The sequence below is a fragment of the Varanus komodoensis genome, unplaced genomic scaffold (assembly GCF_004798865.1).
Source record: "Varanus komodoensis strain SLA01 unplaced genomic scaffold, ASM479886v1 scaffold5, whole genome shotgun sequence".
Lineage (NCBI taxonomy): Eukaryota > Metazoa > Chordata > Lepidosauria > Squamata > Varanidae > Varanus > Varanus komodoensis.
The window spans coordinates 15,764,080-15,835,792 of record NW_025336087.1 but is presented as its reverse complement, the minus strand read 5'-3'; the positions used below and the strand labels follow the sequence as shown (position 1 = coordinate 15,835,792).

The following is a 71,713-nucleotide window of genomic DNA, read 5'->3' as shown; positions in this document are numbered from 1 at the left end:
AAAAAACACTGCATCCTGGTCTACAGCACTGGAAATGACCTTCTGTTTTGCTTTCAAAGGTGGAGAGAGAGTAAGGTCTAGCCAGAGACTAAGGTAGTTAGGCTGGCTGCACCATCAGGCAGAGTGAGATGACCCATTTACTCAGTTATTGCCATGTTCCTACTCCCAAGAAATGGTCTTTGGGGGATTTTCTGCTCTGGGGCCAGAATAACTAGGCTGCTTTGGAAGTCAGTTTGGGGAGGGGGCATTGTTCTGCTTCAGACACTGGAAAATCTTGGGTAGACAGGCAAATCCCTTGCAGGAGGAAATGTGTGCAGTGTATCCGTCGATGGTATGTGCACAATCACTGTGGTTTATTTGAGCCACGATGTGCCACTGTGCCCGTGGCTGCCAGGTTGCCTTTGCAGGGCTTTGCCATGGCTTGTTGCATCATGCAAACCTTGTGAGGTTAACTAATTTCTCACAACTCTAAAACAGCCTATGGTTTCTGGCTGTTTAGTTAACCATGCCAACAACCCATCCTCGCTGGCATGACAAGCCACAGTCACAGCTTAAATATTTAAAACAGACACATGTTCTGTTAAGCCCTAGCAGTTAATTAACTGGCCCATTAACTCACTCATTGGAACACCCATCCTCAGGTGCATTTTGCATTTGTTTTCCCAGTTGGGAAGCATCTCAGATAACTGCGCTGCCTTGAGCCGTACTCAAAGGACAGTGGTTATTTTCTTTAAGATCAGAGCACGATGTCTGACTGTCACATGGTATTACTTCACACAGCTTTCAGTTGTGTTTTCATCCAGCCTTAGCCAACCTGGTGCCTTCCTGGTATGTTGGACATACCGTATATACCATTGCATAAGGCAATGCACATATAAGACAATATTGATATTTTGGGCCGTTCTTGCAAGTGTTTGTCTTATCTTGGGTATAAAAGATGACCCCCTATTTTTACTCCACTACTTTAATTTTCAAGGGGCTCCTATATGCCAGTATATATAGGTATTTGTCAGCCAGAAGCTTCTAGACTTTCATGACATCACGTTACCATATTCTGACTAATAGGCACATTCCCTCACCAATTTGGAGTCCAACAACGGCATGCAAGGGGGATGACTGGCTGGGGTCAGTTGGGGAGGATGGCCAGCAGCAGCACCACAGACAAACACACATGGAGGGGGCGGCAAGTGCAGGGGGGCGAAGCTGGGCAAGAGGGAGGAGGCTCATGGGAGCAGCAACACAGTGCAAGATGAGCTCCCCCAGTACCAGTAAGAAGGTTTATATGGTTCTTGCTAAAAACAAGCTTGTAAATACAACTTTCTTTATTATCTATCCTTATTTAAAATGATGAATAAAAGGTAAAGGTAAAGGTTTCCCATTGACATTAAGTCCAGTCATGCCTGACTCTAGGGGGCGGTGCTCATCTCCGTTTCCTAGCCGAGGGAGCCAGCATTTGTCTGCAGACAGTCTCCGTGGTCATGTGGCTGGCATGACCAAACACCGAAGTGCACGGAACGCTGTTACCTGCCCACCTTTTTATCTACTTGCATTTGTATGCTTTTGAACTGCAAGGTTGGCAGGAGCAGGGACGGCGCAACGGGAACTCACCCCGTTGTGCAAATTCGAACCAGCGACCTTTCGATCAACCAGCCCAGCAGCACAGCGGTTTAAACCACTGCGCCACCTGCAGTCCCAAAATGATGAATACAATATGACAAATATCGTTCACCTGGCATATAAGACAATCCCCAATTTTTCCTCACTATTTCAGTATTCAAGGGTCATCTTATATGCCAGTGTATATAGCAAGTTCTAGCTGATAGCTGATCTGGTTTTTTGGTTTTGGTTTTCTTTTTGGGGAGTTTTGGCCATTCTGGCTGTGAATTATGGGAGTTGCAATGTAACACATCTGGACCACACCTGGAGTTGAAAACTGTTTTATACAATTGAAGAAAACCAGTAACTGAAAGTGTTAATAGCCTAGTGACTGATATATGTTTGCTTTCTCCAAAATTCTTCAGCTGAGTCATTTAGGTTAATATTCCTTCCCTGTAATGGATGCTTCAGAAATGAAACAAGTTCAGACAAAAGATGGTGCCTCAGGAAAACAGGTCTGGCATAAGTTTCCTGAAAAGCACACCTGAACTTTCACAGGGTTAGGTCTTCCTTTTATATTTTCAATCGCAAATAATTTCAATAACTTGCCTTGAAGGCATTTCTGATAATGTCTTTAAAATGATGGACCTATCTGCATGAAGTTCCTTCTCTTTCAGGGGTTTCCTAGATCAAGCTTTCTCATCTGTACAGTGGCTTCTCTGCCCAGAAAAGTCAGGCTCCTTTTCACAAAATTAAATGTGTTACATAAAATCACTGACCATTTGCTGTCATGCAGACAATATTCCCACTAAATTCAACAGGTTTTTTTTTTTTCCCTATGGGGGATTTTAAGACTTGCCTGTTGGTTTGTAGGCTACCTTGGAATTAAAATGTATCAACATTCCCTACTTGAAAAATGAAGGTTTATCCCATCTGTACATCTAGGCAGAACCAAATGAGACAAATGAGCTCAGACACATTCACACACAATCACTCCAACCCCCTGCACTACAATACCCAGACGCAATGGGTTGCATATAGTTATACCCTTCTGTCGAAGGTGGAGACCCTCCTGATTTTGGGGGAACCCCCATCCCACACACACACGGCTCAACTAATTCAACAGGGTATCCTGACTCCACATGTAGAACTTTAAAGAGGACTAGAGGAGCTTTCATGGGAAGAAAAAGGCCAATTCAGATCTTGTATCCAGATCCAGTGCACTGTAAAAGGTAATTTTAAGAGCTCCTTCTTAATGGACTCCTTGTCTGCACCAAGTAACTAGAAAAAATGACCACAATCAACCTACACACAATGGCAGAGCTCCAGGATAGGGTCTCCCTATGCCTCTGCTAAAAGCATAAAACTAGCCACTGAGGGTGCAGAAGAGAAATGATATTGAGGTGACAGTGCTGGGGAAGAGAATGCTGCACCTTTCCCCCTGCATCACTTTTCTGATCAAAGCCCATATTGCACTTCTTCCTCTACTCCCATCAAACATAGTTAATAGCAGTCTTGCTGGGGGAAGTGATTTCTTTCTGAAAAAGGTGCAAGGACTGGGGTTAAAACCACCTACCCCAGGGCTGCTGATACAGGCCAATTAATCCCATGGCCCACCCCAGCTGCTCCTTTGGAACTTGGACTGGTGGGTGGGAGATATGGTCATAGATCTCCAACATTGTCCAGGAGAAAAGTGTGGAGAAATGCAGACCAGAGTTACAGGACCTTGGAGAGCTCCAAGTGAACAATTTGCTCAGAAAAGTTCTGGTGTCTGAACAAATTACGCTCATCCATATAGATTACAGATTTTGTTAAATTTGTTCTGTGTTTCATGGAATATCATGTGTCTTTTATTCCACCATTCATCGGCAGAATTGTTCTGGATGTTTTTTACCAGAATTTTGTTTTATTTGTGCTGATTTGCATCAGCACTAATGTGTACTTGTGCAAATGCACGTTAGCACTAATCCACACCTCCACAAGTGCTCTGCAAGTCTGTTGAATTCACACAACTTGGAAAAAGCAGTCCTCTGCAGAATGCACAAGTGGCATTCCGAGCAATGCACACTCATTTGATTTTTTTAAAATCTCCTACATTGCTAGTCCGGACTACCACCTCTTTCTTATAAAAGTGGTGAGCTGAAAAGGACATGTTCCTCTCTCCAAGTTATGCATTTCATTCACATCTGCCTCTGGTGGTGGTCGGGTGGCCAGATGCAGGGGGCTCCAGGTAAAGAAGAGGTCTCTGTGGAGACTGTGGGGCATCGTTCCCCAACCTGGTGGCCCCCAGATGTTTTGGACTGCAACTTCTAACATTCCTGGCCATTGATCATGCAAGCCTCACACATCTGGACATCAGGTTAAGAAAGGCTGGGTTAGGCTGTACTGAAGGCCAACTCATATGGTAAAGTCTACCAGCTCCAGGCCAGTCTGGTAATCCTGAAGAGAAAGTTACCCCTCTCTGCTTAGAACCCTGGGGCAACAAGTTCTGAAAAGTGATGCCTTCACCCTCACCAATTTTTCTTTCATTTACTTCCTGCAATATATGGAATAAGCGAAAGGAATTCTGACCAAGGAACTCGCTAAGGAGGGAATGTAACTTACCACCACCAAGAGTAGTGGGGAGGGTGCTTTTTTGCCTTAGATAGCAAATTATTTCAGTCAGCTCTTGATGCATCATGGAGCTCACATAAGAAACCATTCACCCTTTTTATAAATACAAGTCCTGAGATTTTCAATATTCAATTGCTATCTTCCTACTGAACTGCACCTTTTCCTTTCCTTTCCTTTCCTTTCCTTTCCTTTCCTTCAGTATTTTTCAGCTCTTTAGAGGACTCAGAATAGGGGATTACAAAATACATCCATATAAATATTGCAGACATTGTAATAATGTACTTTCCCTTTCCCTTCATCTCCTATTCCTGCACATTTTTCACTGTGTTTCAGGTGTTTATGCAAGGATGCTATTAACCTGCTTCCTTGCTCTCAAGGACATACAGAATATAACCTCTATTAGGTCCTGTGGGGAAAAGACTATACAGAGAGAGAGAGAGATTGTCTATTCTCAAAATCTTCAGAGGCCACCCTTAAGGTTGGAATTCTTCCAAGGTAACATATAAGATAAAATTATGAAAGGAATCATTAAGAAAAGGTCAATAAGAAAAAGGAGGTCTTCAGAATTTTCCTGAAAATTTGTAAAGAAGGTACCCAGTGAGCCCCCCATGGAATCTCATTATCAGCGCTGCAGCCACTCCTGAAAATGTGGCTCACTGAACTAAAACTGTTTGTTAATGACCTCAAAGTGCACACAAGCTGGTCTGGGTAAGAGGAGTTCTGTTTCACTAACCCACATTGGACAAGTTTTGTGTTTAATTTTTCTACTGATCCACGTTGTCTCTGCTGATGTGACACTATACATTGTTCTATTGATTTGTTATTTTATTGATTTCATTCTTGCTTCTTTTGTTTTGTTTGTTTGTTTGTGTCTCTCACTATTTGAATGCCTAGATTTCAATTATACAAAACGGACCAATAATTATCCAAGCAATAATAAATAATAAGCAAATCAAATGGTACTCCTGTGAACCAGACCTATGTAGCATCTCTTTCAAATTATTTTTTCAGGACTGCGTTCCTCTTGGCAAATGAAGATGGCTTTCACAATTCTGAGACACTTTTCTTGTCATATGTATCTATTTTTACCCATCTTTGCCATTAGTACCCCAAGATAAAACCTCCCTACGGTATATAAGCATGGCTGTTAATGATGCATTCATAGTGTGAAAGAGAATTTGGTCTGTTATGATTGAATTTCTGAATCACTTCCACCTCCTGATGTTCATCAAAAATACAGGAAGAGCCTGATTGGAGTTGAATTCCTTATAGCCTGTGTGGGTTTTGTTAATTCTTCTTGCCTTAAATGATTGTGGAATACTTCACTTGCAGAAAACAGATGCATTGTGTTAGCAAAAATGTAGCGTGGCCTTCGGCCAAGGGAACTATTATTCTTACCTGAAGTGGTGCTCTGTCTTCCTTGCTTTGTGTTTGCAGATTTCAGCAAGGAGTCACATCCTCCTGACCTCAAAAATGTGTGTGGCAGAACGTTCAAGCACCTGCAGGAATACAGAATGGCTGCCTATTGTTTGCCGGCTTTGTCTTGACACTGGCCTGTTGTTAATTGGAAGTCTGGATCTACAGTGGAGAGGAATGCACCAGTCTTGAGGGAGAAAGGAGCTGGGACAGAGGAAGAGACAAGTATTGTTTTAAGATCACTTTTTATTTTCTTCCAAAATCGCTGCAGGTTTTCATCATCCTCGCAGGTGGCAACATACCAGCTGCTATTTAAGCTGTGCATGTTGACATATACATCATATTACACTGTGAACTACAGAGACCCCCATCAAAACTGTATTGAAGGAAATGAAGCCAATGATGACAGGTAACACACAAATACACAGAGATCCTGAACAGTATCGCCTGCACTTAGCAGCATTAAATTGGCACCTTTACTTATTTGTACATTTTAAAAAATATATTTTGTAGGAAGAAAATTTCACAAGTTCCCCAAGGCAGCTTACAAATGTAAACAAGGTAAACCCAACATTAGCAATGCGAACAACTAAGAGCACAATCTGATCACTGTCGTAGCAGATGCTCCTAAGCACTTATGAGCATCCAAAGACAGGAGTGAGACACTGTGGCAGTGACCTCTGCAACCATCACGCCTTGTGCCTACATTTATTTCTGGGCAGCTGTTTCTGGCCATCAAGACTGAGCCCCAGGGAGGAGAGGGCAATGAGACTAGATCCCTGGTTAGAGCTGGCATAGCTCTGCAGCCCCAGCCGCTTCTACTCCCAGCCCCCTTTCCCCCATTACAAGGCCAAGCTGCAACAGGAAGGGTGGCAAGAGGCATGGTTCTTCCCATGCCAGCTGCAAGGCAGCTGCTCCGCCTTGGGAATCCCAGCTCCAAAATGGTACAAGCTGAGGGCCAGAACTTGGAGAAACTTATGGTCTCCCATACAATGATATGACGCCACAGGAATTTGCCTCAAAACAATTTATATACACAATGAAGAAAAAAAAGAATATGTTACAGCATAGTCACAGAGAAACCATTTGCCAGATATCTTTAAAAGTAATGCGGGGAAAGCAAATTTGTCTGGGGATGGTATTCTGATGTCAAGGAAGAATCTAGTCCTGTTAGGTACCTAACTAACCACTAAACTTGGGATGAACTTACTATCTGGGAATGTTCGTACAGGACAAGGTGGCCCTTCAGATTATGTGTCCTACAAAGTGTTGCCATGTTATGGAGAAGGCTATTAATGGCTACTAGTTACAATGGCTATATATTTAGTATTGAAGCAGGGTGTATCTGCACACTACTTGCCTGGCAACATAAGCAGAAGGGCACAATCTTACTCAGCTCCACTTGGTGAATATGCCATAGGCATTGGGTTGACCATTGGATACTGAACTAGATCCAGGTCTGATCCAGGAGGACTCCTTTTTATGTTATTCTGTATGTGAACTGAAGTCATTATTGTTTTAATGTTGCAGTATCCTCTTTATCACACATATCGGACAGATATATCCTTCTCTGCTTTCAGCCTGTATGTTTGTCTTTTCTCCAGGGCTAACTTTTAGGGTAACCAATTCCTTATAAAGCTCTGCCTTGTATAACAGTAGGAAAATCATGTGCAATATTTATTTATTTATATTAGCACTTCATCCTGCTGTTATAATGAACACACAGTGGCTTAAATCATTCCCCTCCTGCTGCTTCCAGGCTTATCTCTACAATAACCCTCTGAGGTGGGATGGGCTGGGAGTCTGTGACTGGCTCAAAGTCACCCCATGGGTTTCATGGCTGTGCAGGGACTAGAACCCAGATCTCTTGAGTCCCAGTCCTGTGCGGTTAATCAACAGCACAGTACATGTTTACCCAGATGCCTGTTCTTCAGTGGTGCTTATTGTCATGATGGTGTTCATAGGATTGCTCTTATAGCTGTAGTCATATGCATATTTATTGTAAGTCTCATCACACTCAATGGAGCTTACTTCTGAGTAGACTCAAGTAGGAGTGTACCATAATTTTGCCAGCAAAACCCTGACTTCAGGAATCCATCTGCTGGGTCAGATTCACCTGCACTACCTTAAAGGAAGTAATGTGAATATTCCACTGCCTCCGCTTTTGTGTATGATTAGTGCGGTGGCTCTCAGTGGGCAGTATCCAGCACTACCTCTGTGCCTTATGCCAATGCGGCCTCAACGGTGTGAGAAGAGAGGCAGCATTGGATACTGTCTCCATATGCCTTTGTGTTAAATTAAGTCAAAGAACACATGCATGTACATGCGTACACATGAAAGAGTCCTGTGACACCTTAAAAACAAACAATTTATTCTGACATAAGCTTCATGAACTTAGTCTACTCTAGCAAATACATGGGGTATTAAGGAGCAATTGAGGTTCATATAAAATACAATAGAGATCAAATTGCCAACATACGCTGGATCATGGAGAAAGCTAGGGAGTTCTAGAAAAACATCTACTTCTGCTTCATTGACTATACTAAAGCCTTTGATTGTGTGGATCACAACAAATTGTGGCAAGTTCTTAAAGAGATGGGAGTACCTGACTATCTTAGTTGTCTCTTGAGAAACCTATATGCGGGTCAAGAAACAATAGTGAGAACTGGGCACGGAACCACTGATTGGTTCAAAATTGAGAAAGGAGTTCGGCAAGGCTGTATACTGTCGCCCTGCCTATCTAACTTATATGCAGAGCACATCATGAGAAAGGCAGGTCTAGATGAATCACCAGTTGGAATTAAGATTGCTGGGAGAAATATCAACAGCCTTAGATATGCAGATGATACCACTCTCATGGCAGAAAGTGAAGAGGAACTAAAGAGCCTCTTGATGCAGGTGAAGAAGGAAAGTGCAAAAGTTGGCTTGAAACTCAACATTAAGAAAACTAAGATCATGGCATCCGGTCCTCTCCTGGCAAATAGATGAGGAAGAAATGGAGGTAGTGACAGATTTTATTTTCCTGGGCTCCAAGATCACCGCAGATGGGAACTGCAGCCAAGAAATTAAAAGATGCTTGCTCCTGGGGAGGAAACTATGGCAAATCTAGATGGCATACTAAAAAGCAGAGACATCACCCTGCCAACAAAAGTGCGTATAGTCAAGGCTATGGTTTTCCCAGTTGCAATGTATGGCTGTGAAAGCTGGACCATAAGGAAGGCTGAGCACCGAAGGATTGAGGCCTTTGAATTGTGGTGCTGGAGGAGACTCCTGCGAGTCCCTTGAACCGCAAGGCGATCAAACTGGTCAGTCCTAGAGGAGATCAACCCTGACTGCTCTTTAGAAGGCCAGATACTGAAGATGAAACTCAAATACTTTGGCCACCTAATGAGAAGGAAGGACTCCCTGGAGAAGAGTCTAATGCTGGGAACAATAGATGGCAAAAGAAGAAGGTTGAATTTTTTTTTTTTTTTTAGGTTGAAATTTTTTATTTAAATAAAAACATATTACAAAAGAAGAAGGGGATGGCAGAGAATGAGGTGGCTAGATGGAGTCACTGAGGCAGTTGGTATGAGCTTAAGTGGACTCCAGGGGATGGTGGAGGACAGGAAGGCCTGGAGGAATGTTGTCCAACTTCGCAACTAACAACAACAACCTAAAATACAAGACAGGGAGACTGTGAACAATTTTTACATTTTTTTCCCTATACCACCATATGCACTTTATATAAACCTGAATCTCTCTGTAATATTCCATACTATAGTCCACAGAAGTATGCCCAGATTAAGGCTGTTTGACTTTAGGTCACCAGCTTATGCTATTCACACAGAAAAATCAGGGAGTCTGAGGCTGGCACTACCTCAATTGCCTAAGCACATCAGTTGCAGTGAATACCACCTACTGAAACCCACAACACTCATTATACACAAAAGTGTAGGCACTGGAATATTCATGTTACTTCCTTTAAGGTAATGCAGGTCAAGCCACATGGTCCTGAGTGCCTTTGACTTCTGCAGCTAATACTGTTCTATTCTAGAGAACATGCATTCAAGAAAGATCATGCTGAATAAACTTGCCATGTCCCTTTCTGCTGCAATCAATTAACAGAGCTGCCCTCTGGGGGGGAAATGCCATATAGAGAAAGGTAATTAAACCCATTTGGTTGACCTGAAGGTTACCATGGGTTCTTTTCTGTGCAAACCTGCAGCTATTCTTTTCTCATTCGTAGCTCAAGTTTTCTAATTATATAGACTTTTCCACTGGAAGCACTGAACCATTTCTATTCCTTTTCTGAAGGAAGATCTCCTTTTGTATAACTGCAATCTTCCACTAATCCCTTCTCAAGTAACACCCAGCCAGTAATCTGCTGGGATCTTTACAGGTTATAAAGAAGAAAGGCTGCATCATATGCAATTCCTGGCTGACCTAACTGGAAGGGTTGTTTGCTTTTTTAAGCATCTGCGTCCCTTTAGTATATGCTGCCTCTGGACGATTAAGGCGCTTCAAGGCATCCCTGACCTGACCTGCTTCTGAAGCTGTGCCAGACGCTTGCAGGAGCTCTGCTGCCTCTGATACGACTTCTTGCGAAAGTAGAATGGGAATTAGAACAATGGAGGCAGAAAAGGACAAAAGTTGACCCACTGAAAAGAGACTGCATGGGAAAAGAACCAGAGGGGTTTGTGCTTGTTAATGTAAGATCTTTCCTCTTCAGGAGGAAAATGGGAGGGAAAACAAAGCATAAACAAGAATAAGTTAGTTAATAAAAATACGTGGGTCTGCTGCACCATCAAAATCTAAAGCAGCCTCTCTGAATACTCCAATAAGGCAAGGTGCATAAAATGTCACCTTAGAATTGCATGGTAGAAATCGATACATGGAAATTCATCACTTTTCATTGCTGGAGTATGCTAGAGAGAAGGAGAGAGAGATTAAAAACAAACGATTTGCAAGAGCATCTATTAGGGGCTAATTAAGAATGTTGTTCCAGACAAAAAGCAAGCCACCTGTCTTCCTCCAGATCGAGACCCAATAAGTCAACAAGTTCAAGTGGTAAATAAAAGACACATCTAGAAAACTGAACTTCTGAAGCATTTGCATTCCACTGTGAATGCCCATCTGGATCTGTCCCAGCTGTGATAGTGCTATATTTTATTTTATTCAGTTTTCTATCATCTAGATTCTGCTGGGTAAGTTCTATCAGATGATTGAACACATGACCAGATTAGAGACACTGGTGGTGGATTAAGGTATTGGAAGCTAGAATGTACAAAGACATTGCCTAAACTATTGAATGTGGCATTCCTGGACATAACTGAGAATGGTGCATCATGTAATCAGATGAAGAGAGTCCAAAGACTCACCCATACTTTAGGGCAGCTTCCCCAAACTGTCACCTTCCATATGTATTGGTCTCTCCAGCATCTCCCCAGCCACAAGCTATGCTGGTTGGGATTTATTTATTTATTAAAGGGTTTTTCTATCCCATCCCCTACAGAACATTTTGGGACAGCTTACAATAAATAATAAGAATAAAACAAACCCCATAGCATCTGATCATTAATATACTAAAACCCCAGTTAAAATCAATTAAAATTAAAATAACTGGAAAATAAAAAGGGTTTTGCCTGACGCCAAAAGGTTATAATGTCAGCACCAGGCAAACCTCTCTGTGGTGTGTATTCCATAGTTGGGGTGCCACCACAGAGAAGGCCTTCCTCCGGGTACTCTCCTTCCTAATCTCCTTCAAGGAGGACTCCCAGAGCAGGGCCTCTGCCTCAGATTTCAAGGGGTGGGAGGACACATAGGGAAGAAGGTGTCATTTCAGGTATGTAGTCCAATATAGACAGAAGGAACCTGGCTGGGGCAAACACAGGGGACTGTGACCAGCCCACAACACAGTCCTATGCATGTTGAGAAAGAAAAATGCTCTACAGTTCCCAGCTGGAAGTTGTAGGGCATTTCTTTGTCCAAAAATGTCCTTCAACATACAAAACCCTAAACAACATGAGCCAGAATATCTGAGGCTACACCTTTCTCCATATGTCCCTACCCATTTGCCAAGATCATCAACAAAGTTCCTTCGCCATGTACCTCCCCACAAATAAGTGGTGGGGGGAGGACAAGGAGAGGGCCCTTTTCCCTGTTGGCATCCTGCATATCGAATACGTTCCCCAGGGAACTGCGCCTAGCAGCACCAATGAAGTATTTTGGGTGCTAAGTAAAGGCATTTTTGATTAAACAAGCATTGAACTTAGTTTTTAAACACTGTTTTAATATGATGGCTGCTAGTCTTTTTAACTGAATTTTCTCTTTGCACTGCCAGTTTTTGTATTTTATTCTCTGTTTTCTACTGTATTGCTTGCTTTATTGGTTGTATATGATTTAATTAATTGTGTTTTAAATTGTTTGAGATGTTTTCTTGTAAGCCACTGAGAGAGCTTCTGGTCTATAGCATAGCATATAAATACAACAATTAATTAATTAATATGTGGAGGATCTTACCCTATTTCAGTATATTTATATCTCACTTTTCTCAGTCCCTGCATTTATATCTCACTTTTTCTCAGTCCCTGAAGGAATCATGAATGCTTTCATTAATATGGACAGCCAAGCAAACTACCTGAAACCTTGACACTTGGTAACTTGGCCAGTTGTGCTTAGCCATTGTTTCAGGACCAGCATTATGGGAGGGATGGCAGGGAACCTGCTGGTCTCACATTTCTTCGGTGGGCCCATAGCCAAGACAGCCCGGGCCTTTGCTGCTTTCTTCCTCACTGTTGCCAGCAGCTGGCTTGTCTTCCCTTTCCCTGCAGCCCAGCAAGGAAGTGGAGGAGTGCCCCTGCCTGCCAGCCAGCCAGCCAGCCAGCCAACGCTTCTCCTTGCAAGCAAGCAATTCAGCACGCAGTGGTGGTGGTGAGGAGGAGCAGCAGCAGCAACTGATAGCAAAGAGGTGATGGGTCCACACTGACAGAAATGGCCCAAGAAACATGGAAAGCCTGGAGCCAGAACTGTCTGCACTTGATCCATATGAATACCGTGCCAACACAAGTGTGTATGTCAAGGCCATGGTTTTCCCAGATGCAATGTATGGCTGTGAAAGTTGGACCATAAGGAAGGCTGAGCGCCGAAGAATTGAGGCCTTTGAATTGTGGTGCTCGAGGAGACTCCTGCTAGTCCCTTGGACCACAAGGTGATCAAACCAGTCAATTCTAGAGGAGATCAACCTCTGACTGCTCTTTAGAAGGCCAGATACTGAAGATGAACTCAAATACTTTGGCCACCTAATGAGAAGGAAGGACTCCCTGGAGAACAGCCTGATGCTGGGAACAACGGATGGCAAAAGAAGAAGGGGACGGCTGAGAATGAGGTGGCTAGATGGAGTCACTGAGGCAGTTGGTGTGAGCTTAGGTGGACTCCGGGGAATGGTGGAGGACAGGAAGGCCTGGAAGAATGTTGTCCATGGGATCGCGATGGGTTGTACATGACTTCACAACTAACAACAACAACGCCAAAGGAACAACTGAACAATGCCTCCCATGATTAAGCACGTAACCTACAGATCCAATTGCCACAAAAACAGTAGGTGGAGAGTATGCCAATGGTCCTCAACCAATCATTGGATGCTGCAACAGTCCAGTGGCCTGCATTGCAGCCCACAGGATGAGATGGGAAGCAGGTCCAGGTGAACTTTCCTTTTCCAACCTCCAACTGATAAGTAGTACCAATAAAATATGCACATGTGGTTGCGGGAAAGGATTGTGATATTGATTTTCCCTGCTTAATACTATCCTATCTTAAAATGTCATGGCAAGGATTATAAAGTAATAATACTAATAGTGGAGCACTTTGAACATCTTTTAAATATACAGGCAAAGTAGTATTTAATAAATGCTAAGTACCATTGCAACCTTTTGCCCGCCCTGCTGTTGTCAAATATGACAAAATGCATGCAATCAGTAGCCTGTGGTCCTTGGCACAGGTGGTGTGAGACAGAGATCCATCTGGCACGGGCCCTGGATCTTTTGAGCCAGGCCCCTGACCCCTCGGGCTGTCCAATTGCCATCACCTACCTTAATACAAGCCAGCTTCTTCCTTTTGAACAGAGTGGCCTTATATTTGCTAGGAGCATTTAGAACTCACTACGTTAGCAGTCTTACAGGGAGCGTGACGCAAAGGTACCTTTTAAACATGAAGGGGCCAGCTTTCCTTCTGCAGTGTGCTCATCATTTCATTAGAGCCCTAATTGTCCCACAGCATCATTGTCACCCAGCCTGCTTGGATCGCGTCCAACTCTGCAGGCATCTGCCCAGCCTATTTCTACTGGGCAATTGCACTGGTGCCCTCCATTGTCGGCAGCCGGACTTTGACAAGGGAAAGAACAAGTGTGTTGACTGCTGATATATCAAATGGGGCACCAGAACCTTTCCTCCTCTGTTGCTTTCTCCAAGTGTATGTTATTTATGTGCTTATTTATTTAAATACCACCCCATTCCCATAGGCTCTGGACAGTTTATAAGAGATTAAAACCAACAGTGAGTAAAACTGACTAATTCAACAACTTACTGAGTCACTAAGTGAGTCCCCTTCCTGGAGAAGAATGACAAAACAGCAGTGCACATGTTGATGACTTCTAGGCTTGATTTCTGCACTGCATGCTGCAGAGGGCTGCCCTTGTGCCTCCTCTGTAAGCCTCAGCTAGTCCAAAATGTGGCAGCCAAGCCAGTCTCTGGGACATCATGCAGAGACCATATATTGCCTATTGTAGAGCCTTTGCGCTGGTTGCCAGTGTTTCCAGATACAGTACAAGGTATTGGTAATTACCTTTAAAGACCTTCATGGCTTGGGTCCAAAATACTTGCAGGAGGGCTTTTGCCCATACATTCTGCCTCATCAGCTAAGTTCCTCTGGGAATAATCATCTGAGGTCTGCTTGTGTAAGATTAATGTCCAATACCCAGAAGACTTTTTCAGTGGTTGCCTTTAGCTGTGGAATGGTTTGCTGGGAGAGAAGTGTCTGATTTCCCAAATTTGGTTCAAAATAGAGCTGCCAGGTTGCTGACGGGGACGGGGCGTTATGTTCACATGACTCTAGTCCTCTGTCAGCTTCACTGGCTTCCCATTGAAGTCCAGGCCCAATTCAAGGTGTTGGTTATGACCTATAAAGCCCTAAACGGCTTGGGTCCTGGTTACCTGAAGGAGCGCTTACATCCATATATGCCCGACTGCCCCTTGAGATCTGCGGGAGAGGCCCTTCTCCGGGAACACTCCATGAAAGAAATTAGGAGGGTAGGTACTCGGAGGAGGGCCTTCTCTGCGGTGGCGCCCAATCTATGGAATGTGCTCCCCAGAGAGGTCCGCCTGGTGCCGTCGTTATTTGTTTTTCGGCTCCAGGTGAAGACCTTTTTATTTAAACGTCATTTTAATTGTTAGCAATATTTGCTTATTTATCTGGCCAGGGCGACTTCTTTTATATTTTTTATTTATTTTATATTGTTAATTTTAATTTTATATTGTTATTTTTGTATTTTATTGTATTTTATTGTGTTGTAAGCCGCCCCGAGGCTTCGGCAAGGGGTGGCATATAAATGTTTTAATAAATAAAAATAAATAAAATAAATTGCCACCTTTAAGAGGGAGTTAAGAGTATATCTCTTCCAACAGGACTTCTCAGATTAGATCTCAAGTTAGATTGATTTAGCACTTCAATTTTGTCTAGAATCAACTTCAATTTGTTTTTTCTCATCCAGTCCATTACTTCAGGCAGTAATTCAGAGAAGAGGTGCTGTCTCTAGAAGAAGCAGATGATGATGGTAGGAAGAAGTAGATCTGGGTGTCATCAGCATACTGTTAACACCCAGCACAACTCCTCCAGATGATCTCCTCCAGAAGCTTCATGTAGCTGTTAAACAGCATTGGAGATAGAATGGAGCCCTGCAAGACTCCAAAAGTCTGTTCCTTCTTAGAGGAGCAACAGTCTCCAAGCATCATCATTTAGAACCAATCTGAGAGGTATGAATGGAACCACTACAAAGCAGTGCCTCCAATTCTCGGTTCCCACAGATGATCCAGAAGGATGCTATGGCTGATAGCATCAAGGGGTGCCAAGACATTCAACAGAACCAGAAGGGACACACTCTCTGTGTCAATGCTGAGTTGTAGATCTTTCATTAGAACATCTAAAGCTGTCTCAGATCCACACCCCATTCTGAAGCTTCTTTGAAATGGGTCCAGAAAATCAGTATCACTCAGGACCACCTCGAGCACTGACAGGAGCACTGACAGAAAAGGCCAAAGAACCAGCTAGGACTGTCTGGAAACCAATTGGATTAAGTCTTCAGTAACAGACCATTCTAATAGGTCCATCATTTCTACAGGGGCACAAGAAAGTGGCTGTGATCTTAGCCTTGACCAGTTAATGATCTGATGAAGCCAAGACTGAGGGTCCAGAAACCAGCTGTTCAGAGAACCTGAAAAAATACCAAAATTAAGTATTTTTAATAAAAAAATGAGGAGTCTTTGCTTTCTCAGCTAGTCCAGAGACCAGGAGCAGCAAGGTGATGTCCTCCAATCCTGAGGTTTGTAGCCAGTGCTGTTGTGATTATTGATGATGGTAGAGAGTGAGCATATGAAGGTTTATTCACAAGTAAATCCCACTATGTTTAATAGGAGTTACTCCATAATAATTGTGTAAATTTGCAGCCTAAGATCATTGTTTATTACAATCTCCCAAACATTCTCAGACTCTCCCCTTCCAGCGTGCCAAGTTCAGCTGGCAATTAATTGATAAATGTTTTGCTGTTCTCAGGCACTCCATCTTCCCCAGCTGGAGTGCACCAGGTTGGAAAGACTGGTTCAGAGCCTCTGACATGAGGGTTTCCCACTACCACAGGTATGATTGTCGCCTACAAGTCTATAACTGATGTCTAATGCACTCCATTCCTACAAGGGAATGAAGAATCAGACTCAGCTATCTTGCCATGACTGAGTCATGGGACTACCGTTACTCCGCAAATTGGTTTTGAATAAGCCTGTTAACTTTTAAGAGTAAGCAATCCCCTAACACAAACTCATTTTCTACCCCACCCTGTCTCCTTTTCTTCTAGCATGAAGAGTTGTTCTATGAAACTCAAAGCTAGTTAGAGCACAATATTATGCAAGGTTGACAAAAAAAACTGGCTGTGTAGGTCTTTTTTTCTTGAATAGGATTGAACCTTTCCTTGTATTCAAATTTTAGTAGGTTCCTATGGTTGGACAAGTACATGCTGGGTATTACATGAGCGGAGCCAGCTGGAGCCGGAGGTCAGACTAGATGGCCTAGGAGACCCCTTCTGACTAGCTTTGTTTCTATATCTTTAAGTTTTTTGTTCCAGTTAAAATGAAGTCCTTCCTGATGACAAATATTCATAAATGGCCACTAGGCGGCACTCGTGCACTGTGTGACCAAAACTGCAGAAGATGTGCCAGCCGTCTATTGCATCGTTATGCCATCTACCTGCATTTGGGTTTCTGCTTTTTGGTAGAATGGTCGGAATATTGCCTGAAATCATGTCTGCAGTAGTTCACCAAAACGTGAAACTATGCACATCTGTCATACTATATAAATAACTCAAACTCTGCATTCCAATTATTTCCACATAAATTCTCATATAGGCATGTTATGTAACGTGCTAAGCTGATTTAATGCAGAACATGTTTGCCCTTCAGCCAGCCACGTTGATTGCAGGGGAAAGTGGATGCAAGGGGTTCCTTACCACTTCTCAAGTGAGATGCCCCGTTATCTCATAGAAATCAAACCAACCGTACTAGGAGACTTTAAAAAAACTCCTGCTACTAGTTGATTCCTGCAGAATACTTACAGAACTTTACTACACACAGAAAAGGTGATGTGTCAAGGTGGTTTGCAAATGCATCCATGTCAAATATGTGTTATTGGCATGTCTGGGGTCCTTTCACATATCCTTGGCTGCAGGCAAGAGATGCTATCATTCATTCATTTAGAGTATTTCAGATGTGTACCTACCTTTTTTCCTTCTCAGATCTGTCCAGAGACTTTTGCAAATCATTTTGTGGTACATCCCTTCTTTGGTTATACTGACATATATTGCATTCCACCAAGAAAAATATAGATCCAACATCAGGGACTGGCATCATGAGGCACATGCCAGGGTTCCCCTCCCAAATGTGGGCCAGAGTCAACGTCTAATCTCCAGAATACCCAACACTGCTGCTCGTCATTGTGGTTGCTGCTGTTCACCTGCCCCTCACTGAGGGAACATTGACAACAGCAAGGGAAAGGAACAGAAGCCTCTGCTTTCCTTGTCCTTCCCTTCCTGGAGATGGTGTGGATTGGGCCCAGAGGAGCAAACCAACCAACTGGCAACCAACACATTGAGGAGAAGAAGGTGGGGCCACACAGACAAGTGAGCCACGCTGAGGGTGTTGTGCCCAAGAATCCCCACCCACTCCCCCCACAACCCAACAAGACACATTCTAATGTCCCTCAGATCAGCTTCTGTACCAGAGGACTTGAGAATGGCCAATGTAACAAAAGTTTAAAAATAGGTCCAAGGAGCATCTTGAGAATTACACACTGGTTAGCTCAACATTTGTTCTGGGTAAACTGGCTGCAAACGTTACTAAAGGTAAGAGAATGAGTAGGCCCATAGAGGGGCACGCCCTGCTAAAACAGAACCAATGTGGCTTCCACAAAACCAAGTCCTGCCTCACTAACCTATTATAGTACTTTGAGAGTGTCAGTAAGAATGTGGACAGGTGAGATCCCATAGACGTTGTTTGCCTGAGCTTACACAAAGCTTTTCACAAAGCCTCTCCCCAGAGATTCCTGAGCAAACTCAGCAGTTGTGGAATAAGGTGGGGGAGGGTCTTCTTATGGATAATTAAAAAATACAAAGCAGGCAGTGGGAATAAATGGTAGTTTCTCCAAATGGAGGGATGTAAACAGTGGAGTCCCACAGGGTTCTGTATGAGGACCAATGCTTTTCAACCTATTCATAAGTGATCTGTAATTAGGAGTAAGAAATGAAGTGACCAAGTTGGCTGATGAAAGCAAACTATTTAAGGATCTCTCCAACCTGGTAGAATGGGCATCAAAATGGCCAATGTGGTTCAATGTAAGCTACTATAAAGTAATGCATATAGGAGCAGAAAATCCCAACTTCAAATATAGGCTGATGGGATCTGGGCTAGCTGTGACTGATCAAGAAAGAGATCTTGGGTTGTGGCAGACAGTTCAATGAATAGCTGTCATGAAAAAAGGCATAATTAAGAAAGGAACTGACAATAAAACTGCCAAGATTGTGCTCCCCTTAATACAAATCTTTGGTGCCACCATACTTCAAATATTGTATACAGTTTGGATCTTCACACCTGAAAAAGTACTTCATTGAGTTGGAAAAAAAATGCAGAGAAGGCAACCAAAATGATGTTGGAGTTGGAGCAACTCCCCTGTGAGGAATGGTTACAACAGCTGGGATTGTTTAACTTGGAAAAAAGGCAAGTAAGGGGAAACATGATAGAGGTGTTTAAAATTACTCAATCAAATTTTTCCTCTTCCATTAATACTAGAAACTGCAGTCATCCCATGAAGCTGATTGGTGGGAGATTCAGGACGGACAAAGGGGAGTACTTCTTTGCACAGTGCCTTGTTAAACTGTGGAATTCACTGTCACAGGAAGTAATGATGGTCACCAATTTGGATGGCTTTAGAGGCGGACTGGAGAAATACATAGAGGCAGCTATCAGTGGCTACTAGCTTTGCTGCCTATGTGCTACTTCCTTTATCAGAGCCTGCATGGCCAGATGCACCAGTTGCTGAGGAGCTTGGGCAGGTGGAGGTCTTGCCCCTGTCCTGCTTGAGGGATCCTGAAAGCAGCTGGTTTGCCACCATGTGAACAGACTGCTAGACGGGTCTGATTCAGTATGGCTTTTCTTATGTTCTTTATTTCCAACGTGATGATTTGGATACAATCCTGACCTTTGCCGCAACTCACACAGAAGGTCTCAGAAAGTAGCATAATTGTTATTCTCTTAAATGACATAATACTTCCTGTTACTTCCTAAGAGGACCCCAGAATCTTCCTGCAGAATGCTCTGCTGGTGTTAGTACTCCATTTGGTACATGGGAATCAGGCTGGGCTAGGCATGGCAGTACATAAACCCCTTTGATTCTCTGACAGCCCAAACGGAACTAGTGATACCCTCATGCCAGCCCTTGGGATGGTACAGGAAAATCTCTCCCACAGACTAACTGCAAGTAGGATTGCTCTTTTGCCACTTCTCCTGCTACAATCCCACAATGCCCACACTGTGATCAACCACATGGGTGGGATCAAAAGGGTGAGTCGTTCCAGTTCAGTCACATCAGGCTAGAAAATCAATGCAGGAAACACGCATTAGATTGACCCCACCCCTGCTGAAAACCAGCCACTGAACGCTAGAATACTGTTTACTATTATGCAGGTGAAAAATACTTCAGAAGACTGTATTACAGCTCTGTGAAAATATTCCAATGAAAAATGCACCAGGGTAAAATTCTACCCGTCACTGAAAGAATTAAGAAAGGCTTTCCAGCAGCGTTCTCTATACTGTCGCACAAGATAAGAGGCCTCCTTCCTTGAAGGATTATGTATTCAGCTTTTTCAAGGACTTAATTATCAAATGTGATTTGCAAAGGTTTGTAAATTAGTGGTGAAGACAAGGGCTTTACTTTGGCAGTATCAGAAACAATCTTCGCTACACTAATTTCTTTCTTCCCACTGAGATCTTTTGCTTTCTTTTACCTTGTTCTCAATGAGACATTTTGAAATTAATGCCAACACTCAGATATTCTTTGATCATTTATCAGAGAAGTCATGTTGTAAAAAACATTTAGCTAAATATTAGAATGGAACATCAAAAAAGAAAGTGCTTATAAATTCACCGAGATACAACAGAAGTGAGAAATTTACTCAATGCAGCAGGCACCCCAGAAAAGCATTAGAAGAGAATCAGAGCAAATCTGCACAATCAATGCACCTGGTTCACACAACCAAAATAAACCAGTGGTGGCTTGTTTAAATCCCTGGGGTGTGCCAACTAATGCCAGGCACCTTTAGCCTAATTACCCACCCAACGCAGCTTGTTGTGTTGTCCAAACCCAGGAAGCATAACTTGTTTGATGGGGAAACAACTCTCAGAAAATCCCTAAGCTGTTATAGGGTCCTTTGAGGGTTCTTTTCTCCTAAAACAAGCCATTGCATCAGACTTGGACAAGACAGCAAGTTGCACCCTGGTGGAAAATGGAGCCTGGCATACGCTAGAGATTAAACATGCCACTAGTTAGGCTTGTTTAAGTCATGATGGCTCTTTTTATCATGCAGACTGGCCAAACAAGAGGCATCAGACACAATTTCCATCACATCTTCAGAAGGAAGTACACCAGCTGCTGACTGGCACATATATTGCGTACTGCAATGCAAACGGATGCAAGGATTGGGATAGTCTTAGGCCATTTTTCAAGTGATCAACAATCAGCCTTATTCTGTGTCACACAAGATTGCAGAAAAGAGACGCTCCCTGGAGTGCTAGCATCAAGTGCCACTGGTTCATTTTGCCCAGTGGCAGAAAATCTGTTTATCTGTCTCTGTAAGCAGCTCAGACAAGTTAATCTCAATGTCAACCATGATTTAGTTATTCCAGGGTCATGGCAAACAAACAGAAAAAAATCCCAGCCTTCAATGGCCAACATTAGAAGAACCCTGACCCAAATTTCACTTTTGTTATGCATCTTTGGTTGTGACATTATATTTTCGTTTTGAGGGAAGGCTTGCTAACAAGTTATGGAAGTGGGAAGAGAGTCTGGGGCAACTAGGTTGCCTCCAAGCTCAGTTTTATTGGCCCACAACATTCCTGACCATGAAACATTCACCCCTAAAATCATGTTCTTTACTTAGATACTGCAAATCCAACATATACCTGGCATTCTTTTGATTTGCTTTCCAGTTTCTGAAAAACTGTTACATGCTGCTGAAACATTTCCACATATCTCTCCGCAGTTATGAGGACTAGAACCCTTTATTATTTAAATCAAAGCTGATATGCTCAAAAACTCTAACATGAAGCCCATAGGATGCAAATGTTCCTTAGGAACAGTTCGTTGCCTAACCATGGAAAACAGAGACAATGGCTAAATATAGATTTTGGAGTATTGTTGGCTTCTAAGTTCATAGGTTTCAATCCCATTATTTCTCAGGGGTTCCTTTTCATCTGCTGCATCAATATCTTTCAGCTGAGGGAAATAAATAGGAGACGCTTTGCATTCATAATGCCTGTCGAGGGATTTCAAGTGTATCAGCATGTGGAGAGCGTAGGCCAGAACAAGAAGCAAAATCAGGGACATGACCAGGCCCATCAGAATTGCTGGTGGGAAGAGCGAAGCACAATCTTTTGCGTAAGCAAACTGTCCGTCCTCAATGTTAAATCCTTGTATCTGTTAAGAGAAGAAAACTGTGAATTAAAATAGCCTCCCACTCCTAGCTAAAGGTATGTATACATGTATGCATTTACTATATGTTTTAAACAACCAATAACCCAAGTTCTCTGCGCAATGTACAATACATTAAAAAATAAAGTACAACAATGAAACCATTATAAAAACAGTGCATATTTAAAATCAGATTAAAAGATGTAAAAAGTTTTACACTGCCTGAGCACCTGAAGACCATAAAGCAGAAAATGTCAGGTGAGCCTCTGTGGGGAGGGCATTGCACAAATGGGGTGCCACCACTGACGAGGTGGTGCAATCCAGGAAGCCAGTGTGGTACAGTGGTGGGACTGGGACCCAGGCGATCCCGGTCCTAGTCCCCAGTCAGCCATGGAGCCAACTGGGTGACTTTGGGCCAGTCACCATCTTTCAGCCCAACCAACTTCACAGGGTTGTTGTTGTGAGGATAAGAAGAAGAGAATTGTGTGAGCTGCTCTGAGTTCCTTGGAAGAAAACAGGCGGGATATAAATGTAATATATTAATTAATAAAATTTGAATTGTTAAATCCTTGACCATTTGCCTATCCATTCCAAACTGCAATCCAACCCCATCCTCCTGTATTTCACCTGTGCCAGGAAGGTCATAGACCATTTTGGGAAAGGACTGAGCCAAAGTAGGAATTGCCTTCTGTCTTTTCTTTGTCATCAGTTATTGTTTTGCCATCCCTGGTCAGTAGCTGAACCATATCTGCCAGAAATCAGATATGGACATAAAGACAGCTAGATTTCCTGAGAGAAAAAACTGACTTGATTTTTTTAAACTACAAATGGAGATCGCATTCTGAGGACAAGGAAGCATGGAGGAGAACATAAAACAGGTGGGGATGATTCTGTTCTTATCTGAGGAGCACAGTGGCAGCAATCCTGTGTCACTATGGCAATGGGCTGTAAGATCGGCTCTGCCATCAAATGCAGAGAGAAAGCTGAGAAGGGATGGTGCTGAAATACAGAAACAAACACCCTTGTCCACCCCTTCCTAATCTGGTGTTCTGCAGTTGTAACAGGCTGTATCTCCCATCACCCACAGCCAGCACAGCCAATGGGTAGGGTGATAGGAGCTATAGTCCAACAATCTCTCTCTCTCCCTCTCTCCGCCCCCATGGGAACACCCAATAATGAACCAGCTGGGGTGAATGCTCCCCAGATGGAGAAGCTGACACCTGGCCCCTTCCAGAAAGGAGACTCCCCTGGTATTCTGAGATCAGAAGCAGAGGATAACTCTCTAGGCTCAATCAGCCCCAGTACAGCTGAATAAAAGCTTTGGGACAGAATTTTGGAGCACTACATGGTACAGAAACAGCTTCTAAGAGCACCTTCAAGCAAATGAGAATTGTTTTCTCTACATCATCCAGAAGGGTGGATCCTACTTGGCTCAGCTATATGCGTTGGAACGAACAATTAACCTTGCCTTTTCCTTCTCCCCTTATCCCCATAAGAAGATAAGAGTCAGTAGCAGGCATTATGTGCTCACCTCAGCAACTGACCCGAGAGTGATCTCATCACTGAATGGGAGAGGACAGAGCACACGGGGAACACCTCTCCAAAGGCTGAAAGGGTCAGATGAGAGGCTTTGCTAAGTAAACATTTGTCACCACCAGAAACAGCATTGTGTACCAGGCTCCCCTCCTCTTTTATAGTTAAAGAAATGTGATTTAAGATGCCACCATGGCACACACCTCCCTGCCCAAGACCACACCCATTGAACTAATTTGTAAGATCACAAAAAGCCACCCTGGCTTGCTGAAGCAATCTACAACAAGCCACCATGGTTTGTTTAAGCCACAGTGACTTGCCATGAGATGCAGTGCATGCCAGGTGCAATCTGCATCATCCCTGCCCAGCAGCAACTTGTTGGATCATATGAACCCAGGTGGCATGGCTTGAGGAAGGTTAAACAACCCTCTTATAACCCTGCGATAGCCCATAGGATTTTCGAGCATTGTATAACCATGCTACTCAGGTTTAGACAACATGGTAACCAATGGCTGGATGGTGATTATAGAAATCACAGCCAAAGGCTCATAACAAGCCGCTCTGGTTTCTTTAAGCCATGGTGGCTTCCTTTGACTGTGCTGGCCAGGTCACTGTAGTAGCCATTAATGGTGATGTACCAGCCTAGACCCCACACCAAGGGGGAGAGAAACTAGATAGAATGCTGTCATTTTCAGTTGGAAATGCATAGGTACCATAATGCCTGGTTGTGTGAGACTAAGGCTCCAATTGTAGGTACATTGATTAAGAGAAACTGGACAGCCATCTGAGTGGGATGGTGTAATGTGGTGTCCTGCAACAGCAGGAGGTTGGACTCGATGGCCTTCACCCAACTCTTCTATGATTCTATGAAGTCTCATTAAAGTCAGTAGCAATTGCTTCTGAGTAAAAATGCTTAGAATTATGCTGAAAGTCAGTTTAACTCTGACTCTGACTTAAGCGTTCTCTGGATCATTTCTTCTTTTTCTTTTAAAGTTAACTAGCTAGTATTTAAATATGCAGAATATATTATATGAAGATGTTTGAAAAGGGAACTCTACTGAGCACAATGAGAATCGCTTCTAAATCAACATCCTTCAAAGAGGGTGTTAAAAAGAACTGGTGCCAATGGAAAAGGCAAATGCTTGAGTTATTGTGTCAGGGAGTTCCTTAGGCCCTGAAATATAAATGTTGCAGCAGCAGCAACCCATGAGTGGGATCAGATACTCTGTATGTGGCAATAGCAATGGAACCAGATTCCCCTTCCCTGCATTTGTTTGTAGCAGTGGGATTGGCTAAGGAGGGAATGAAGTACTTCTGCATAAGCATTCCTAGAATTGAATTACCTATCCTACAACAAGAAGAGTGAGACTGTCTAGCTTCTTTTCTGTTCCATTCGTACACCTTAATTTACTGTAATTCCCAGCAATTTGTTTTAACTGGGTCATTAAGGCTGCAATTCCCTCAAGGCTTCCACGGGAGGTCGTTGAGGCCCCATCAGTGAGGGTGTTCAAGGATAGGCTGGACATGCACATGGTGGGCATGCCGTGAGCGGAGCCAGCTGGAGCCGGGGGTCAGACTAGATGGCCCAGGAGACCCCTTCTGACTCACTCTGTTTCTCTGTTTCTAAGCTTAGACAGGAGAAAGTCTTACAACTCCCAGCATGCCCCAGTTAGCCATGCACAGGTTTGTGTCCTAACCTTTCTGCCAATGCAATTAGAGGGTCTGCCTAGGTATTCTGCTACATTTACTTGATCTGTCTTTTCTAGATATTACCTGAAAATCAATAAAAGTGACTTCCCAGAGCTTGGCTGCATCATTTGCGGAGCTGGGCGTCAGGAGTGCATCGTACCTCTGCAAGTTGCTAACATGTTCACAGTGATAGGAGTAGATCGCTGGTGCGTGAATTCGAGTTGCGTTGAATGTTGCTTGCACGGAATGGTTGTAGATGAGCTGAATTCTATGTAAGGTAAACCAGTTTTGAATGGACAGTTTGTAATAACTGTTTGTCAGTATAAATCTAGGGTGGAAAACCAGAAAGAGAAAAAAGAATAACATCTGCAATAGCTTTCACCATACTGTTCCATTCCTTTTTACTAAGGACACTTAGCAAACCCAATCATCACTGCACGAGACAGCCTCTGCCATCTGATGCTCTCTAGTTCTGTTGGACTGCAACATCCATCACGCTTAGCCAGCACAGCAAATGGCCTGATGCTTTTGCACACACTTCAGGAGCTGGTGTACATGACACCAGCATATTTGGCAGGCAACGTCAGATGTAAAGCAGGAGTACCTAACATTGGGTCCCCAGTTCAGCCCTGGAGCTCAGTGAGTGACCCTGATTCAGTCACTACCTCTCAGTCTAACCCACGGAGTTGTGACAATACACAATGCAGTGTCAAGCAGTATGTTTAAGGATTCAGACCATGAGATGTGACAGCTATGAGGTTGCTCATCACCTAGAAATCCAATCCAAACAGCAGGCCTGCAGCACCTCAGGCCCACAGGTGAAATCTGCCCACCTCCCACCCTAGCATGCTGGCATTCTCCTGCTGGCTTGGCCTCTCTGCTATTCCCAGAGTGCCAATCGTCTGGTGTTTCTCAGTTTTTGTGCATTCTCTGCCCCGTTCTGCAAGGCTGACATGCTTCTCCAGAGGCTTAGTTCCTGGTGGTGCTGGTATTCTCTGGTCTGTGGGCCCTGCCCCCTTTGCCTCACCCTGCTTTGCCTTCATCCCCACACGCCACTGGAACGCAATCCCCAAGAGCATCTCCAAAACTGAATTTGGCGTTTATGCTGCAAGATGTTCAGCACTCCTGCCATACGGTAATGTGGTAGATAAACGGACACTAACATCTTCTTAAATTTTCATAAAGTTCAAGTGAGAGCCAGAGTTGCCTAGTGGTTGGAGAGTTGGACTGGGACTTTGGAGATCAGGGTTCAAGTCCTCATTCAGCCATGAAGTTCAGTGAGTGACTTTGAGCCAGTCACAGACTTTCAGACTAACTTACCTCACAAAGCTGTTGTGAGGAAAAAATGGAGACGAAGACAAGGAGCATATAAGGTCCCTAAGGTCCTTGCAGGAGGAAAAAGGGCAGGATATAAATGTAAGAAATAAATAACATATAAGCATGAAGCCATCAATATCAGGCAATCAAAGGCAATTATTTAAAGGCCCATTCATTTCAGTGGGAGAGGAGAAGGGATGGGAACATGGTTAATTATACTACTGAAATGATTAATGTTCCAGACATTTAAAGAGTGGTGTTTTTTATGGCAGCTATGCCAGCTTCTTGATTTATAAGGCTATCTAACAGGTCTCTATGGAACGTAGTTACCTTGGGTATAGACGACTACTCTAGGCAGGGTTTAATATAAATACATTAGCTGATCCAGCAAACAAAGACTAGGAATTACTGTTTGAAAACATACCTGATAACAAATCCCTTCAAATTGTCAATGTCACCAAAATTAAGTGAAAGCCTAGACCAAAAAAAAAGGACAATACCATATTAAAACAAGAAATATAAAGTCAGCTGCAGCAGCAACAGGAAATATGACTAAAATTATATTCATGGAACTATGAATACTGTTGCATAATGTAGTATTTGAACCCTTCTACTTTTTGGAAAAATTCAAAAATTTCTTCATGGGCTTTGCACAAGTTTAAGTTTCCCCCTGTTGGGCAAGATTTTGGTTTGATCCTGAATTTCCCATGGGGTGCTTTGCGAGGAGAACTATGGAGAAGGGCAACACAAATGATCGGGCATCTCGAGCAGCTCCACTATGGTGTGTGGCTACAACAACTGGAACTGTTCAGCATAGAAACAGGCAAATAAGGAGAGACATGATACGTAGGAGTGTTTAAAATAATGCAAGTGTAAAGGCATTTTTCTCCCTCTTGTGGAACACTCAAGCCCAGGCTCATCCCAGGAAGCCGACTGGTGGGAGATTTAGGACAGATAAAAGGAAGTGCTTCTTCACACAGTGTATAGTTAAACTATGGGATTTGCTGCCACAGGAAGTGGTGAGGGCCACCAATCTGGATGGCTTTAGAAAGAAAATTGGACAGATTTGTGAGGGAGGAGGCTATCAGTGGCTACCAGCATTGCTGGCTATGTGCTGCAATGTGGCATCCTGCATACACCAGTTGCTGAGGAACTGGGGCAGGTGCAGGTCCTACACTCAGCCTGCTTGGGGGAACCATGTGGGCAGCTGGCTTGCCACCATGTGTGCAGAGTACTGGCCTAGATGGATCTTTGGTCTGATCCAGCATGGCTCTTCTGATATTTCAAGGAAGATGCTTCCAATAAGAGTTGGCTGTACTGAGCTCAGAGGACCACAGCTCAAACAGAAGAAACCACAGCCTTTTCTGTTCTTAACCCTATGCATGGTATGAGTTTTACATGCCATCAAGACATCTGAGTTACAAATGAAAGCCCTCCCAAATGTCCTATCCATGACATCCCTGCTTAGCGCTTCTAAATTCACACCATCAAGCCTGCAGCCACAAAGCAGCAGTGGGAAGAAGGTGGACCCAGAGCAGCTTTTATCAGGACGTGTGGAACAAACCATAATGGTGTAACCGGCATCCTGGTCAGCTGAGTCACTCAGCAGTACCCACACAGCAGAAGTAAGCAAGGGGTTTGTGAAGGATGGAGGCAGCTGGGATCGGCTGCTTCCCCCTCCCAATTCAAACACAAACAGCTTCACTCAGTTGCTACTCAACAAAATCCCAAATAAGGCTAGAATAGCCAGGTGGCCTACTTTAATGATGGTGGTTCTCTGTTTGAAGGGCTGTCCAGTCCAAACACTACTTAAAGAAGAAAGGAAGGAAGGAAGGAGAACAATGGGGCCCATCAACACCAAAACCTGAACAGGTGTTATTTGCACAACTACTCAGGTCACCTGGTCACCTGTTTGGGCAAGTCACCCATAGCAGAGCTTGAATGATTTACCCCTGTAATCTCAAAGACTGGACAATCACCTGATGAGAATTACATGAGTGGAGCCAGGGATCAGACTAGATGGGCCTGGGGTCCTTCTGACTCGCTCTATTTCTATGTTTCAGTACCACAGTGCACAGCCCCAATTTGATGGGAACCACAGCACTCTGGGGAGCGAGATGCGAGCTTTTCTTTTCTTACATACCTAAATTCTACTCCCCATGGGGTCATGGGTAGTTAAAAAAAGAAAAACGTTTTCACTGGAATCAATATAGATTTTTTCTTCTTTTAACTCCTCCTTTTTCTTCTTTTAATTCCACACAGGAGTGGAATTTTGGAACTAAAGCTGGGGAGACTTAAACCCTCCATTCCAGAGCACATGGTTTCCATCTGAATCAGGGCTGCATGTCCTTACATTGAGGCAGATAATCCAATAATGAAGAATATGTTGTCTTTTCCTCTACAAAGAGATGTAAATTATAGTAATTATTTCTAAATATGCCTCTATACATAAAACATTTGCATATGCCATTTTTCTGCAAACTTGTGCCTTCTTTTGTCCTCCTCTTCAGCAGTCTGTAACCAGCCACTCTCTGGCAGAGGAACTGCGCCATCCCCTCAGTCTATGACTGACTGTAGTTCCGCACCCCTCCCTGGAAGCCACTGGGCAATTCTGGTCCCCACCACACAGGCCTTAAACCTGATTCCAGTGTGAAGGCAATGGGTGGCAGGCCATGTTCTAGAATAGATTTCTCACTGGGGTGCCACAAATGTGCCTCGCACACCCACTGGATGGAGTGAGGCAGCCCTCCATTGGTGCAACACTCCTGGGACTGCTGGATGCTTGCTTTCCACTGGTGGACTCCATGAACCTCCAGGCACTGATGGCAAAGGAAGGGTTTTTATCAATATCCTTACTAGACCAGCAGTTGAAATGCATTAGAACTGCAGCCGGTGGCCGCCAGATGGGCTGCAGTACAGCTCCAGCCAACTCAACCAATGGTAAGAAATGGTGCGAGTTGTAGGCCAAGACCAAGCTCCCAAACCTCATTTGCTGGATTACTTCCTTCTTGCATCTGTAACACTCCGTCTCTCCTGTATTTATTTTGGAAATGAATTGCCTGAGAAATTGTGTGAATATTTGAAGCCATCAAACTACCTCAGCCAAGCTGTGTCAGAGGCATCCTCATCACCAGGACAAGACAATACAGATCTATTTACATTCGTTTTTCCTTTAACCAAGCCTTAGCCACTCCCCAGAATAGCACCTAATCTTACATTGCATTTTCTTCACTGCAGTTTGAGTCAGCAACATCCACAGTTGCATGAACACCAAATGTCTTGTCTGTTAGGTCCAGCTGAGTGCGATTCTGGAACTTAATCATGATTCTTCTGGCCCAGAAAAGAATACAAGGACTTCCATTGACTGTGACATTAAGAGGGCTGTAGTGACCGTGGATGATAGGCTCTCTCTCTGTGCTCTCTTTGCTGCTTATGTTGTAATTCACAATCTGTGTGTAACCAAGTAAAAGATTAGAATTACCATTCTGGCATGTCACATAAAACAATGAGCAACAATGGTAGCATACCATGTATGTCTCAGTCTATAAAACAAACTCATTCCCAGTTGCTTTAGCACAAGGCTGCTCAACGTAAATAATTGCGGAGCATTCTGTAAAGTTAATATTTACACGCCCCATTCCCACCTCCAGTCCAAGGCTTTGTTAGATCCCCAACAGATTAAAAATACAGCAGAAACTATTATCTGCTGGGGAGGGTTGCCCCAACAACCCACAGTGGTGTGTCAACCTTGTTTGCTTCAGAATGACTTGTTATGCTGTTTGAACCTGACAGAGTTTCCTGTGCCAACCTGGTGTAAGGAGAAGTTGCTGAGTTGCTGTGGATGAATATCCTGGGGTGGGGGGTACACTTCATTTTCAGGGTTTGAGCTGTGGTGGGTGTTCCATGTGAGCTCAGTGAGGACAGGCTGTTGGGCTGTTTGATAAGTTACCTCCATCACTGAAACAGCCCAGAGTGAGGCATGGCTTATCAGAAAGGGCTACAGAGTTGCCTGGGAAAAGCAACCGAAAACCCAGTCGCTCCTCATGATCTCACTAGCAATGTTCCCTCTATATTATGTCTTGAAATAATTTAGTTCTCCACTTGGCCACCCCTCTGGAGAGCAATGCCTTCCTTTCTTCACCTCCAGGGAAGATCTGCACACATTTAACTCTTTTTTAAACCTTGTAGGATTTTTGTGCATGTTTAATATATTCAGGAAACTTTGCACAAGTTCACAGTAACTGCTATATTTATGCACAGTGCTTTAGAGAATTTGTGAAAGTCTCCTTTGAATTGTTAAAAAATAGTTAGATTTGTACAAATCTTCCTGAAGAAGGAAAAAAACCAAATAAACTCTGCTCATAAGTTCGTTTCCACTCATTAAAGGAGTGTCAGTATAGGCTCAAAGGCCTGTGGCATTGGGGTCGAGAGCAGGTTGAAGAACTAAAGAGAAAACAAGATCAGAAAGTAGCAGAGCTGCTGGTCATCTGATGGGAGTAACACAAGTTAGAAAGCAAACAACACATTGAGACTTATTCTCATGGAGGCTCATGATGGAGTGTGAACCAATCCTATCAGTGTTTGGTTAAGTTTAAGTTCAGTCCTTGCTAAGCCATAATGGCTCACTGGATAGTCCTTGACAAGTCACTTTACTCAGTTTAAACTCTTTCACAGGATCATGCTTTGATAAAATCAGATAAGTGTCGTTATTATGTGTAAAGCAATTTCATAGGAAATGCTAAAAAAAAAAAAAAACTTCCTGGTTGCCCTTCTGGAAATATAAAAGTCACTGCTTCCTCTAATGAAGATACAGCAAGACAGAACTGACACATGATAACAATAACCAGCAGGAAAGATCCCTACTGCATCTCCTCTGGATGACACTCCGATTCCAGATCAACTAATACAGGCAAATAATTTGTGCTACAGAAACCTACATTTGTCTCTATAACGCATACCACAAGAATTTCTCTTGGCTCATTCAAAACATTGCTATGGTTTCCTGTCATAATAAGAATCTCCATATTAGAAGTTCAAAAACATGGAAGATAAAGGAAGCCAATTTGCAGGGATTCCTTAAAGCAGGTGCCTTAATCAATTACACTTCTGTGCAGACAGAGTGAAATAATCCAAATACATTGCTGGAGATATTTGACAGAAAAATAGTTGCACAAAAGGACTTGGAGAGAGTGAACAGAGGAGGAGAAACAATCACTTTGTAGGTAGACAATGAAAAAAAAATGCAAAACTTGTAACTAACATTCTTTTATTCTTGATCACCTAGTATTGCCTTGGCATACAGTGGGTTTTTTACTAGAGCAATGGTCAGATCAGAGAGACCTTGCCAAGTATCGACCAAGTTCAAACAGAAGCCTAGAACCATGATTGTATAGGCTTCGCTGAGTATGAAAAAATATTCATGAGGAGGCAATAATATTGCTTTCCAATGCTAAAACAACATTGTATACTTCAAATAATCTGACAAATATCATAGCTACTCTATAGAATTCAGAAGGGAAAGGATTGTTATGTACATTATAAAAGAACTTACGATACAGTTTCCTGGTACCTCCATACCTGTGTAATTGTTACTTGTTGTAAATTAAGTTTTGGCTTCACGCTGCCATCATATCCGCGGCCTACAGAAGAAGAAGTACATCAAGCAATTCTGTTATCTGCACCTATCAGTGAGCATATGCAGCTTTATTTATTAGCTCCAAAGAACACCTCTCTACATTCCCATTAAAATTAATTCTAACAACAGAGTTTCAGAGTCAAAGCACATGTTACTTAGCAGTGATGTCTTCTTCCCTTTGACTCAGAAAAAATCAGAGTTCTTGGATCCAAGTGTGGGGTCTGGCCACCTTGAACCCTCTCCCCCATTGCAATCCCAATCTGGATCCCCATCACCTCTCACAGCTGCCTGAAGTGCAACTGGTGACCTTCCAGATGCTTTGGTCTGCATCATTTTTCTTTATTCATTTATTAGATTTATAAACCACTCCCATCACCCTATAGGGCTCTATGGGTGGTGTACGTATAAGAAAAGAAATCAATCATAAAAGCAAATAAAATACATATGGTACAATTGTATAGATCATAAATTTAAAATTACTCAAATACAGTAATAATAAAACCATCATAAAAAGTCCTAAAATATAAAATAAATTCAATATTATTCAAACTTTAAAATATCTGGAAAATACGAATGTCTTTACTTGGTGCCAGAACAATAATAATGAGGGTGCCAAGCGTACTTCTCTGGGAGAAGCCTATTTCAGAGTTTGGGTGCAATCACCAAAAAGGCCCCTCTTCTATTTTCCATTCGCCTTACCTCTTTGGGGGATGGCTCTTCAAGAAAGTCTTCTGAGCTAGATGTTAGTGGTCTGGTAGGTGTATCATCTCCCTACTATTACCTGTGCTAGCTCCCTCTGCTTGATTAGAGAACTGTTTGGCAAGATAAAGTGTAAGGGGAGGGAAGGGAATCTGGATCAAGACCAAAATAGAGGGAAAGTGCTAAAGATGCTCAAGCACCCCACAAGCTCAAGTGCACGAGTGCTGTACTTGCTCTCCAGTATGTAAGAAGAAAAGGTTGCTTGGATTTTGGACAACAGAATTTGCTATTCCAGCAATCTGACTGTGTTTTGTATGGAGGAGCCGGAAGTGGGGAAAAGGCATGAGATGAAGAGTACTGAAGAGATGAGGGGAATCCCATTTGACTTCTGCCTTCTCCTTTATTCTCTTGCTGTCTCAGGCTCAGTTATTTCAAGAATGGGGAGGTACATTAATGAATATTTACTCTTATCTGCCCTTAGAATAGGGATGATCAAAGTGTTTAAAGATGCAGGAGATTCTTCTATGCTCTGGCCTGGCAAGCAAGTTTGTTCATTTATAGTTTGCTTTATATTGTCTATTTACTATATTTTTAATTTGTCCAACAGTCCATGTTCTGTGGCCAGATTGCAAATAGTTAAACGACAAAGATACCATAGAACTGAACATATAAATGCAATACATTATTTAAAAGAATGTAATACAATACCAAACACAGAGGTAGCTCAAATATCCATAAAAGAACTAGAACGAGATCACTAAAATGCCTTTGAGAAATAGAAAGCCTTGGTCTGGTCCTGAAAAGATCATGCAAATGCCAAGCAAACCTCTTTAGGGAGGGCATTCCAGAAATGGGCCACAGTAACTGAGAAGTCCCTCTTCCCTAGCTTTCCTTGGCAGAGTCACCTGGAGAAGGGTCCCCAAACGTGTCCTGTTGATCCAAACAGGAGACATTCCTTCAGACACTCCTGACCCCAAACTGGTGAGTGCTTTAAGCATCATCACCAATATTTGGTGGCCTCAGAAACAGACTGATTGCACGGCAGGCAACATGCTCCACAGTTCCTCTAAGGACATTGCATTGCACTTTCTTTGCCTCTCAGCCTCTTCTTTCAAGCGTCCCACTGGGAGACAAAACAAAGGGTGCTGCAGCCACTGACTGGGAGAGAAAACCCCCGGTCTTCCAGTGAGCTGACTGCACACAGGGGATTTCATTCTGTGTTGAGGTTACCATTGCTAGACAAGGGGCTGAAAATAAAGCCCTGCTCTTCACGCCATTCCTTCTTCCCCACATGTCAGCAGTCTGTCTCATAACTTGCAAGAAGCAACCCTTGCAGAACAATCTGCTTGTCTACTCAGAGGTAAGCCCCATTGAATTCAATGAAACTTACTGTCTGGCTGCTGAAGAGGAACAGATAGGTAACTGAGTTTGCTTGTGATGTTGTAGCCATCTGTCTATCTCTGTGTTTTGCAGAGAGATTTGTTGAATCCTTTATTGATTAATATGCCCAGTAGTCATAGATTTCAGGGATGTGGTGATTTTAATCCCTCAATTCTACTTTCAATTGACATCTGGAACAGGCTGCAGCAGAGGAAATGTCAAGCTGAATGATTCTATCAGGCCACTGAAAGACCAGCTCCATCAAGTTCCTCCTCCCTGAACAGGCTCCATTCTGAGAGTAATAACCCCTTCCCTTGCCTATATAACTTAAAGTATTGCTGGCAGGGTATTCATGTTTGCTTCTTCCCTCCTCATCCTTTTTTCCTTTTGTGTCATGTCTTTTACATTGTTAAATGTAGATTTAACATTTAAAAGACAGTAAATTTAGAAGATTTGTACAATATTGTTTGTTACTGATATTGTATCAGTTGTTCTGGGAGTGAGTTAAACTGAAAAGTGAGTTAAAATGATTTAAATAAATATAAACACGGGTCTGTTTAGTTAAAGCATTTTAAATAAAGGGTTGCCACTTAAATGCTTCAGGGAGGGGCTGTGTACAAACACTGAATAAAGAACTTGTATGTGGGGGAGAAAGTAGCTAAAAAAGAATGCCCTTTCTTTGCTTTCCTTTATTTTGCTGATTCCATTTTCCAGAGAAGAACATTGCAGTATGAACATGTAACAACTCATATCTACACCCAGAGCTTTTGATATTAGTACTGGATATACAGATGAAGGATAAGCAAAGCCTTTTTCATGGAAACAAAGCACTTTGTGCGAGAAACACAGCAATACTGCAAAGCCATGTAATATTCTCCATCAGCGGCCAGAAGCTTGTGCATATAGAAGTGCCCATAATTTTAAACAGAAATTTTATAACATGTCTTATATAAATCCACAGAGCTTTCAAAATAGCTTAACTTTCATTTTTAAAACCTTACCGTTTCTTTGGAGCAACTCTTGGTCAGTAAATGTAAAGAAACTGCAACGAAGCAGACACACAAAACAGTATTTGAGCTTGGGTTTCCTTAAGCTTACCCACTTCATTTAAGCAGGACTAACACAATGGGTGGGTGGGAGTTTGTACATAATGTTAAGTCACCCCTCTGAGCAAGTTTCACAAAAGAGCTCACAGTATGTCCAACAGTCGATTTGCTATGGATTGTTCTTCCCCTTGTTCCCTTCAGTCCTCCAGCCTACATCCCAGGTGACTTTAAAGCTGCACCTTTCTTGTCTCCTGGTCCAGACCCCTCCCTGCTCTAATTCCCATCCCTTTTCATTCCCTGGAGTTTGGTGGGCACTGGTGCCTCAAAAATGCGCAATGGGTGGGGGGCACACTTCTTTTATTGTTCTTGTTTTTTCTGGTTGGTCTTGTTGCTGCTCTTTCGCAAGTGTGCTCTTATGATGGTCCAATCCACACAATCTTGCCTGATCAATTTCCTTGTATGTTTCAGCTGTCAAAGGGGTCACCAAAGTGGAGCAGGCAAAGTACAAGGAAAGTGACCAGAGGAAGCCTCCTATCAGCTGGTTTGTGCACACTTGCAAAGGACAGAGGGAGAAAATAGTAAAGGAAAGGAGCAATCCATTCACACAAATCAGAGCGGATGGGAAATGCAGCCCAACTACATCTGGATGGCAACACATTCTCCATCCCTCTCCTAGGCCAAGGAAGAAAGGAAGTGGCTGCAGGCTAGCTTGTGTTTGGGGGATCTGTGCCTTTGCTTGAAATGTTGGCTTGTTTCAAAATGCCTTTCATCAAAACTTGGTACATCTGCTAAGGAGAGGATTTCACCAAACTTATGATGTAGAGGAGAGAAAACATATGCATTGGTTTGATGTCCCAGCGGGACTCCTTGAACAATCCAGCACAAGACTCTTTTTTATTCAGGTTTTATTTCTCTAGATACATAATCTAAAGATTTATTCAGGTTTTATTTTTTTCAGGTTACACAGATAGATAATCTAAAGATTTGTGAAACAGCTTGTAGCACTTAAAGCAAAATCCTATACAAGTTTAGCCACAAAAAGGACTTATATACCTCGCAGGGTGCACACACTGGGAGCTGTATGCCTTTTTCTGACTACACTTGCATTAGATTGTTCCCTTAAATTTCCCACCACCTGGCTTCTGCACAGCAAGCCCCCGCAAGTTGGCTCAGGAAAGACAATCTCAAGTGAAAACCTTTCCAGCCTTGATCCTCCTGGTAAAAGATTGATGCAGGTAACGTGACACTACATTTTCATAAACCAAGGTTCATGGAGAGTTCAGACCTAGTAGACTTCTAAGCGTGAAGGATGGTGATCTCAGCATGGCCTTGTCAGCTAAGGCTTACTTGAAATACTCTTTGCTGCATCACTCTTCAGGCATGGACCACAAAGTGGAAAGTAGGAGCAATGGGGAGGCCCAGCTCAGCTTTGCTCAGTTTCTCATTTTCCCAATGCTAAATTCATTCCATCCCAATTCTGCATCAGACTGCATTTTTTTTCAGCTGGCACACAAATGTGTGCATATTTTGTATACTATTCTTTAAATAAGCATTTTACAACATTTTTTCAAATGTATGCATTTTTAGTAAGTTCCTGTCCTCACAGCTTATCTACCCAAGGCATTTATTGTGCATTCAAGGATCCTTGCTCACAGTTACTTATGGGTTCTTTAGACAACATTAAGCTCCTTGATGTTGCCTGTGTTTTTTCAGAGAGTTTTCTTAGGTTTTCTCAGAATGTACAAAAGGGGGTATTTTTTCTGAGCGCTATTCCTATAGATGTATTGGCCCAATAGTACCATAGTGTAGCTCCACCTAGAGATTATGTAGCAGAAAAGCAGGAAAAGAAATGCTCTTTCTGAAGAGTTCTGATCTTAAGTTCTGTGACAAAACTGAAAGCAGATGCAACAATTTACACCCTTGTGTAGAAAGGTTCCCACCACAGGACAACAGAAAACCCACAAACTAGTACCAAAGGCAAGATCTGATATGATTGTTTGCATCTGTCCAGTCTCTAAGGCGGACAGATCATGGAATCAAAGAATAGTAGAGCTGGAAGGGGCCATGAAAGCCACTGGATCCAACCCAATTTACACCATCCCACTCAAATGGCTGTCCAGTTTCTTTTTGAATGTCTCTAGTGTGGGACATCCCACAACCAGCTGGTTCCACTGTCATATTGCTGACATTGAGGAAGCTTTTCCTGATGTCCAGCCTGAATCTGGGTTGAACTGATTATTCTGTGTCCTGATCTCTGGTATCAGCAAGAAGAGATCTTGACCTTCCTCTTTGTGACAGCCTTTCTGGTACTTATCGAATAATATCATGTTCTCCCTCAGCCTCCTTTTCTCAAGGCTGAACATGCCCAGTTCTCTCAGTCTAACCTCATAGGATAATGTTTCCAAACCTTGGATCATTTTTGTTGCCCTCTTCTGGACCCTTTCCAATTTTTTTGGCATCTTTCTTAACTGGATGCAATATTCCAGATGAGGTCTGACTAGTCAAGAGTATAGAGGAAGTACTACTATTCATAATTTGGAAGTAATACTATTAATGCAGCCAAAAATAGCATTTGCCCTTTTTGCAGCTGCATAGCATTGTTGGCTCATATTTAGCGTGTTGTCCAAAATAACTCCAAGGTCTCTTTCCTTCTTAGTTCTGTTGAGTCACCCTTGCATCTAGATTCTTTTTCCTAGGTGCAGGACTTGACCTTTGTCCCTACTGAATCTCATTCTGTTGCTTTCAGCCCAGCATTCAAGTCTATCAAGGTTGCCCTGGGTCGTCATTCTTTCTTCTAGCATGTTCGCTCTTCCAGCCAGTTTTGTATTGTCTGCAAGTCTGAGTATTGTTCCTTGTATTTCCTCATCTAAATAATTGATCAAGATGGTGAAGAGCACTGGGCCTAGGACTGAACCCTGTGGCACCACACTGGTTACCTCTCGCCAGTTTGACAATGCGCCATTGATGAGCACTCTTTGTGTCTGATTTAGCAGCCAATTTTGGATCCACCTAATAGTTTTTCTGTCTAGTCCTAATTTGCTAAGTTGGTATTTATTTATTTATTTATTTATCTATCTAGGATATTTCTAGCCCAGCCAATCACTTTCATCTCTGGACGGCTCACACCATATAATCCAGTTAGGACTGACACATGGACAACCGCACCTCCAGCAGAGAGTTGATGTCAAAGGCCCTCCTGTGACATTGTGAACTGTGCAGACGTTTCTGCCACATCTCAGAGGGAACCTAATTAGTGTGAAACATTCAGTTCACAGCTAGATTATGGATGTCTTTGTTTATATGCCCAGTCAGTCATACATTGCACCCCTGAGCAGCTGCTACGAATTGCTGTTTCAGTATGCCTCCCAGAAAAACCCCAGAAAATGAAACCATGTTTCACACCAAGGTAACAAGATTCTCCATTCAGCAGGAGAATGCCCACAAAGTGCTAAATGTACATCCCAATGAAATATTCATAGCTCCATTAGAAACCTAGTGGCACAAGTAATCAACAAGCCTCTGTGAGATACCACAGACTGACAGATACCTTGCTGCTTTTCTAGGGAAGCAGGTGGTAGACTTCTCATAGATTTCTCCTCTGCCTGTAATTGCTGTGTGTGTTCAGTACTGACAGACTCCCAACCAGTGGGACAGTGCAACCAGGACCTGCAGGGATGCAGCACCAGTACTCTTTTGATCAGTCGGAATACTGATATCTGCCGCTGCAAGTCACATTTCCCGTTCTCTCTGAGCTTGGCTGCAACACTCACAATAGCCGGTGCAGTGGCGGGGGGGGGGGGGGATGATTCTTCCCAGCAACAAGGTATTGTTCTCTGCTCTAATGCAAAGTATTTTGGAGTATCAAGATCTTGCTTTTGCTCAGGCATTACCACAAATAAAGATCAAATCAGTCAACCATTTGCTTGACCTGGGATATTCCAAGCACTATGGATGTATTCCATAACCATGTATAGCTAAGGGCCTAGTTACATGTTAGGTGCCATTCTGTGAAACTTTCCAAATAGAGTTTTTCTTCTCCCATGAAAACAAACACTGGGAGTGCTCAACATTTTCCTGACAGCTGTGCTTCCTTTCAAAAATGCCCTCCCAAACTGTTTTTCCCCTTCAATGTAAAAAGTTCCTAGTTCCTTATAGTTTTTACTGTAGGGAAAAGAACAACACCTGTAGATCAAAATGTTTAAAAGAAACAGCTAGCAGAGAAGGGGTTATGTAACTGTCACCACACATCCAGGGAGAGCTTTTGCAACTACCAACAGCTATGCCTCACTTTAGGCAGTCAGTAGAGGAAAAGTTGCATGCAAATACATGCAGCACCACAGTATGGCCCTAACACAAAGCACCATGACTTTGAATGCAAAAGGTATTCAAAAGGTCATTCAACACACACAATGCAATTGCCCAGTACTATACTGTCCAACATCCGTATCCCATCAAGCCCCATTCAAACATTTGCCTGAACTGGTGAGAGATTAAAGTGTGCACAGGGCTGGAGCCATGCCTCCGCCTTTGTTCAGACCTTGCCTTGTTGAATCAGCGAGGTCTAAAAGACAGGTCCGCTCATGCTTAGTTGGTTATGAGCAGAAGTCGCCATGGACTTGCTACCCGCTTAAAGTCCTCACTCGTTGACAGAAACATGCAAATACAGCTCTTGTCTCTATGGATATATGTCTGGTGAGTACTGTGTGGAGATAAGCGTCCTCCAGAATGCTACTCCAGTGTGCAATTCTGATCAGTGTGGATTCTGTATGTATGTACGGGGCAGAAACTGTACTAATGCTATTGAAAAGGATATACGCTTTTAACTATAAAGAAACCACACATTTCATTCCATCAGACAGCTGAGTTATAGCTGAACATGCTTCAAGTTTCTGGGAGGAACTGAGTGGCCTTACAAATTAGGAAAACTCAAAGCATATTGATTCGCCTTATGCATCAATTTCACGTCTTCTACTCGTTCTTTATGCAGAAGAGCGCTTGAGGCCATGGTACATGAATGGATTTGATATGGATCCCAGTCAATGTATGGGTGCTATTCCATTCATAGACCCCATCAAGTATAAGGAGGACCTAATTCAATGAACTTGTAAGACTTGGGAGCTATGTGAGTCTCTATTGTGGCTGATGGAAGGGAGATCTCGGCTATCTTAAAATATACTGTACTTGCTTGCTAGCCTTTTAAAGCATGGCTATTACTTATTTGTTTGTTTGTTTATGTGATGTTACTTCCTGTTGCAAAAAGCAGTCTCCAACACTTACCCACACAATATGGAAATCCATGATAAACATAACAGAGATCAATCATACACATAATCATCATACAAATAAAAATAAATACCATAAAACATATGCTAAAAATGATACAATAAAAATATTCTTCTACAAATACACAAACATTCCTCACCTCCCGACTGAATGAATGCCACAAAACAGCCCATAGCACTTGAGCCATAACTCCAAAGTTCTTTTTTGGAGAAGTAAGTCCTTTTTACCTGTACAGAATAGAAGGAAGTGTCAGTGCAGGTTGAGCTTCCTTAGGGGAATGCCTCCTGCACACAGGGCTGTCACTGAAAAGGCTTGTACCCAAACTGACACCCACTGAGCCTTTCTCAGAGGGGGCACGCAGAGAAGGGCCTCTAAGCTGATATCATGGACCCAGCAGATATGGGAGCAGTTTGGCTCTCCAACTATGTCAGGCTTCACTGGTTAAAATGAACACTTTGAATTTCACCAAGAAACAAACCAGCAACCAGCACAACTGAGCTTACATGTTCAGTCACCTAGTCCCAGCCAATTACCTGGCTAACAAATTCTGCACTGCCTGCAGTTTCTGAACCAATTTCTAAATGCAGTTCATTTTACAATGCATTGCAATAATCTAACCTAGAGGATATGAGAAGAAAGACCACTAATACAAAGCTGCCTCCATCCATACAGGGTCACTATCAGACTACCAGCCAAAGGTGGCAGAAGGCACTCCTTGTCACTGAGGCCACCTGAGCCATGAACACCTGCAAGCTGGACATCTGCTCCCTCAGGTGGAGCGGTGGGACCATCAAGACTCTATCCTGATATATTTTCCACACCAGGGATCCTTAGAAGAGGAAGTAACTGAAGTCCCAAGGAGTCATAGCACTGGATCAAAACTGCTTTTGAAACTTGAGGGGAAGGGAAAAAAGGAAACATCTTGAATGCGTGCATGCATTCATCCAGTAAATGGCTGTGCAGGTCATGGTCCATGAGAGGAAGTATAGTATAGTACCAAGGACTGAGGAACTCCAGCTTGAGATCCCCACATAGGCACACCATTCAGTGACGATGTAGCCCTATGGTCCCTGGGTGATATATTGGATCTGCCCTTCCAAGAGAAGAAAATGATGTCCTCTCTTGGAAGAGGAGTTCTGACCACCAATCCGACTTTTCATCCCCTTCCCCTCCTATAGGAGGAAGGGATTAGGAGACTTGTTTTCAGGGGAAAGACCATGCTCCCAAGCTGGCCAGTAAGCTACATCAGACCTGGAGCTAGCATAGATAATTTTCCTGCCTTGAAATGAATAGGAAGAAGGGGTGGGGGTGGGGGGGGAGACTCCAGGGAAGGAGAAAAAGAGAAATATTCACTGTAGATGTCTTGGAGGTCCCATGGCTTGTTCTGTGTGTGGCTTTGGCTAAATCATTTTTCTAATCATGAATGCATAAAATAATGTGACTGAATCACACAAGGATCTGAGGGATTCAACACTGTAAAAAGGGGAGGTAGGTTATATGAACAGTTTGTGTTTCTTGACTAAGAATGAAGATGTTAATTGGATTTTTTAAAAACAGTGCAAACTGAATCCAATAGTGCAATGTTCAATGGAAGGGCTATATCTGTGTTATTATAAAGCTTCTGGCCCTGATCCAGCTCCAGTCCCTTGATGAGATTCCAGGGGCTTCAAATGAATACTGCACAGGAGGAGATTGGGAGCACCCACAGGCCAGGGGTACAACACAGGCTGTGCCAGTTGGCTTTCGGCTCAGTTTCTGGCATCTCCAGTTAAAGGAGCATCAAGTTGCAGGGGATGCACAAAACTTGAGCCTGAAACACTGAAAGCTACTGAAGATCAGAACAGGCAATATTACACAATCAACAACACAGTGGGACTAGTTCACATCAGATATGGCCTCTACAGGCAGGCATGCTGATTCTTCTTCACACTCAAAACAACTTCCATCTGGAACAAGCAGAGTACTACAGATGATATTAAACTGAAGAAAAAATGGCTTCTCATTTGCAGAGGGGTAGGGTAGAATTAATATTCCTAAATTCTAACCAGTTTAGAAACTGGCTGGTTCATCTGCACTTTAAAAAAACTTCTAATCCCTCTAATTTTAATTTTTTTAAAATTTCACACACACACATATATGTAGATCTTAAACATAATCTGTGCTCCTGTGTGTGAGTGTGTATCCCTCCAAGTTGGAAGTATTATTTTCTTAACAGAATTCCACAGTCTTTGGGTTACACAGATAATTTATCAACAGCATTAAATTACAAAATCCAGGGAAAGTGTTTTGAGTTTCTCTCAGTTCCCCCAAAAATAAATTCTTGCCCACAAAGAGATGCAAAATTACTAGCAACCAAATATGTCCTTACAAAATGACAGTGGTTGCAAGTAAACAGATCTGACCTTGCTCTGACTTTTGCTCACCTCAGGAGAAATAATATTCCATGCATGGAAAGAGGACACAGGAGTCTTTCTGTGTACACTCATGATGTGGACTCTGCCCAGGAAAAGCATAATCAAACACTGATGACCTCCACTTCCTCCAGCAATTATAACATTTCTGAGATCAACAGCAGACTAATCTGTCTGGTACCACAATCTATAGATGGCACCATCCCTTGTACATATGGGAGTTCTTTCATGCTCCAAACAAGCAGGATCAGCATGTATTCCACAGTTGCAGTAATTCCAACTCTCTCCTGAGAAGAGGCATCTCGTCTATGAAGTACCTCCTGTTCGTACTTCCAGATCTCAGTATCCCCAGTGATGTTGGCACAAAATCACGATGTACCACAAGGATTATCATAAGACAAAGGAGAGAGAGAGAAAAAATCTTGCCTCCATTCTGCTCTTAGTTATGCCACAGTGAGTTCAGCCATTTGAGAGTGATGGCTTAACTTGAACTCCTGAACTGAGCAAGGAATTGGACCCAACGGCCCTCTGGCCCAACTCTACCATTCTATGATTCAGAATGGAAGAGACCCTACATTCCAAACAGCAAAATGGGTCCATATGTATTTATAAGTTGTCAGGCATCCCCTGCTTTACACAATAAAGAGAATGTAATATTTTCAGAAGCTCCGAGTTCAGGTGTGTCTTTCTTTATGATATGACCCCAACCTTAACAGACACTTGATTTTGGAAAGAGCTGAGGAGCTACACTCTTGCAAGGAATCAATTTGCCTATGACTATACCTCTTACAAAGTTTAGCTTGCTTTTCTAATTCCTTGATCACTAACATCTGCAAACTTATTTATAAAGCACTGGATTAGGTGAGTAAACTGGTATTATTTTTGTGTCAACTACCTATGTTGAAAGACGCTGCAAATCTTAAAATAAAATTAAATGAAGTCACATGTTAAAACCTTCCTTCCTACTACAATTGATTGAGGAATTAACAGGTAGAGTACTTTATAACATAATAAAGAGGCTCAAAATTATGTTTCAGGACTGTTAAACAAAGCATATGACCCAGTTTCATCAAAGTAAGGTCCCAAACTCCAAGACTAACTTATAACCTGACATCATAAAGGGGTTTTTTTTGGGGGGGGGGGGTTGGCGGGGGAGGAATTCAGTTCCTTTAAGTTATATCACTACACATGCAAGCAAACCAGGGCATAATAATGGTAAATGCTACCTGACCGAGAATCTCTGTCATGATCACAGCAAAACAAACAACTTAATATGCTACAGTATACTTTAATTCATCAGTTAACTGAGCCACAAATCTCTTAATACAAGCTTAAGCAAATCACCACATGCCCCTGTTGCTCTAAGTGCACATCCTTTTGTCACCAGCTCTGAGCTTCATCGTTTTACCTGACCTGCATTTTACTGTATTACTGGCTGCGAGACATGATGCCAAGAGTTCAGTTTAGCTATTTTTTCATCTGTAATGGATTTCTCTTGGTAACTTCCCTTAACTCAAACACCTGCTAAAATATCTGAGATCTATTTATATTGTGCAAATGAAACACTTTTGTGTGACAGCCATGAAAACAAGAATGCTTACAGGTTGGGTTGCTTATTTTCTGGTAAAACTGTAGCAGTACCAGACGTTCATATAACACGTTTCCTTTCTTCTTTTCCCTAACATCATCAGCTGTGTTCCTGGGTATACGCTTTACACCTACGCTATTTTATCTATATCTCTGCCATTAACACTTCTAAAGGAAGGTGAAGTCATAAAAGCAAAGAGAAATGCAACAGGGCCTCGCCTTTTTTCAGAGCCTTTAAGCTTTATAATGCAAAACCATACGAAAGAGCGCCCATTTAATCTACAGCACGATTTCTCAAGAGAAGTCCCATTGGTAGGCATAATCCAGCTTTTCACTTATACGGAGCATCCAGTGCATTTTAAATGCTGACACGATGTGTTTCTCTATGAATTCTGTATTTTTGAACAGAAAGAACACTAACCGTCCTCCCCTTTAAAGAGAAGATGCAACGGATTTTTATACTGCCCCATTCATACACATCTAAACCGTTCGTTCAGCTACCCTAGGCGTTTACACACATTCACAAAATCACTGACCTCCTCTCCATTCTTCCAAATATTGGATCCACAGGCGCTGAAAATCCTACACAGAAAAAGAGGAGTAAAAGCCTAAAGGTGCTGTTGCTTTCCATTGAGCGATGAGTCGGTCCCTCCAGAGCCACCACTTCTGTTCATGTGTGGCAGAGAAACCTGAACGAGTGTTCCCAGGGGCCATGTGACAGAGAGCAGCGCCAGCCAATAGGAAGCAACGCTGGAAACCACATGAGCTGCCATGTACTCTCAATCCATAATAAAAGGATGGACTGGGCTCTTCTTCTCTCCTGAATGCAGCCAACTTCCCTTTCTGATTCACAGTTCATGTCAAGGGAGGATCAGATGCAACTGGATACATGAGGAAACAGGGCTGATCCAAGAAGTGTCTTTCGACAGGAGCATTTTAATTTCAGCACCCCTCAACTAAGGTTGCAATCCTTTCTACATTGTTTGGGAACATCAAATATAGTGCACCAAAACCCTACACACGTGTATTTAGGATTATGCTGTAAATGTAGATTCCTAATGTGTTTAGGACTTAGGATGTGAACACAACTCCAAGTGTCTGTATCAAGCAAAACAAAACCCTGACATTATTCCCTTGGCTTGTGTGGAGCACATTGGCTGTACAGTATTTAGTCCAAAACCTACAGTGAACTTTTATTTTGAATACACGTGCATAGGAGCATAATTCAAGAGCCATTTACAGTCCCTGACCCGTTTTACAAATACAACATGTTTTCCTGTAAACTCCTTGCACATGCATATGCTTCTTCCACTACACACTCAGCACTTATTTTAGAAGTGTGCTTTAACTGGGCCATTACTCATTGGCTTCACCACACTGCAGTGCCTCCAAACTACCTATTAGTCATCCTAATCCTTTGCATCCTTAAGTGGGTTGGATCCAGAATACCCTTCCACTAGAATTAAAACATCCGTGTATATTGAAGGGCTCCTGAGTAATCTAGGGGAGGCCAGCATATAACTTTGTGCAACCCCCTTCACAAGAACTCTTAATGGCCTGCTAGAGTACAGAACCTCAGACTCAGGCCACCATCAATCCCTTCCAGGGTGCCCAAAATGCCCTTAGACCTCTTCTTCTACCTGCCAATTAATTACTGGGTCATCTTTCAGCTTTTGTCTGCACTTTTTCCCCATTCTGAAATGTTGAAATGCCTTCCCTAAGGCTTAGTTACTGATTGAAAGAACTGTAAGCTAAAACAAGTTTGTATGTGGCCCCACCTCTTTTGTCCCAAGCCCCAACCACCACTGGAATGTGGCCCTCAACACTACTGGTTTCCATGTGATGGCCTGTCTCTTCCTTGTTCACTGTGATCAGTATTTTGCAATGCAACCACAATAGTTTGTGGTGTTGTGCTTCTAGAAGTCTTCCACTTGTGTTGTGTGAAGGTGCATGGAGGGGCTCCTGTACTTCTCTCTGCCTGTTCCCATTTTTTGGATGCAAGCTCTTGAATGAAAAAAGAAGCAACCAGGAAAGTGACCTACTTATACCACCCCAAAGAGAATGGAGTGCTGTGGTCTACCAAAACAACAACAAAAAGTGTCTCGAGGCACATACACACACCTGCTCTAGCCGCAGCAGCTTTCTTCCTCCACAGTCCATGGCAGATCTGCGATCATACCCCAAGAGACCACCTAAATCACTCACCAGAGAAAGAAACTGCAAGTTGGACTAATGTAACGCATTGTAAATAGGCCTACCTTTGAAGATGATGCCCTGACAGAAGTGGTGTAATGATCAAAGACTCCAATTATCGGGAATGTGTGGGATGCCCCTTTAAAAAATGGTCTCCTCCATCTTCTTCACACCAGAGGACAAGGCCGTCTTAATGCTTGGGCCTGATGGGCACTTCCCCGTGGGCCCCATACTAATCTGTGTATGTTCACCCTTGGAAAATTGGAAAACTTCAAAAATTAACAGTAGTTGCAGTTGTCGTAGGGGCCCCAGTACACTGCTTTGCCCAGGGCCCATAATGCTGTTAAGACGGCCCTGCCTCAGTAGGCACCCAGAAAGGTGTCTGAGGCCACACCAATGTCCATAAGTGCCATGAGCATGGTACCTGTGCCATACATTTCTGTCCTCTCAGTCCTTCACTCCTCACTGACAGAATGCAAAATCCAAAGCCGAAAAGCGCAATCCACTGGGCAAATAAATCCTTCCATGCAACTATGCGTGGTTTGAGAATGAGTGAAAACCAGAAGCAATTGGATGGCTCCCACTTCAAACTCAGAGGTTTATGTGCATCTAATGCACAGGGCAAAGTGAGTGGGGCAGTTCCTGCTGTCACTGGAGCTCACTGTAAAGCACTGCATTTCCTTCAGATGGCTATTTTTGACCATCTAGATTTAGTGTCAGGGGAGGGGAGGCCATGGTGCAGATAGGAAGAGGTGCAAGGCAATGGCCTCAGCCTCCTCTCCCCCTTGTAGCCCGGGCACACAGTTTCTGTTCTCTTTCAGTTTCTCAGAGGGGCAGCCAGTAGAGTTCTTTCTGCGCAGGCTATGAGAGGGGCAGGGCAGGGTCTGGGTCTTTGGGGCAGCAGCTCCAAGGACCTGGGACCTCAGAGTTGGCACTCGAGAAACTCCTATGCCCTCCAGACAACCTTGGAAGACTACAGGATTGCACCCTTAATGACGTGCATATTCATTTTGATTACTGAATGTGGGCAAAAGAATATGATTCTTTTGGGCACAAATGCGCCACCATGGATACATGCTGGGTTGCTAACCAGCTAGCTAATGTTGCATACCTACCAATGTGATCATGTAAAGAAATGACCGATTAAGGAGGCCAGTCAAATGCAACCTAGATATAAGATTAAGCATGGGGTTTAGCATCTGCAGCCATTAAGCTTTGGGATTTACTATCTTTAATTAATTTTTTCCTTGAGTGATACAGAGAGTATATGATAATCTCCAAATCCTTCCCTAGCCTGTATCCAACCATGAAAACTCTTTGTTTGGTGAGGAACTAAAATACTAGTTTTATAATGAAATCCTAGACTGACAAAATAAAGGTAATCATTTGAGTGGCTCACACGTGTAGGCAGAAAGCACACCTTTTATAAGAGAAGGCTAAATAAAACATTTCTTTGCAGCAATTTGGGCTTTTTCCAGACAAGCCTTTACTTATACAGTCATGATGGCCTCAATCAAGGGCCAGGCAGGGGAGACTTGTTGCCTTCCATTTCTAACCATGTTTTCCTACTGCTTCTTCTATCTTCTTTTTCTTCCTTAGAGCAGAAAAACTACAAATAGGGAAAGACATCAGAGTTGCATAATATTTTTGCTCTGACCATGCTAAGAGCTAATCATTTGGAAAATCAGAAAGCTTGCAGGTGATGGGGCTAGACTACAAGGAGGGGCTGAAATATTTCCACTCAACCTAGGGATAGGGAACAGCTAGAGAAATGCCTCTTTGCATAGGAAGGAGTCACTCACAGCACATTAATTCAAATTAGCTTCCATCTAGTCCTTTGTCCACACTTCACCTCTATGGGTTTTCCCAGGAGCTATTTTTCTTGCCATAGAAATCCATTCAGGAATTTAAAAAAAAAAACCATGCTTGAAAGTGGTACTAAGAACCCTCCATCTGGAAGCACCCTCTAATGCAGGGCCTCAGGTGCTTGGTAAAGCTGGGTTTTTATTTTTCTAGCACAACTCCTCCAGAGAACATTTAGAAGACAAAGCATTCATATTGGTGTGATTTATTGAGAGAATAGTTCAAATTACATTGACCTAGAATACAAAACAGGATAAGTGTTGGGTTGTGAGAACAGCATTTATGTCTCCCTCCATCCCAACAGGAGAAAACAGACCCTGTATAGGGGCTGCCTTTGTTACCACTCATGCATTCCAAGTTGGAATCTGCAACTGGAAACAGGCTCAAGGGCAAACCTGATGAGCTGTCCCTCTAGGTATTCCCCATCTACAAAACTTGCTGGGACCATGAATGAGAAATGAAAGTATTTCTAAGTAAAATATCCCTTCTGCACATGAGTGCTTCAGTGCTCAAAGATGCAGGCTTGCAAGTTTTATTCTTATCTTTTGGCAATTTCCTGCATATACATTGCTCTTTTTGACATTTCCACATGAGCTTCCTTCTTTGCCAAAGGTAAAACCTCAGGTGGAGAGTTGGGGGGAAGAAAAATTTCTAACCAAAAAAAACAAAAACAAAACAGAAGTAGGCAAGCAATATCTAAATGTCAGCAGCAGCTAAGGGGAAAATGTACTATACCTTGATTTTTCTACAACCAAATATATTTAGAAAATGCATTTGATTTTAAAGTGCAAAACGCATGTCGATTTTATTCCAGAATGCTCATCAGAAATGCCATCCTTCTGGACACAATCATCAATCCAGCTATTTTTTATAGCCTCCTTGAAATCCCAATAAAGGCAATGTGGACTACACTGTAGTAAGCAGTTTAGAAACTGCTGCCCTTGCATTTCTTCACTTGCAAGCATTATGCAGAAAAATGAGATACAGTGCATCCATCCAATCAAAGAAGAACTTAAGCTATGCTTTTGCCACTGCCACTGTGAACTTGACGAAGTACATCAGTACAGAGCTTTCCTGTAGTTGTAAATTTTGAAGTGCCAACACACAACATGAGAGTTCCCATAGCCACACCTGCAAGGAGAGGCCAAGGTTGGAGGAAGTTGTGTTCATCCGTATCAGCACACCAGTTCTAGGAGATCTTTATCTCTACCAAGGGCAGAGCTTTTGCAAAGGTTATCACACATTCAAAAGCAAACCACCCCAAAACACTTTTTCTTATTTTTGCATTTATATGCTGCCTACTCCTAATGGAGTTTCTAGAGGAAAATATATTGTTGCTGGGAAAATTCATTTCTCTCCAGCTTCTGCAAGAATTGCAGCTAATCTCATAGGGAACAGGGAAATCTGGAGTAGGTAGCAGAATGGCTCCCTGCTAATAGAAATGTACAGGTGCTACATCAGTGTTTTTGCCACACCATAGAATAGTACAGCCCTAAGGACTAGGCAGCCAACCATGCCTGTCAGGTGCTAGAGGGTCCTGTGGAAGTAAATTAGCTTAAAGATGATCAAGAAGCAAAATATAACCAAAGCCAATAATCTCTCAATGAACTCTAAAGATTAAGTTGCGGGGCAGGGGGAAGCATTTTTTACTGTTACAGTTAGTACTTTGAAATCCCCAGACATAAGAACAGTAAAAGTTGCCACATGGTCACAGTTTGTGATATCAAGTTCCTCCTTTCTTCTTTGTGTTCCAAACAGAGACCAGATGTAACCAGTGTGACCTAAAGAAAGCTGCTCCTTGCTAACTCGGTTGGCACTCTGTGATGCTGGCAAGCTGCTCAAGGACCATTCTTCACAATATTGCAGCATGAATAAAGTCTTTGGATTTCAAAGTTACAAACTTTGAATTGGATTGTTGGATTGTAACTTTCTCTTCCTTGGAGTTTCTTCAATTTAAAGCTTTTTCCTTCCAGTCTCCGATGATACCAGTTACTCTACAATGGCTTTGAGCATTTCCTGAATGTCTCATGGGGATAAAGATGCTTCAATTTATTGATCTTGGTGTAGCTCAATAGGTAATGTACCACTGGACATAGCTTCTGGGGGTGGGGAATGGCATCCCTTTCTGAGAACTGAGATGCTCTGCTAGCCTGGAGTTGGGCTGCTTTCCTTCTGTGTAGCCAGGCCTAGGTATCTGCCCCAGTATTGATGCCACCATTTAACTTCAAGCTGGACTGTTTCTTTCAGTTATGGCAGAAAACAGTAGGAATAACGCTCCATGTAGTCTTGCATTCTGTTTCCCGTAGTGGCCAATAAAGAGCCTCTGGGAAGCTCAAAAGCAGGGCAAGAAGGCAACTGTCCTTCTTGGGTTTCCCAAAAGCACTGTCGCTATCTCAGAAATGGATTTCCTGTGACATTCTGCCTCCGAGCTTGGATATACACCTATTATGGAAGGTGAGAGCATGGTGGCTTGCTGATCTTGTGTTTCTGGTCAAGTAGTTCATAGTAGTTATTAGCAAGAATTCTACACTTACCTGCTGCCCTGGTCTAATATAACTACCGGTTCAGAATCTTTTACTCATTCCATGGGAGGGAGAACAGCTTGCAAAGGTGCAACTAAGTGAACAACCTATCCTCCAACCTGCCTAGATGCCCTTGTGTCCTCTCTGAGTGGCCTCTTTGTAACATGTTCCATTTCTTTGGTTGTTCCCTGCTCTTCCCCCATGCATAGATTTGCGGACCTACTCCTGCATTGGCATGAGAATTCAGAGTGAAGACAGTGGGGCTGTGTGCTAAGCAATGTCTTCTAGTTTGTGAGGTTTAGTTTCTGCCACATTAGTGTACAGAGCAAAATATTTGTGACATTTTCCCACACGGGGTTGACCATTAGAATTCAACTTGACTTCCAAGTTAAGATTTGGAGTGTGGTGCTGTATACATGCAAGGCAGGAACTTAAACATGACTTTGTAGATAAACACATGCCCAGCACCTCTCCTATACAATGTCCTGTTCCTGCCTCCTTAATCTCTGTCTGAAAGGTTCTGCAATTGTGGACTAGTGGATGGCGCAGAACTTCAGCCTGCACCAGCATAGTGTATCACTTAGGGAGCCTTCTTGGCAGTTCAGGCACCCCTTAGCATTAGATAGGACTGGGGCATCAAAATATTTAATGCTGGTTAAACGATATTCAATAAATTGTGCAAGATGTCACCAAGAATTCAAAAGAGTAGATTTGAAGAATACCCTCACTGCATTGTTCCTCTGAAACAGCAGCATACCCAAATTAATTACCCAGCAGAGCCATACTATGGTCCTCAGACGTGTGTCTCAGGAACCATATAAGACAGTTCAAATTCTCAACTGGACCCTCAAAAGCAGGCCGGTGGGGTAAGACATCTGACCCTCCACCTCACTGCCAGACACTCAGGCGGTGTTGCAGTGTGCAGGAAAGGAAGCAGACTAGAAAGGCCAGGATGCAGTTTGATCTTCCTTCCCATCTCCTCTGAAGCACCCCCACTAGGCAGGTACAAAAGACCATCTAGCAAAAAATCAAAGACCGAAGAATGGGGAGAAGCAAGTATTGCCTCTGCTGGTATTGCCTGTTAGTTTCAGTCTGGCAGGGCACATGACTCAAGTGTGGACACTGCCAAGTGGTGAAGGCAAAATCAAGAGGTCCGCCCCAGGTAAAACCACTGCAGTTAGGTTGGGCTCATTTACATGTAAGGGTTCCCTGCCAGCAAACATGCACTGTAGATGGAACAAATTCCCCCTGCAGTTCTCCACATGTCCCCAAGTCTACTATGGATGGAGATGCTCTGAAACACATTTATGAGGGTCCACAGGAGAAGGCTAGTCCCATTGTACAAGGAGTCCATTTGCTCAAATGCTGGATACTACTCATTGTTTTAACCGGTATTTTACAAGGAAATATTCACAAAAGAGTTAGAACATGTTTTAAAGGTTGTTTTATGATTATTGACACGGATCAAACATATCTCTGTTTACTCAAAAGTTCATTCTGCTGATTTCAATAGTACTCATTTTTTAATTAGGAATGTACAGTGTTAGTAGAATTAGTAATTGTAGCATTAAACTAATCCACAAATAAAAACATTAAGGTGTTGTATTTTAAGTCCATAGCTTAAAATCTTTTATCTAAAACTATATAGGAATAAAATCGAACATAAGCTCTACTTAGACTTATTGAAATGAATGGGATGTGAATTAGCTAAGCTCCATTCATTTCAATGGGTCTATTCTAAACAAGACACCTGAGATTTCACCAACCAATCTTATTTTGACTCATTATTTCTTTAAAAATAACATATGCACTCCTTTTATTCAGCAAACTGAAGAGTGTTAAGGTTAAAGTTTGTCTAAGTTTCAGTCATATTGATGTATAAAAGAAAATGACATGGTACTGCATGAATAATAAACTTCAGTTACTTTTAAAATATTATTTATATTTACAGGATAATTTATACCAGATTTTCCTTGGTTCTGAAAAAAATTAAAAAATGTTGCCATTGAGGCTGCCATCAAGTGCATGCACAGTAGAAGGAAACCCCTGTGACCTTCACAGAAACCTCTCCTGACTAAACAAGCTTTGAATCATCTGTAAGAACAGTCAAGAGTAATGGAAAAGCTACCTACCCCATCATGCTCTAAGAGTGTTTTGCTACAAAAGCCCCTTCCATCTTATGTAAAATTACACTACTAAGAAAAACTTCACAGAAGAACCTTGTTAAATGAAAATGTTTATTAAACTGATCACATAATTATGATCTGGGTCTTTCCTTCTTGCCTTTGTACAATGCTAACAGAGAAACATTGGCTACTTTAACAACTTTGAAGCGAACTCCTGGAATGTCACCAACAGCATGACCCTTCCGACCAAAACCAGCAACCAAGACTTCATCATTTTCCTACAAGAAAAAAATAAACATTTATAATATATACACTTACATAGGTTTTTAAAGCTACCAAAAACATTAATAAAGCAGTTTGGTTCAATCAAACCATTCTCCATTTTAGTTAGGGTCCATGTTATATTACAACTGGTTCAAGTCCTGTTAGATTCTGTCCTAGTATTTGTAGGTTTCCTCAGGCTCAGCCCAGACTTTCAAGGCAAGTCAAGCCAAAAGGAGGTCCACAAAAGCTCAGAGCCCCAGCAGAACACCTGGCAACCTTCTTCCATGTCAGAGGGGCAGTGCTAGCATGGCAGTCATGGGGGGAGAGGGGGGCTGCTTTCCTGGCAAACCCCCTGCTGCACCTGGCACACACGGTGCTCAATCTCTGTGAGTGCTGAACAAATGCTGGGCATGCTCACCAAGAACTTGAACTCAGCCACCACAAAGTGGAGCAGAGCCTGGGGAGCCAAACCCAAGAAAATGAGCAGATTCCCATCCCTGAAGGGATTCCAAACAGATCCCCACATTGTATCTGTCAAGAGCATTTCATTACTTCCCAAATGATTTACCTCAATGAAGTTCAAACAACCATCATTGGGAACAAAGGCTGTTATTTTCTTGCCATTCTTGATAAGCTGGACTCGGACACACTTCCTGATGGCAGAATTTGGCTGCTTAGCTTCTACGCCACTGTAACATGTGCAAAATGGATACTGTTAATAAGAAATGTATCTAAACTACATTTCCACAATTACACTTCAAGTAATTGCTATTGATTTTACCATCAATCTCTTTACTGACGTGAGGCAAAGTGACAAGTGACAGTAAGAAATGCCAACATTAAACCAATCACACATTTTTCCTCTCTAATAAAAATGCTATTAAACTTTCACACCATTCATAAGTTTGTCAAGTTTACAGACATTCCTAGTCGAATTGAATTCAGTAAAAAAAATTTCCAAGTCTATGCAGAACTGAATCCTTATTTTCACATAAACTTTGACCTTGAATATACATTAGACTGCAATCTTATACCACTCACCTGGTAGAATACCCCACTGAACTCTTTGGGCCTTACTTCTACTTAGTCAGAAGACAAAACAATAATTAAGTCTAATGTACTGAAATGCAAAATGAAAAATGAAACAGGTTAAGATTTGGCTTGGTAGAAAGTATGCTGATTCTTATGGGAACATTATACAAAAATAGTTTCTTTTTTTATCATTAGGAACAGCTTCAAGCTAGCTCAGCATCACTGTTTACCTTTTCTTTAAAAAACAAAGTTTAAAAAATCTACATAGGTTACATGTGAAATGAAAATATAAATGGACTATTCCAACTGTTATTACTGAGATATATTTCCTAGCAATATGACTACACAATGCTGAAAGTTACTAAGAGCAAGCAATAAATTGCCAAAACTGAGATGTCTAAAACAGGGCACATGTTAACAATGCTCCTCTGTCCCACAGGACAGTTGTACTAAACTAATTATGTTATCAGTTCTACTATAAAGGAGCAAAAAATTATTTGCAGAATGTAACATTTTACAAAGTATTAGATTTTACAAGAAATATGCCAATCAAAATCAAGCTCCTGGGAATTCCTGATCAAACTCACACTTTTTCCAGGACAATTCCTTTGGCATGAGAAGCTCCCCCAAAAGGGTTGGCCTTCAAGGCAGTCCCCAGATGGGCCTTCTTGTACTGTTTATCATGCCACTTCTGATCACGTCGGTGACTGCGCAGCTTCCTGGCTGTGCGAAGCCCACGGCACTTGCCTTGAAAACACAACAAAGAAGGAACATTTTAGAAATCAATTTATCCTACTTTTTATTTAATGTATCCTACTTCAGCTGGCACTAGCGTTGGTCCAAATGCTTTTCAAAACTCACTGTTGGCTAATATTGTGGGTGAGCTCTTACTATACTTGAGTTCTACAAAATATTACATTACATTTATTTGCAGTTCAGACAAAAGATTACATTCTATTATGTCAGGTAAAATCCAATATAAAAACTGTGAGCAAAAAGCAGATTTTTTTGTTTTTATTATTTAAAAGCTCCTAAAATAAACAAAAAGGGAAGAGGGAGATCATTCTATTTGTTGTCATTAAGAGTCACTTTTAGATATATAGTATGCATTCTTCATCGTCTTAAGTGTGTATAGAAAAAAGGGGGTGGTAACAATAGCAACGTTTGAAATAAAAGAGAAAAAGACAGACCACAGAGAAAATTAGCGTGACTTTCAGAGAACTACCAGTTGCATCAAAGAACAGTGTCCCCTAGCATATCACAAATAAACGCATTTATTCCGGAGTTTCCGTGGACTATGGGGATAGTGAAACTCACGTCGGCCAGGAGACACGTGGAAGCAACCCAGCACCACCTCCCAGCTGAGCCCGATCAGCTGGATATGGAGAACCTCCCAAGCCACCAACCCGTAAATAAGAAAAGATCTGCTGTGTATCTCCGATCTGCGTCCGCCCCCCATCCCCGAAAAAAAATCGCGGGCTCCGCTCACCCATCGCACCGCAGCTAACCGGGCCAAAAACTACCAAAAAGAAAGACCCACAACCCCTAGCGCAGGATGAAACTTCAAAGAAGACCCTACGTAGGTCGTCTAAGTTTCGCGCCTGGCGCGCCAGATTTCCTGTAATATTTCATCGAGGTGGGAAAAAAATCCGTGGGTTAAGCAAAATTATCCATCCCACCCCAAGGTATAACATTGTGATAGCCTTCTGGACATGTCAGGGAAATTCTACAAAGAAAGGAGGAAAAAGTAGTTTCCGGTTTTAAATCGAAAGTCGCCATATTGGCCTAAGTACGCTCTAGTCATGCTATTTTCTTGTGGAAAGACACGGCACAAGTTGCGACGCACAAGCTGTGGTATATTGATACCGGAACTGTGATAAGGACTGGCTGGGTTTCAAAGTCTAGCTGTATGGTAAAATTGCAGTCCATTGCTTAGGAATTTCTGGTGCCTGTGGATGGATGGGACATAAGAGGCTTCCTTTCCTAGTCCCATCGTTTGCCCAGCGCGATTCTTTTTCGAGCAGGCAATAGGAGAGACAGCCTGGTCTGCCTGAAAGAGGTCCTTGCAAGGCGGACTCAGTGCCGCGGTGGCTTGTGGGTCTCTCTCTTTCCTTCTCGGGATCCGCCGGCTGCACGATGGGTGAGCGGCTGTGGCGAGGCCCCTTGGGGTTGGAGGGGGCGAGCGGGAGGGTGGAGAAGGACGGGCAGCCGGGGCCTGGGAGGTGGAAAAGACGGGCCCCTGCGCCTCCCGCTCTCTCAGAGAGGCCATCGCTGGTCCTCTGAGAAGCTGGCCACGCGGCCCTTGCGGAGGAGCCACCCGGAGACAGGCCTGCTTTCGCACTGCCTGCGCCGTGCCGAATGGGCAAGTTGTGGCGTACGACTCCGGCAGCGTAGCCAGCATGGTCGATGGGAAGGAGTGTAGGGAGTTGAAACCAGAACATCTGGGGGTCCACACGCTGCCCACCCATGGCGTGGGCGTTATTAATCCTGAACTCAGCCACAAGGTGGGACATGGGGCTGGAGTGTAGGCAGCTTTTAAAATATTGATTGACTATGGCTGCCAGTCTGTGGACATGGAGGCTGGTACTGAACCCCAGTGGTTAAGAAACAAGAGTGAAGGAAAACGAGTAATGTTTGGCCCGGGTTGTGAGCTTTTAAAAAGCATGTGGTTGGCCTTTGCAGCAAAATGCTTGGACGCCTTTCAATGGAGCCAAGCTCAGGGATCCAAGGTTCAATTCGGATGCGAGGAAGTATTTCCTGACAGTTAAGACCCCTAGAGCATGGAATGGGCTTTCATGGGAGATGGCTGAAGCCCCATTGATGAGGGTGTGCAAGGCTAGGCTCTACATGCACATGGTAGGCATGTCATGAGCCGAGCCGGCTGGAGCCAGGAATCAGACTAGATGGCCCAGGAGGCCCCGTCTGACTCGCTTTGTTTTTAAGGTGTAAGAGAGATTCATTTCCTTGCCACAGTCCTGGGTCATTCACAACAATTACAAAAGATGCATGTACAAAATAACATGCAAAATGTAAAAAGTAATTATAAATGTCTAGTTTTCAGAGTATTGCGGTCTGATAAAATAGTTGAAATAACTGCTGTTGAAGGCCAGGGAATACAGAAAAGTGTTAACTTGGTGCCACAGAGAGGACAGTGTTGTCCCCACAGCATTCATACAGCTGTAAATGCAAAGATTATTGGAACTAATTGAAATTACATACACAATTTAAAATTAAATTCTATGCCACCCAAAAAGCAAAGCTTTCTGGGCAGTTTCATAAAATATTCATAAAATATAACAAAATACAATATAAAGTACAAAAATGTGTCACCATAAAATTTTACTAGGAAAATTAAACATAAATTTAGAATTGAATTGAATTAAAACAATATATGATGTTATCACAGATATTTGAGAATAGAAATTATGCAAATAATGACTTCCAAACAAAAAGAAGCCTGTACAAGATATTAATGTTTAGTGTATAGTGATATGTCTCATCCCAGAATATTTCTCCATTTTCCCTTTTTTCTTTCCTTTTTCTTCATTTTTCATTTGTTTCATTTGTTTTACTTTTTGCTTTATTATAATTTTGTTGTACATAATTTTAAATTTTCTTCAGTGTTATTTGGAAAAATATTGAACAGGTTTTTTTGGCAATCTGAGAAATGCAGTTTACAGTAATGTTTTGTACATGTATATATGTTATGTATGAAAACTAGTGTATCAGAACTGTTTAATTGGTCTGATAAGCATTCCATTTGTTACTGCCTGGTGCATGTTAATATAGATTAACAATTGAAGCTTAGTTTTAGGTTACTGCCAATACATTTTGTAGGAAGACTAAGGAAGTATCTGAACCTTTGAATTAGGAACTCAAGATTCCAGATTTGGTTGCTGGAATGATATTGTGGTCAGAGTATATTAAGATATTTATCTACTTTTCATGGGTCACTTGTCGAATCTTGATTTCATACTTCTTTGGCCTTTCTTCCTGGAATTTCTTAAATTGAGGATATATTGGGGAATAAACAAGCCAGTTTGGAAGGCCGTACACATATATAGATTGTGAGGGACAAGCAGTAGTAGGAGAAAGAAGTGTGCATCCTTCTTTAGTAGGGCATAGTAGAACATTTATGGTTGGTAAGACTTTCACAGAAATTGATGCTTTTAGGTTTTACTGGCTGCTATCAGCGTTATGACTTTGTCAAAAAGCAGCAGAAATTCTTGCCTTAGGAGGTACTATATGAATTTACAGTGCGATTCAGACCAAAGATTGGTATTGTGAATATGTTTATGATGCATATGGGTTAGCCGTGCTTTGGTTAAGTTGATAATTATTTTTTCTTAGCGGTTCTTTCTGTTACAATATTGAATGTATCCCTTTATAGGTAAGTGCCGTGGGCTTCGCACAGCCAGGAAGCTGCGCAGTCACCGACGTGATCAGAAGTGGCATGATAAACAGTACAAGAAGGCCCATCTGGGGACTGCCTTGAAGGCCAACCCTTTTGGGGGAGCTTCCCATGCCAAAGGAATTGTCCTGGAAAAAGTGTGAGTTTGATCAGGAATTCCCAAGAGCTTGATTTTGACTGGCCCATTTCCTGTAAAGAGAGTTATACCACTGTGTGACAGAGAAGAATTTTCAGCTTGTGCCATATTGGAAATTTTACTAATTAATGCTTTTTAGGAATTTTCAACATTGAGGAGTCTAGTACAATTTTGTCTTTTCTAATTTAACAGTATTTATTAATGCTAAAAAGTGAGCAAAACATCTATTCCAGAAAACTAGGTAGCTTGAAATGTTGCTATTTTGGATTCTCTGTTGAAGATCTGTCACTCATTTGCCTGTAATGACAATCTGAGTTATTGGGCCACATGGGAGCAATTAAACGTAGTCCCCTGCTGTGCAATTCTTTCTGTGGTTTTTGGCCAGAAGTGCATCCTTGAACTCTGGGTGATTAAGGGGGAACAACTCACAGTTTTAATCCATGGTTAGTGGTTGGGTTAAAACACTGTTGTTTCTGCCTGAAGAACCCTGAGTTCATATATAGGGCAGCGAAAATATTGTTATTTTCTAAATTAGTTACAAAGTGGAAGCAGCAAGTGATAATTAACCTATGGTTGGACATTACATGCAAACCTGTTTCATATGCTAGAAGATTTTTCACAGCTGTTTGTCCCTCGGGCTCAATTACCTAGGGGTTTTTTTTGTTGGCAGTATTGGTAACTGTTTTTCATATAATTTAGTTATTTAAAAACTTAGAAATTAGGAAGCTGCCATATACTGAGTAACGCCATTTGTCTGTCTAGCCCAGTATTGTCAATAGTGATTAGCAGTAGTCCTCCAGGGTTCAGGCAGGAGTTTTCCCAGCCTTGTCTAGAGAAGAGGGGGTTGAATTCGGCATGTGCTGTATCCTCCACCTTTTGGGACATCTTGTTCTCATCTAAACTCAGTGAACTGTAGAAGCTTCTCATACATAACCTGGGGATAATGGAGTTGCATCTCAATTCTTCCGCATTTTACCTGCTGTCCCCTGTGACACCTCTCCCTTAGCTCAGGAGCACAACTTTGCTCAGGGAATGTTCCCACCAGTGGAAAAGAAGCCAGTCCAGTATCTTAAATGACTTGATGTAGGGTGGTGGCCTTTTGCAAATTGCCTCTGATCCTTAGTCATGGAGGTGGGTGTTTGTTTTAGCCATACTGTTGCGCTAAAAACCCCTATTAAGCATGTTTTTCTTTTTAGTGGCGTAGAGGCTAAGCAGCCAAATTCTGCCATCAGGAAGTGTGTCCGAGTCCAGCTAATTAAGAATGGCAAAAAAATAACAGCTTTTGTTCCTAATGATGGTTGTTTGAACTTTATTGAGGTGAGTAACTATTGATTTTAAGAATTAAATGAGTGATGTATGTAGTACATAAACAGGGATGGCATTATACTGCTAAAATATTATTTAGTGTTATAATGCATTTCAGCTTTCTGATGGTGGATGAAAGAAAGCTTTCTGTGAGCTGGTAGGGAGATTTCCAGAGAGCCATTTCTCCAAAAATGCAAGTTCTATACCTAAAAAGTGCAAGATTTGAGGCAAACCTATACACATGTACCTGAGATAATAAAGGGAAAGAGAAGAAGGAACATTGAAAGTTGGCTGATGAGGAAGGGGAAATACTGAACCTGCAAAGTGAAGCTACCAGTAGTTCAGGCATTGATCAGACTGATCGGAAATAATACTGGACCCATGAATTTAGTTTTCTAGAAGTAAAATCTTTCTCAAGGAGGGTAGGAAAAGCATCTCAAGAAATTGGTTGTGTCTCTTCCCATTCTTCCAGCTATGCTGCTGCAAGTATAATAATTTGAAGATCATGTTGGTCTGACACTTTATTTCTGGCAGAATTCAGTTTGATGCAGTGCTTGAAAATTGAAAACATTTTGCCGAGTGAAAAAATAATCATACCTGCTTTTGTTTAATTTAGGAGAATGATGAGGTTCTGGTTGCTGGCTTTGGTCGAAAGGGTCATGCTGTTGGTGACATTCCTGGAGTTCGTTTCAAGGTTGTCAAAGTGGCAAATGTTTCTCTGCTAGCCTTGTACAAAGGCAAAAAGGAGAGACCCAGATCATAAAAGTTCTCTTCTGTTATACAGATAATAAAGTTTTCTGCTAAGAAATGTCTTCTTTTTTTATTGTGTGGACTTTTGTGGTTTGGACATTTTTGTTTATAATGATGACCTCAACACCTGCAGTGCCGCTTCTGTAAGAAGAAAATAATGCTTAGAATAAGGTTAGTATGTTTTGATCTGTAACTCTTAGTAAGTAGTCTTACAATTGATGAAACATGGGCTTGAAATCTAGTTTATTTCCTAAGCTGAATACTTTAATCCTACTTTTTGAATTTTGGAATTGTTTAGTTTTTTTACCCCAGTTTTTCCATCAGTTGTTTAAGCATGAACATAAACATGGAAAAAAAGATGAAGACCACCCCATAAACCTATCTAATGTAGCACTGAGTTTCTAAGGCTGCCCATCTTTGAACGCACACAAATACCATGACCACCCCAACACTCCTCGGGATGCACCACCATGTGAAGATCCTTAAGGTGGCCTCACTTTTATCTCAGAAATTGCAGGGACGACAAAAAGAGAATGCTTTAGTGTACCAAAAATTATTCCAAGTTTTTCTTTTTTCCCCTCTGTGAATAACAGATCATTTCAAAAGGACAGTTGGAAAAATTCACCTGCTTCTCAGCTTTAGACAAGCAGCTTGAACTTTCCTAGGCTACAGCACATCGGGCTCCAAGTAGCGAGTTCTATACCTGCAGAGAAGTGGGTACCATGGTTAGGTACATGGGCTTCCTAAAATCATACCTTTTTCAATATCATTGTTTTATTTATGGGTGTTTTTCTCAAGGAGTGAATGTTCATTTATGTAATCCTGTGGTCTGAAGTAATACAGTGATGATGTTACTGTGTGAAAAGCTGTTCCACTAGAGAGATGCATAAAGCTGCCAACAAAGGTACTTGCATGCGGTGTGGATACTGGTTTTCTCTCTTTGGAGTGAGCTCTACTTTGCCTTTATCCCCAACCAATATACACAGTGACTGGATTCACACATAATGCTAAGCAATGCTATGGCATGGTATCTCACCTTGTGATCTAGGCTGACATTCGTGAAGTTTTCATTCATGCATGGTTTCCATCTTCTCTCCGAATGGGAGCATGTAGCTCAGTCTCTGTGACTCAGAATCCATCCCACAGTACACTGCTTCTACCTATGCCACCTGCTTCTCCCTCATCCCACATACTCCTGAGAATGGTCTCAGCCAGCTGCCTTTTCCTGCTTTTCTGTTGCTTGGTGAAGAAACTGCCTACTCACTGGAGTAGAACTGTTACTCTAGAGGAGCAATTCAGGGATGCTCCTCACTGCTGCCCTGTTTTGAGCCAACATACAAGTGTACACACACACACACTGCTCTCCCCCTCCCTCACTGCACATGTGTCCATGTTCTATCCATGGGGTTCATGCAGACGGCCAGGGGATGCTTCCCCCTCCACCCAGGCAAACGGAAGTTACCTGTTTGGGCAGGAGTGTGTCCTGCTGGAAATACCACCAAGGCTACCCATGTGGTTATCGCTGTGCCAGGGGTGTGGGGGACATCAGCCCTTGTTCAGGGATGCCAAGGATATGATAGGAGGGTGGGCACATGCCTGTGCAGCCCTTGTGTGTGAAACCCTTCACAAGAGGAGAGTGCTGGTTCCCTGAGCAGAACAAGCAGCCATTTGGAAGGGCTGCTCCAGCATAGTCCAGTGCCCCAGCAGGAGTGCAAGGCCTGGCTGCCTCCATGCTCTCTGCTGCTGGAGACGACGCAGTGTGATGCCCCACTGCTGCTGCCATTCCAAAGTTGCTGCTGAACATCGAGGCAATGCATGGAAATAAACAAGGAATGTGAAGCACCCCGTCAGCATGGCTGCAGCTATTTCAGCAGTTTCTAGGCAGAATGGGATGGTGGAACAGGGAGGCTGGAGCATCTGTTGCAGCTGTGGCCACTCTTGGCACCAAAATTCATGGAGAAACCACATGGAAACATCGTAAATGGGGTCACACACAATGAGCCACAGTGAAATGCAGAAATCTTAAAGCAAACCATTGTTTCTCCATGTGGTTTCCTGAAAACCAAACCTGCCATTCTTCACCATGGGTGCTGGGTTCATACACAACTGGTTGTGCAGTTTTCAGCATGACTGGCTAAGTGTAACTTCAGCCACTCTCTGAAAAGAATGATGATTTGCCATTTCTTATATTCCTTTCCTGTGTTTGAGATGTGCTTAAAGGGCATGCTATGTCTATCTGAGCAAATATTTGTTCAGTTCTTTTATTTTAAAAAAAATCCAAATCCCATTCCTCTTACACTTGGATTACTGCAGAGAAGGGAAGGTTTTGTGACTGTCAAGCACTAGTCAGCACTGTGCAGCCCTTTAATACAGCCAATATACTTCCAGAGTGGGTTCACAGTTAAATTACGTGCAATTCTATGAATGCTTACTTTGACACTTAAAGATTCTCTTGGAACTCTCAGTTTGAAATTTCACCCAGCTGAACAGCTTGGTGGTGTCTGCAAACTTAGCTATTCCACTATAGATATTTAAGGATACCTCACAGATATCTATGTTTATTTTCCACCATTAAAAATGTCTCGGACATTTTTACTGTTTCCTTCTTGGTGTTTTTAAAAGCCACCAATCGTTCTCCTCTGCTATGGGGTAAATGAGGCACCTGAACTGTCTGGAACATTTATCCAAGTATTACTACAAATTAAGCTGCTGGCTACCAACTTGTCCACATATGGTAAACTGCTGGGTGTGAGCCAGATTCTTTCAAATCACACTGTATGGCAAATAGCTCCCCCCACTTGCTTGTACCCCTTTGTCTTTATTGAAGTTTTAAGTTTGCTATAATTAGAATCCACTGCACCAAATGATGAAAATAACTTTGAAGCCCAAGTGTGGATCTTGTGCATGCTTCCCTGGGAACCACATCCCACTGAATAAAAATACACAACATGGACTGTGATTCAGACTTCAGAAATAATTGAGAATAAATCCAAGGCACTAGTTCCAGTGCCTTGCAGAAGTTGTCCCTCCGCCCCCACAAACATTTTTGTTGTGCTGCAACTTGGAATTGAAATTGGTTTAATAGTCATTTTTACCACTTGATGTACCTGAGAAAATTTGCACCGAAAGGGCTGAGTATTTTTTACAGTGGTATATAATAAAAGAAACATTTTGGCAGGGGCCAATACTTATTGAACTCTGCTTAATCAGGCTACATGTGAGTAGAATCCTGCTGATGGATGCCCTGCTGGATGTCCCTTTCAAAAAAAAGCCCTCTGGAATGGCATGGCCCATGGTGCTGGGGCCTGCACAGTGGGAGGGGGATCAGCAGAAAGGTACGTATTAAAATACTTTCATGCCACGTAATAAATGAAGCCTCTTTAAAGTGCTGTGAGAGGACCTCCATCATTATCTCTGTCATCTCCAGCCTTTAACCCAGAAGGAATGTCATAGCTATGGCTGGAAACAGGCAGTGTACTAATGAGAACCCTGTTCCGTAGGATAGCCTGACTTGTAGCACACAAGGGGAGATGTTTCCACCACGAGTGGCTGCTTGATTATGATACTGCAGGGGCTGAGGAAAGGCATTGGCATGCTCCACACACAGACCCCAAGCGAGAGATACTTGTACTAGTTCCAAAGCTTGGCACAGATTTGAGAAAATAAAGACTATCTCACCTCAGACACTTCGCCAGCGGTAACAGATGATCAGTTCTAGCAATGGTTTGATTTGCGGTTCAGCTCTGGCAGCTGCGCAGGAAAATCCCCCCGCTTGGCCTCTGTGTTGAAAGTGACTCTTTCCATTTCATTCCATGCCAGGCGGGGGTTCCAACCTGCAGACAGTCTGGCAGACACTTCCTAAGCTGCAGCAGTGATACTAAATCCAGAGAAAATGTATGTGACAGAGTTAATTTTTCATGCGTTTATTGAGTTTGCATTACAAAATTGGAAGCAAAAGCAGGATTTTGCAAATGTTGGTGTCTGTTGGTAGAATGAAAGAATTACAAATTGGCGGAAGGCAAATGCTGTATTAAGTCTGTGGAATTCAGGATATTCTGCCTTCACATCTAATAATTTGAACAGCAGTTTTAGAAATGGGCACACATTGCCCCAAGTGAGAATGATAGCAGAGAAATAGGAGGAAATTCATAAAGAGGTACTTTCTGTTGCAGCAATGTAGAGCTATTATAAATTACTATTTTGATGTGCAATAGTGACATTCCTGTATTGAGTCCATCAGAATTTGATGTAAGGTTTTTGGTGTGGAGGGCCACACGCTTGCTCTACTTATGTGGGCAATAGGCCACTGGATTCAGTAGGACCTACTTCTGAGTAGACATGTATAGGATTTTACTGTTAGTATTCCAGCATTGACTGTCGTGGAGATATTAAAAAGTAGTTTGTGGAGTGTTTGTATCTATCCAATCTTTAATTCTCTCACCTTTTAAAATTACATTTTTAATGTACCAGGAGACTAATACATTATGTATGTTAGCATATGGAATTGTTGAATGGATTTATGCATGTCTAAAGGGATTTATAATCAGAACATATGTGATTTTGCAATGAAAAGCAGCTCAGTTCTTCTGAAGTGAAAAGACAGGTATCTTAGGTGCAATTAATATTTGTATTAGCATTTGTTGAGGTTAAGGTTTGTTTCATGAAGGGCTGGGTGGTGTAAACATGCGACAGCAATCCTACACTAACTACATTGCTGCCAATGCATTTCTGAGCCCACTTTAAAGTGCCCTTTTTAACTTTTAAATCTTTAAAAGGGTTTGGGCCCAAGTTGTCTTTTCCTATACAAGTTTGCCCCCATTCTGAGATTATCAGCAGGAGCCCTTCTCGTCTGCTCCCTGTGAAGCACAGCACGGAAGGGGGTCTTTTCTGTGGTGGCACTGCACTCCAGGAACAGGTTTTTGTCTGGAAGTCATCAGGCCCCTTTTTTGCAGTTCTTCTGAAAGTCTTGAAGAGCCACTTGCTGTTGACGGGCTTTTCATAATCTGTGGGCAGCAGGTTGTATTCGTGTTATTTTGTTTTTTTAGATTATTATTAGATGAAGTGTTCAAAAAGTTTATTGTACTAGTCAAAGGCCATGACAAATACATCAAATGAATGTGCATAAACAACAAAATGAAGAATTTCAACAATGTAAATATAAATTCATTAAAATATATTGTGAACAGAAATTCATATTTAATTTAACTCTGAATCTCCAATGCACTATAGAAATTTTGCCTAATTCTCTCTTCCTGATCTTTTTATTGCCAAGACAAATAAAGCAACATTTATGTATTACTATCACTTAAAAGCAAATGAACTGTTTCTTCCAAGGCGTTCTTGTATCCATATGATAACAAGGCTTTCAAAAATCTTTCTCTTGGTTCAGTAAATAGAGGACTGATTAGCTTGTAATGAATGATGTGTTCAACTTGATATAAAGCATGAATAAATATTCTGCATTCAAAAGGCACCTTATTATAGAGCCCATCCAAAACTGCAGTTGGTATAACTTGAAATTGCAACTCAGTAAAGGTATTTCTTAAAGAGAATGGTCTCAGTGTGGACAGATCACTAGCTCTCTAATAATCTGTTTTCAAAAGAGGAAACTACTGAGAGAATTTTGAGTTTTTAATTAATTGCTTGCATTTTCATAACCTGTGGGCAGCAGGTTGCATTGGTGCTGCCCATTTTGTTGTTTTAGATTATTAGTTTGATTTATTAATTAGTGCACTGTCTCCTGTTGCAAAAAGCATTGAAGTGACTTATGCATACAATACAGAACTCCATTAATATAGCAGACAAGACAAGTGCAATCAAAATCAGTGTAAACTATAATAAGCACCATAATGCCTTTGTAGGAAAAAGGCAGGATATAAATCGAAACATTTTTAAAAATTGCAAATAAACATAGTGTCTAAGAACACTATGGAGAACGTTCCTGTACAATACATAAAACATCCCCCCACTCCCCTCATAGAATGAAACAAACACAAGATGTATGTATTTTCCTTGACCACTCATGTTTGGTCAAGGAAAATACATACATCTTTTCCAGGCACCCAAAAAGATGACAGTGTCAGTTCCAGATGAGCTTTCTTGGGGACAGTGTTCCATTCACCCGCATCGTTTTTTTCCCTTTCAGAAAAGGGAAAGCTGGCAAGAAAAGGTTATATTTGGAATGGAGTACAACTCCGAAGCCAAACCCACATTCCAGACTCAGAGGTTAGTTCTTGCTTGGATTATATTGCTGCCATGACTGTGCAGGTGAAGCATCACCCCTGTGGAGCACCATTTGCTGCATTTAGGCAAAGTTTCCTTCCAGTGGTGCTTCCTAACCACATTTGGCAGCTCAGCTGTCTGCTCAAAGTGACTGTTTCCACTTGGCATGTGGGCACTTGTGAGTTGGCCTTCTTGAAACTGCAGTGGACCTTCTCTTTGGTCATGGGAATAGGCAGAAAGACAGTTATAAGCTGTTGTCTCTAAGCCCAGTGGATTGGCCAAGCAAAAAACCCAATGCATTTTCCCAAAGCAGTAGTTCAGAGTCTGCAGTGTGCAGGTCAAGTTGAAGCCACCTTCTAAGCTTCCCCAGATGGCCCTACCTACTTTTTCTATTATGCTTCCCTTGAACAGATTTATGGAGGCTTTCCCAGCTTTTGTGTTGTTTTCTAGCACATTCTGAAAGCTTGAAATGCCTTTCCTAAGGCTCAGTCACTGGCAGTAAGTGCTTGAAGCTACAAAACACTGGAGGTTTTGGTAATGTGACCCTGCCTCCCATACCTTTGGCCCTTATCCATTTGCCCTTGGTCCTACCCTGTTTGCCATTGCTGAAATGGGATCTCAGTGAATTCAGCCCTTGGGCTGAAAGAAGTTTGTGCCCCTTTGCTAGAAACCATGGCTGGTTTCCAAAGTTATGCTTCACCTGCTTCCTGTGCAACCATCTAAGATCCTTCCAGTCAAGCTCAAGGAAACAAGTGCTTGCTTGCTCTCTCTCTCTCTCTCTCTCTCTCTCTCTCTCTCTCTCTCTCTCTCTCTCTCTCTCTCTGTGTGTGTGTGTGTGCGCGCGCGCTATTTCCCCTATTTTCCTGAAGAATACCTTGCAGGTTCCCAATGCAACTAACCTACATTATTTCTTGCATGCCTGCTTATGTCAAAACTATTGGTGGACCTTATGCTGCTGCTAACTCTCTTCCTGTTTCTCTGTACCCTACCCAAAAACTCTTGGACTGTCCTTGGAATCTGTCCCTCACTTGAACCCCTCACTTCTTGTTAGGATTAGAAGATAGGAACACCAGAAATGCCATACTGGGTCAGACCAAAGGTCCATCTAGTCCAGCACTCCATACATATGGTGGCAAACTAGGTGCCCACAGGATCCGTCAAGCAGGAGGGCTGCAAGACCTCCACCTGCCCAAGCTCCTCAGCAACTGGTGTATGTGGGTCTGCCATCTCAGGCACATAGCCAGCCTCTGATAGCCTCTTCCACATGATGTCCAATCCCTTTTTAAAGCCATCCAGACTGACAGCCATTGTCGCTTCTTGCGGCAGCAAATTCCATAGTTTAACTACCCTTGTGTGAATAAGTCCTTCCTTTTATTTGTCCTAAACCTCAAACCAATCAGGTTCATGGGAAGACCCCAAGTCTGAGTGTTCTGGGAGACTGAAAAAAATGTATCCCTCTCTAGTTTCTTTACGTCATGCATTATTTTAAACAGCCCTGTCATGTCTCCCTTTTCTTACCCTTTTTCTAAGCAGAACAGTCCCATTCGTTGTTGCTGCTCCTCATAGGGGAGCCACTGTAGCCCCTGGATCAGTTTCGTTAACCTTTGTTGTACATTTTCCTTTCCTTTTTCGGGTAAGTCGACCTCTGTGCTCTCACATCTATGCATTATCTTTTCCATCTGTTTTGCCTATAACTGAACGACTGTATGTAGTGCTATATGGTCACTGTATATTATTTTTATTTGCTCGTGCAAATCTTGAACCTGTTGGCGGGATGAGCAGTACTGATGAGGAGAATCAGTTGCTGTGTACCCTACCTCAGATTGAAAGATCTATTATCACATGTATTGCAGCTTATGAGAAAAGTCATATTCTGCTGAGTGAATTTGCTTGCCTGTATTTGCAACTACGTTCGCCTCACAACGGCATTTACGGATGTAAGGGCATGCAGCCACTAGATGCCACTCTTCAGATGCTGAGAAATATTCAAAGGAGGCTGTTGACTGGAAAATGTTCATATGCTGTTCAGTGGAAAATCCCCTGGAATTGTTTGATGTAGGGTTTGAATTGATCATGCTTGATGCAATGAAGGACTAAATGTCTTCCATTTACGGTGGGTCATGCCAGACTGCTTCCCTGTCTGAAATGAGAAGACTGCTCCAGCTGGGTCTTGAAGGATACATAAGGTTTTTTCTCCTCAAGATCATGTACAGAAGGGAAGAATTGGGAATACATAACAATTGGGGAAAGGCCCGATCAGATACATTCACTTATTGACATGTGAGTTTTTCCTAATATGCATGAAGGGAGCAAATTAAAAATAGGACTAGGAAGAATTTCCTCGGTAATCTCCAAGTTAGATCACTGCAATTTGCTCTACACTGGGCTGCCTTTGAAGATGGTTCAGAAGCTGCAGCTCGTGTGAAATGTGACAGCCAGACAGATAACAAGGACAAGAAGGTCTGAAGATATAGCAACAATTCTAGCTCAGTTTCAGTGGCTGCCTACATGTTTCTGAGCCCAATTGAAGAAGCTGGTTTTGACTTAGAAGCCTTACAAGCTCAGGCCACAGTACCTGGTGGAGTCCCCCTGCTGGACCTGTGCACTGTTTTTATCCTCTGAGTCCCCCCCCCCCCCCCCCCCCCGGGGTGTGCTCTGCAAAGGAGCCCAGGGAAGCAGCAATATAGGAGAGGGCCTTTGCTAGTGGTGTCCCCAGTTATCAACTGATCTCCCTAACAAGGCCTGCCAGGCACAAATATTGTTATTTTGGGTCAAAACATTCCACTTTTCTCAGACATTTGGCAGCCTATGGTGAGGTTTCAATGAGATCCTAGATTTTTCTTGCTGATCATTTAAAATTATTTTAGATACATGTGTGTACCTTTGTGTGTCATTTGTCTATATATTGTGCATATATGGCTTTTATGTATTTTTAAGGTTTTAATGTTATAAACTGCCCGGACTTCAGTTTGCTCAATATAGAAAATGCAATAAATAAAGTGAATAAAATGATTTTTTTTCAGTGAATTGAAGTAGTTAAGCCAGTGAGTTCATTGCTTAGTTGCATAAACAGTATCAATCAGAGAAGTCAAACAATGTTACTGAACTTTAAAAAAATACAAAGAATGGTTTATATGACACAGTTTGTTAATCATGGCACAAATTAAAGCTTTAGAAAAGGAGATGTGGTGAATTAAACTGCAAGAGCAAGATTATAGAAATAAATTTTGTGGACTGTGTAAATAAACGGTCTCCTGGTCTATGCTGCTACTGCAAGTCTAGACACCCTGGAGTTGGCTATTGATCTAAATTACAGAGAAGGAATTTCAATTTGTAGGAAAAGGGCTAATATGAAGTGCCAGAACTGCTTAATGACAATTTGCATATAATTTCAAATCTAACTCAGCTTCGTTGTTCAGATTACACGGATTTCCCTTACCACATGACAAAAATGGAGTGGCATCTTGACAGTGCAATCCTATTTGTGGTTACCCAGAAGCAAGCCCTTTTGTGTCTGCTGTAGGTGCGCATTGATTGTAGTTTGAAGCAGCTTCCTTGGGTTTGTCACCTGGGGTAGAACACATGGGAAGTGGTTTTATACCTGTATGTGACAGCAGAGGACAAAAAGATGGTAGTGCTCATCTGCTGAAAGCAAGAACTCCGGTTTTCTCTGTTCCTTTGTCTAGAGTCCGTATGGGGTGGGGGTGGGGGGTCAAGTGTCGGATGGGAGACCCAGCAGACCCAGGTGCTTGTGGAGCTCACTGGCTGACGTTGGGCCAGTCTTTTATTCTCAGCCCAACCTACATCATAGTGTTGTGAGGATAAAAGCGAGCCATGCGAGCCACCTTGGCTTCCTTGCAAGCAGAAAAACAGAGGGAAATAAATACAGTGTAATAATAATCATCCTCATCCTCACCCGCCACAGCAACTTAAGGGAATAAGGCTGAACAGAGATCCCCAGATTTTGGCCAGCCACACAAACATGTTGGCCAATGAGACACTGCACGGTGAAGTCTTGCTCCTTCATACACAACACAAGATTAGACAGGACTTGCTGCTCCCTTTCTCATTGCTGTTCTTGGAACTAGAGATGGGTGACAAAGGATGGCATCTAGTGTAGGCATCTGCTCAAGGTCCACATCCAGACAGGCATCCACAGATGGAAGTCTCCCTGGAATTGCTCTGCACAAGTACAACCTGCTTTT

The 71,713-nt window shown here is 42.5% G+C and overlaps 3 protein-coding genes across 4 annotated transcripts; 1 reads left to right on the top strand and 2 right to left on the bottom strand.

Moving 5' to 3' along the window:
* Positions 1-21,807: 21,807 nt before the first annotated feature.
* LOC123031620 (V-type proton ATPase subunit S1-like protein) lies at positions 21,808-45,315 on the bottom strand. Its single transcript, XM_044446820.1, has 7 exons — positions 45,221-45,315; positions 35,359-35,399; positions 32,221-32,282; positions 29,860-30,092; positions 27,068-27,118; positions 25,411-25,654; positions 21,808-22,110 (listed from the first exon to the last, which is right to left on the bottom strand). Exons 1-7 carry the CDS (start codon positions 45,313-45,315, stop codon positions 21,808-21,810), a joined length of 1,029 nt encoding a protein of 342 aa, XP_044302755.1.
* An 8,170-nt stretch (positions 45,316-53,485) lies between these two features.
* On the bottom strand, positions 53,486-59,228 carry LOC123031545 (40S ribosomal protein S23). Of its 2 annotated transcripts, XM_044446639.1 has the most exons (5): positions 59,158-59,228; positions 56,174-56,214; positions 55,272-55,431; positions 54,221-54,341; positions 53,486-53,666 (listed from the first exon to the last, which is right to left on the bottom strand). In XM_044446639.1, exons 2-5 carry the CDS (start codon positions 56,175-56,177, stop codon positions 53,520-53,522), a joined length of 432 nt encoding a protein of 143 aa, XP_044302574.1. In that variant the 5' UTR covers positions 56,178-56,214; positions 59,158-59,228; the 3' UTR covers positions 53,486-53,519. The 2 variants fall into 2 exon arrangements, with proteins under 2 accessions (XP_044302574.1, XP_044302573.1); XM_044446638.1 differs by lacking the exons at positions 56,174-56,214; positions 59,158-59,228 and adding an exon at positions 56,002-56,167.
* RPS23 (ribosomal protein S23) lies at positions 56,728-61,344 on the top strand. The gene is made up of 4 exons (XM_044446640.1): positions 56,728-56,824; positions 59,075-59,234; positions 60,428-60,548; positions 61,153-61,344. Exons 1-4 carry the CDS (start codon positions 56,821-56,823, stop codon positions 61,297-61,299), a joined length of 432 nt encoding a protein of 143 aa, XP_044302575.1. The 5' UTR covers positions 56,728-56,820; the 3' UTR covers positions 61,300-61,344.
* The last annotated feature ends 10,369 nt before the right edge of the window (positions 61,345-71,713 follow it).

Excerpts from the sequence above, each read along its gene's own strand:
- RPS23 (XM_044446640.1), top strand. Across the intron at positions 59,235-60,427 it reads GGAATTGTCCTGGAAAAAGT|TGGCGTAGAGGCTAAGCAGC; the intron begins GTGAGTTTGATC and ends TTTTCTTTTTAG. Across the intron at positions 60,549-61,152 it reads GTTGTTTGAACTTTATTGAG|GAGAATGATGAGGTTCTGGT; the intron begins GTGAGTAACTAT and ends TGTTTAATTTAG.
- LOC123031545 (XM_044446638.1), bottom strand. The coding sequence starts at position 56,143 with ATGGGGGGCGGACGCAGATCGGAGATACACAGCAGATCTTTTCTTATT. Across the intron at positions 54,342-55,271 it reads GGAATTGTCCTGGAAAAAGT|TGGCGTAGAAGCTAAGCAGC; the intron begins GTGAGTTTGATC and ends CACATGTTACAG. Across the intron at positions 53,667-54,220 it reads GTTGTTTGAACTTCATTGAG|GAAAATGATGAAGTCTTGGT; the intron begins GTAAATCATTTG and ends TTTTTCTTGTAG.
- LOC123031620 (XM_044446820.1), bottom strand. The coding sequence starts at position 45,315 with ATGGAAAGCAACAGCACCTTTAGGCTTTTACTCCTCTTTTTCTGTGTA. Across the intron at positions 32,283-35,358 it reads AGAGTTGCTCCAAAGAAACG|GCCGCGGATATGATGGCAGC; the intron begins GTAAGGTTTTAA and ends CTTCTTCTGTAG. Across the intron at positions 30,093-32,220 it reads AACAAGTAACAATTACACAG|ATTGTGAATTACAACATAAG; the intron begins GTATGGAGGTAC and ends GGTTACACACAG.